Source organism: Equus asinus, chromosome 7 (assembly GCF_041296235.1).
Source record: "Equus asinus isolate D_3611 breed Donkey chromosome 7, EquAss-T2T_v2, whole genome shotgun sequence".
Classification (NCBI taxonomy): domain Eukaryota; kingdom Metazoa; phylum Chordata; class Mammalia; order Perissodactyla; family Equidae; genus Equus; species Equus asinus.
The window spans coordinates 14,186,816-14,258,904 of record NC_091796.1 but is presented as its reverse complement, the minus strand read 5'-3'; the positions used below and the strand labels follow the sequence as shown (position 1 = coordinate 14,258,904).

Below are 72,089 nucleotides of genomic sequence, written 5' to 3'. Positions count from 1 at the left end.
AACTTGGATAATCACGTGATTACACTGGTTGATTTCCAAGAAAAATAAGCAAAATAGACATGCTAAAAAATTTTCAAAATAAAAGTTTGAGAAAATAGTTCTATTAGCGTCTGGGCAAAAAAGAAAGTAGTTGACTTATAAAAGATAAAAAATCAGATGGGCCTCAGACATTTGTGTTGTGTTAAATTTCTAAAGACAATGAAACTTAGTTTACAAGTTTGAGAGGAAAATATATGATGAAAGAATTTCATTTGCAGTCAAGTTGAGTTTTGTGTACAAATGCAACAGAAAATCCTTCTCGGATGTGTTTCTGTGTATGTGAGTGTAGGATGTTTAATCCTCAGCACCTAGCACCATGCTGTGAACATCATAGGAATTAAATTCATGTTGCTTTGAGTGGAATCCAACGCAGTCAAGGACTCTACAAAGTTAATAAAGAAATCCCTTCAGTAAAGATATGATCTGAATTGACAATCAAAGGAAGAGAAATTCCTCATAATGAATTCTAATTATGCCCCTAATTGTTGGCAGCTGTGAATCTTCTCTTTAGCACTGATTTTTTGAAAAATATTGGGTCCAGGCAAGGGGCAAGGTTTATTATCCCAAATAAGATGGCAGCCATGAAATCCCTGATTGGAACAGTAACAATATAGTATTTACTGAGTACTTGTGTACCACTGTTGATCGAAGACCTTTCCATGTGTTAGCCTATTTAATCCTCTCAATCACCCTGAGAGGTAAGTTATTGTTATCCGCATTTTATAGAAGAGGAAACCGAGGCACAGAGAGATTACATAATTTGCTTAATTAAGGTCACCCAGGCAGCAAACAGTTGAGCTAGGATTTAAACCAGGCCATCTGGCTGGATGTTAAACAGTGGGTATCTAACCACTACTCTATATATCCTTCCAGGTAGAAATAAAGAAACCAATTCCTTATTTATTTCCATTTCTTCATTTTGCACATGTGAACTTTGAAGGCCAAGAACTTACTCAAGATACAGTTTTGGGTGGCAGAGTAGACTCTAGAGTTGAGAGTCCCAGCGTTCTTGAAACTTGGAGTCGGAGAATTCAGGAGGCAGAGGAGTATGAGGCAAGCAATCATTGTGGTGGTTGGCTTGAGTATTTCAGTAGGAGCAGTCAGGCAGGTGTGCCAAGTGGTGAGCGGCAGAGGTCTTTGCCCTCAGGCCAAAGCAGTAAGCGTGTCTGCTTGAGTCATTGAGGCACAGCAGTACCCCCAGGTGACTGCCAATATCGAAGAGGAGGACAAGTTCCCACTCAAGGGTTATGAGCTACCAGAACCCTTGCCTGGAAGCACATGCAGCCCCTCCCACTCCTAAATTGCCAAGGCAGGCAGTGGTGGCAGGCAACCACAAAACAGCATTCATAGACAGTCTAAGGATGAATCGTATTCAAACACAGAGATAAGCACATAACCCACATTACCCAATGTGTGAAGGAAATAACCACATGAAAGAAAGAAATTAACCTCAACAGAGTTAATAGGTCAAACAAGGGACATTAAAAAATATAAAATAGGGGCCGGCCCCGTGGCGTAGTGGTTAGGTTTGCGTGCTCCAATTTGGTGGCTGGGGGTTCACAGGTTCAGACCCCTTGTGCAGACCTAGCACCTCTTGTGTAGACACACTGTGGCAGCATCCCACATAAAATAAAGGAAGATGGGCACAGATGTTAGCTCACAGACAATCTTCCTCAAGCAAAAAGAGGAATATTGGCAATAAATCTTAGCTCAGGGCCAATCTTTCTCATGGAAAAAAAAAAGATACCATAAAACTACAATGAGAGGTTGGAGATGATGGGGTTGAGGAGTGAAGTGGGGATTAGAGAGAGAGAAATAAAACCCCTTGTTATATTTTAGGGGATGGCAGGGAGCATAGATTAACTCTAGACATTAATAGAAACTTATGTTCAATATTTGTCTGAAAACTAAGGGTAGCTAGTTGAAGAAGTGAGTTAAGAGGCATAATTGCCAAGACATTAGGGGAAAAAAGAATGAAAAAGATTTGATCAATTCAAAAAAATGTGAAAAAGAAGAAAAGAGAAGAAAGCATGGCATATACAAAACTTAAAAGAAGATGGTAAATAAGTCCAAATACGACTAGTTCCAAGAAATGCGGATGAGTTAAATCGGACTGTTAAAAGACAGACTGAGTTAAGAAGACAAAGATTTACTTATAGACTATTCATAGGAGACAATAACAACAGTCGGAAGATTAAAATAATGGTAGAGAAAAAGAGATACCAGAGAAATATTACCAGGAGGGAAGTGAGAGTAACAACAATGACATCAGACAAAAAATCTCCTCAGAGTCCAAACAGTAATAGGGGCAAAAAGAAATATTTCACTTCGATAAAAGCTGTCATCTATCAAAAATCAAAATAATATCATTTAGCATAATTTGTAAATACAGGGAGGTATAAATAAAAGAAGAAATTGAAAAATCTACAAAAATAGCAAATAACTCTAATACATCTTTTCTAGATTGCCAATAATACAAGCAGGAAAAAAGCTACTTAGAGGAGAACTTAAAACTTTCAATGCATTTATTAAAAAACAAGAAATAATTAAAACACTTTTTTCCCCCCCATAAGTTTGAAAAGAGAACAACATTCTTCACAAACCCAAATAAAGGTGAAAATAATAAAGATAAAGGCAGAGATTTAAAAAATGGAAGGCAGAAGCTTAAAAAAAAAGAATTGGAGTTACGATAAAAAAAGAATAAAAACATTAAGAAACAATCTAAAAATAAGAAAAGAGACACAAGTTATTTTCTATTTGTGGAGGTTTCTCTTTAGAGTAAATTCCTAGGAGCAGAATTGCTGGGACAAAGCACAATTGCATATGTAATTTTGCTAGCTATTGCTAAATTTGTGTTATAAGGGTTGTAACACAGCACTCCCATAAGCAATGTATGTAGGTGCTGGTTTCCTTATAAGTATACCCACAGAATGTGACAAAACCTTTGGATTTTTACCAAACTGATAGGTAAGAAATGGTGTATTAGTATAGATTTAATTTGAATTTCTTGTTTCGAGTCAACTTGAGCATGTTATCATATGTTAAGTCATTTTGTTTATCTTTTCCTGTGTAACATCTTGTTCAATTTTTTTTGGACCATCTTATGTGGATTTTTTTTCTTGATATTTAAGAGCTCTTACATTTGTTAGGAAGATGAAGCCTTCGTGTTAGAATTAGCAAAAACCTTTTCTCAGTTTGTCATTTCTTTTTGATATTGCTTATTGTATCCATATTTTCTTTGGTGCAAAAAAAAACCAAGTAAAGTTAAAAAAAATTTTTTATAAGCTGAATTGATCAGTCTTTTCTTTTATTGCTCCTAGATTTTAAATCCAGCTTTACCCACATCCAGGGTATGAAATAATTTACCCATGTTTTCTTCCATTATCTGTATGATTTCAGTATTAAAAATTTAGATCTCTGGTCCAGATGGAATTTATTCTGGCATATGAAGTGAAGTATGGATCCAATTTTTATCTTTTTCCAAATGGCTATCCAGTTGTTCCAACACCACTTATTCATTTATCTGTCCCTCAGGAATTTGATACTCATTTATCATGTACTAAATTCCCATATGTGCCTTGGTCTGTGTATGCACTTTTTATCCTGTTCCCTTGGTCTGTCTACTCATGTGCTAATTCCACAGTGTTTTAATTATAGAGGCTTTATTGCTTTTCCTTTACAGTGCTTGCCTACTGATTCATCTTTGTGTATTTTTCCATATGAACTTTAGAATCGTTTTGTCATGCTGTTTCACTGCTCCCTTTTTAACTTTTCCTTGTGATATTTAGGAAAATTTGTGGTTTTTTAAAGATGTAGCTTTTATCTTATATCCTTATATAATGATATTACACTCCTTTTTTCCTTACTTATGTCTCTATCATTTTTAAATGATGTCTTTTGACTTGCATCTATTACCTAGGCAATAATCAGTGGACTTATTCTACCTTTGAATTTCTTTCTAGCATCTACTGACACTTTTTGAGCCATGTTATTTCTACTTTGGCAGAACATATAAAACACATAGTATTTGCATGTTACTTTTCCACCTTTATCTCCATATTTGTTTTAGTCTTCCAAAATGCAATAAAATATATTCATACTCACTACCAGCCTTTTGCTGAAGTTTCCCCAATCAGTTTCTGTTGTTTTTCGATGAAGCTTATCATATCTCAAGAAGGGCCAACAAGTACAATATTCTGGAAATTCTTGACTGTTTAACACTGTTTCTCTGTGGTTTTAATTCACGAAAGAGAACTTGTTGAGATATAAAATCTTTGGTTTGGATTTTCTTTGAGTTTCTTTAAATATCATTCTACTGATTTATACATTGCTCTCAAGAAGTCTGATGTCAACCTTATTTCCTTTACTTTATAATGACTTGATTTACACCTCCCAGCCTTCTTGGAGATGGTAAAGACTGATCCTTTTTCTAGAATATGTCTTAGACTGGTTTATTCAAGGTCAATTTTCCCAGGTACATTATGAGCCCTTTCAATACGTAGATTCAGGATTTAGTTGCAATTTTTGAAATTCTTTCTTGCACTACAGTTTTAAATTTTATTTCTACTACACTTTTATTTTTGTACTGCAAAGACTATAATTATATATATTTTAGACTCCTTTGTCTTTGATTTCTACCTTTCTCTTTGGTCCCCTTACTCTTTTCTTCATTTTATTTCTCTTCTTTAGCCTATTTTTTATTGCTCTTCTCTATGCCCCTTTTGTACTTTCTCCTGTAGGCAACTTATTTAGTCTTATTAGTAAGGTGATTTTATTGTTTCTATGATTTCTTTCCTAGGTTCAGACAGATCTCATGACACATTTTTCTTTTTGTTGTTTATTTCTATTCTGAGTTTTTGAAATTATGATTTGTAGCATTCTTCATGTTCACAATTGCTTTTCAAATGATATTTAATTCATAAGGTAGTGCTATCCTGCAGCTCCTTTTTCTTTTGGCCTCATGGTTGATTTCTTGGGGAATATATATATACATATATATATATTTTTTGCTGAGGAAGATTTGCCCTGAGCTAAAGTCTGTGCCAATCTTCCTCTGTTTTGTATGTGGGTTGCCAACACAGTGTGGCTGCTGACAAGTGGTGTAGGTCCATGCCTGGGAACCGAACCTGGGCCGAAGCAGAACATGCTGAACTTAACCACCAGGTCACAGAGCCAGACCCGAGGAATATTTTCATTAGCTGAAAAGTTTTGATTTTCACTATTTTATTCTTATAGTAGTTTTACATATTTGTTGGGCACCTTTTCCTGTTCATACTGAAATGTGTAGGATTTTCGGACTAAAAATGAGAAGTAACTTTGCAAGGGTGATTTGGGTTCCTCACTGTTTCTTGGTTCAAGAGGGCTCTCTTCTGTTGGTACAGTTAAGTGCAGCTTTTGAAATAAATGGTGCCTTATTGCTGTGCTTGTTGAAATGAGTTATGTGCACAGAGATTTGAAATTATACTGAGGAACAGTTCCATTGAAGGAATAAATACTGGTAAAGAGAGACCAAGGCATTATTCAGAGACTTTATGATCATCTTTCTAGAAAATCTAAGTAAATTAGCTGACAGTGTACCAAATAAGAAAGTTCTTAAAGATAGTTAGCTAGATATCCAAAAAATCCAACACCTTTCTTATACACTAGTAATAACTATTTGCAAGTTCATTGTTTTATTTAATTTATAGTGTCACCAGCTCAGGACTGAGTTACTTAAAGGAAGTTTCAACAGCACTTACCAGTTCCTCAAAGTCACTTTTCAGGTCTGTTCCAGGAAGACGAGCAACCACCAATTGCCCTGAACTGCTCCAAACCTCACTGCTGGAGTGATGCCTGCATGGACGGGCTGAGAAGCACCCAAAACGTTACCTTTGCTTCATTTTGACACTAAGATCTCTGCCCCAGAAGGAGCTTAAGGCTTATTAGCATAACATGTGATGTATGTGAAAGCATGAATATTCATTCCCCACCCAAAATAAAAGACACCTGCTTTCCCTTGCTTGAGGAGACAGAGCTTGGGAACTGATTCCCTGTGGTCTTATTTGCTGCAAATAAAATTTACTTTGTGTGACAACTACTTCTGGTGAAGGCTTTGATTTCAACTCACCAAGAAGTGAACTCATGTTGGTTCAGTAACAATAGCTCTTAATTCCATTTGAGATTTTCCTGTTACTTATTCGTTTATTTATTGGATGTATTTCCCCATTAGAATGTGAATTTAGTGAGAGAAGAAATATTTTATGCTTACTCATTGATGTAGCTCAGTACCTAACTCAGTGTTTGACATGGAGAAGATGCTCAAAAAAATTTGTTGAGTAAATAAAAGAATGGGAAAATGAAAGACTCTATTCACAAGAATATCAAAACTGTAAAATATCTATGAATGAAAATAAAAAGAAATGTTTTTTGTGATGAATAACATAAATATGGAAATATTGAAAAATATAAGCATATAGCTCAATGAATTATCAAAAAGTGAACATTCATGCCACCACCATCCAGGTAGAGAAATAAAACATTATCATTACCCCCCAAACACCCCTTTGTGTCCCTTCCAATTATTACTTTCTTCATCCTCTTTAAAATATCACCAATATGCTGATTTGTAGTGCTAAAGTTTGCCTGATTTTGAATTTTACATAAAAGGAATCATACAGTATGTATTCTTTGCATGTGGCTTCTTCTGATCAATACTGCTTGTGAAATGCATCCATTTTGTTGTCTATAGTTTTAGTTCATTGCCATTGCTGTGTAATATTTCCTTGTATGAATGTATTATAATTTATTTGTATGTTCTATTTTTGTACATATCTCTTGATGCCCATGAGCACACATTTCTGTTGAGTGTATACCTGACATGGAATTGCTGGGTTGTAGAGTAAGTATTTGTTCAACTTTAATAACATCTTTTGATTAATGAAAGTTTTTAACTTTTGTGTAGTCCAATTTGTTAATCTTTACTGTTAATGTTAATACTTTGTTGTGTTTCATTTAGCTCTGCAATTCACTTGGAAGTGATATTTTGTATATGGTATGAGATACTAGTCAAGATTTATTTTTTCACCCTGTGGCTATCCAGCTGACTCAGTGTAATTTATTGAAAACTCCACTCTTTCTCCACTGCTCTGCAGCAATACTTAAAAAAAAATTGGGTGCACATATGCAAAGAAACTTTTCTGGGCTTTTGTTCTGGCCTGTCTTTTGCCAAAATCACACTTAATTACTTATTGACAAGTCTTGCCCACTGCTAGAACTGGTCTTACCTGCTGCTCCTCGTTCTTTAAGAGTGTCTCAGCTGTTCTTGGCCCTCTGCTACTTCAGATGAATTTACAATCAGTGGGTCAGTTTTTTGAAAAATAAAACCTCCTGGGATTTCAATTGAATTTTCAGTGATCAGTTTTGAGAGAATTGACATCTTTACAATATTGAGTCTTTCACACCATAAATAAAATGTATCTCTCCATTTACTTAGGTCTTCTTAATTTCTCTATATTATGCTTGATCTTTTTCTATGCAAAGGCCAACACATCTTTCATTTTTAATGGGTATGTGATGCTTTTTGATGCTCTTTTAAATGAGATATTTAAAAAATTTTGATTTTCTATGTTGCTAGTATATAAAAAATATTTGATTGTTTTTATATTGACCTTGCATTCAGCAATCTTGCTAAACTCATTTTTTAATTCTTATAGCATATGTGTCAATTCCTTTGTGAATGATAGTTTTACTTTTTCACTTTGAATTTTGAAACTTTTGATTAAATAATTAATTAATCAATTGCCTTATTGCACTTGATAGGATCTCTGGTTCGATTTTAAATGGAGGTGGTGAGAGTGGACGCACTTGTTTTGTTTTTGATCGTGAAGAGAAAACTGAATTTCTAACTCTCTCTTTCTCCATTTCTTTCTGTCTATGAACTCTATTGAAGGATATGTAACACAAGCATGTTCCTTGCTCAATATGTAAAGATGACAATCCCCCCTGACTTTAATGTACTAATTCAAAAAGTCCCAATCTAAATCCCCAGAGGATTTTTCACAGGCCTTGATAAGCTGATTCAGAAATTTATCTAAAGGAGAATGCATGCAAGAATTGCCAAGGAATTTTTGGAAAGCAAATACAATGAGAGGGCTTGGGCTAGATATTAAAACACATTTGTCTTAGGTCAGGTACTTTAGAAGCAGAGCCAAAGACAGAGGTTCTTATTCAAGTAATTTTTTTGGGTAGAGGAGAGCAGAGTGCTTCTTTGAGAGAAGCAGGACAGAGCAAGGCAAACGTTTTAATAAATCATGAGGTCTCAGCTAGAGGTTGGCCTCAGTCTGATCCTATGGGGGAACTCTGGAGGACAAAGAACACTAGAAAGCTAGTCCTATTTTGATGACAAGGGGGTCAGCCTGTCCTTTTATATCCTTATGCCAGTGAGTTACACCTGAGGTGTGCCCTGGCTGGGGGTGGGGTGCTGCCTCGCTTAGCAGGCAAGTGGCTCTCATTCAGGTGAGAGTCGTTCGACTGAGAAAAGGGCAGCTGTAAACAATAAGACAAGAGTAACTGGGTGATAGGAGCACTGGCTGGTAGGGGGACCCCAATAGCAATCATTGCAACATGATAGACTTGGAGAAGAAAAGTCTTACAAGCCGGTGTCAGTAACAGACATGCAGAGGTTTTGCCAAAACCTGGGAGGGGTGGGAAACCCACTAGCACTCTGGTTCAGGGCTTAATTACTTCCTGTCCTCACTCTAAGCAAAGGAACCATTTTTATGGTTTCTAATCATCTACATGTTTTCTACCTTTGGGACAGTTTTGATACTGGAAGGAAGAGACTGATAAAATAGAAGAATAGAGAGGGGTCCGATGATTGGAGGTTGTGATGACATTGAAAATTAGGTTTAGCGAGAACAACGATGAGAATCTGTAATCAGAGGGAGGAATTTTGGTGTCCAGTAATTTATAGCAGGAGTGGTTCCTGGTGATGACAACACCCAGTGCATGACCATGTGCGTGGGCTACGGGGGGGAAGGGAAGGTGAGGGTCAGAGAAGTGAAAGACAGCACTGACATGGTCTGTGAAGACATACAGAGGAGTGGTAGCTGTTAGGGTAGACAGAAAGACCGTGTGCCAAGGACCAGGGGGCCTCTGGTTGGGGAAAGGGTGCCACAGCAAGATGGGGTAAATCTCCTAAGGGAATATTGAAGATGATTAAAGGAAGATAGGCTTGGAGGAAGCAAGAGTAGGAAGGGGCCAAAGAATGAGGACCTTGTTTCCTGATCCCAAGACATGAGGGACAACGAGTGAAGACTGGGATGTGGGTCCTCCAAGGAAAGTCAGGTCTCCCTGTTAAAGCAGAGTGGCAGAGAAAGTGCTTTAGGAAAAAGCAGAGGGCTTATGGAAATAGCTGGGCGGTAGAACAGGGAGTCTAGGGCCACAGAGAAAGGAATTAGAAGACATAAACCGATAGGGATGTGAAAATGTAGAGCATTATTGCCAACTCAAAGATTTCATACCATTTAAAACAGCAACATTTTCATTTTATTGTCATGCAAGGTTAACTCCATAACTAAGTGCTAATTCTTTCCAAACCTTACTTAGTTTGCTTATTTCTCAGTGACAATTAGAAAGTAAAGTTAATTAAATACTGTTTTGACTTTGCTTAAAGAACTGTAATCAACATATTTAAAAAAAAAAAGCAAATTGTGAGTATTGAGATTGCTGCATACATTACCCATGCCCTTAGAAGCTGCATCACTGAGGTGCTTTCTCAGGCAGACATTACAGGTGAGAGGGAAAAGAAGGATGCCCTTTTAGCTGTTTGGATTTGCTGTTTGGCAACAATGATGAATTTTCACACCCTTTACTCAAGACTAAGGCTGAGAATAATGAAGTGCTGTTTTTTTTGATAAACTAGTAGAGCGAGTAGAGATGCTCCAGAGTTGACAGGAAAGACTGGAATTTGGATGTATGATTTCCTATTGAGTTTCTTTTTTTAAAAAAAATAGTGTTGTTTTTCTAAAATCAGTAAGATTGTGGGACGTTTATGAATTATTGGTGCTTAGCTCAGTGTCTTGTATATAGCAGACTCAACAAATGTTCATGGAGTTAATTTAAATGAGAGATTTCATAATTAATGGGCAGAATATTTGAGAACAAGAGTGGTATGAGTGTATGTGTTATGTGTTTAGCTCCCTGCCCAAACTTTTCTCACTACTTTTCCTCCTTCTTTTCTAGCAAGCAAATTTTCTTTCATTTTATTCTTTGCATTTGACGCCCCAAAATAATGCAACAGCAAAGTTGACTATATTACAGAGACTGGTCTTGTCAGGACACAGCTCTGCACATCTCTGGTAAGTAAAGTACACATTAGTTCAGGTCTTCGTCAGCCTATAAACCAGTGATTCCCAACCTTGGCTGCACATCATCATCTCCTGGGGTGATAAAAATTCTGATGCCTGGCTCCCACCCCAGAGATGCTTAGTTGTCTGGGGACGGGGCTTGGGCATAGACACTTTTTTAAAAAGTTCCCCAGGAGATTTTAATGTGCATCCAAGGTAGAGAACCAGTGCTCTGAACAATTCTTTCCAGAGGATCCTGGATGCCATTAGTGATGAAGTCCCTCTCATGGTCTGTCCCTGGTCATAATTCATTTAACTGGGCCATCTGACGCAGCCCTTTGGTCCTGGACTGAGCTCCCGCTTTTAGTCTTATTTTGTTGTCTGGTTAATTTAGATCTCTTTATGCTTGGGTCCCCCAAAGAATTTGTAAGGGATTTTGGAGAAGATAGAATTCAAACTCTATTCCTCTATGTCTAAGATGCACACTTTCTGAGCTACAGTTCACAACCCAATTGCTGACAACTTCAATTGCATCATTTCATGGCCATAAATGAAAGAAGAAGGAAATTCAATGCTTAGTTTTGTCATAAACTTTGCCTGCTAATTTTTTTATTAGGGGAATCGTCATTGAGAAACCAAAAGTTGTCTCACAGGAAATGCAAATGATGATGAGTAGGCAGAGGCAGAGACAGAGCTATAAATTAAAAATCTCAACTACGCATGTTACACATGCTTTCTGGCTCCTTGCCCAGCCACGTCGTCTCTCCAAAGCCAGGTAAGTTTTTCCTTCAGCTCCAACTTAAGACTTCAGAGTTTTGAGAACATGGATGCTTGTTGATTTGAAAGAAGTGTTCTTATTGTGCATGACTTTCCTTGGGATGGTTTTATTTAATTCAGTGCCTACATGGCTATGACAATGTATCTTCTTCATCTTGTTTGAAGTAAATGAATTCATTTTATCTGTAAGTTAACCTGCAAAGAATCCCTGAAAGGAAACCCGAGGTTGAAATGGGAGTTTTAACAGAAGATGTGAGATGCCTCAGCAAGGATGAGCCCTTGATAGCAAAAAGCCCTCAAAGTATGTAGCCTTTCAAAAAATTTTATTTTGCATTAATCTCATTCTTGTTTGAGGATTTTTCTAGTTGTAATATAGCAGATGACGAAGATAATATAAAATGTGTTCTATTTGTTTATTTTTGGTAAATATTCATTGCTCTTTAAAAATTAATTTTTTGTGAGATAAAAAAATTAATATGAACTCTGTGTATGTTGCCACCTACAAACATAGGTTCTTTACTCGCCGCACAAGAGGGGCCAAATAAAAACTGGAACGCCAGGCTTATGGCAAGGAAAGAGTTTTCATTTGGGATGATATCAGCTGGGAGATGAGAGTGAGCCCTCAAATTTGTCTCCTTTCATTTCATCTACCTGAAAGATGAGAGGCCAGGGGTTTTAGAGGTTTGTGAGGAATGTGGCTGCTTGTAGATAGGGGGGAGTCAGAGGCCTTGCTGGTTGGAGCTTTCCCACCAGCCTGTATTCAGCCTTGGGAGGCTGCTTGCAGGAAGGAGGAGGAGATGGTAAGGAGTCCAGGTGGACGACCTTGGCTGTCTGTCTCTGTAGCGGAGAGTGGATTCTGGAGCCAGGGAGCCAGGGAGTAAGCAGGGAATGAGTGCTTTGGTTTTAAACCTGTATATGCTGGGTTTAATGTAGCGGAAATGACATCAGGGCTGGCATGATGTACAAGCCTGCAACAATATAGAAAAGTATAAAGAAGAAATGCTTTCACCCCGACTTAACAATCCAAAGCCAGAGATATGTCATTGCCCATTAGCGAAAATTCAGCCCAGGGTCAAGTTTTCATGCAGTTAGGAATTGGGATTTAAGAGAATTAATCTATCTTACCACTCTCTGCACTGGATTTGAATCAATTGAGAAGTTGAAAATATCAGAGAAAAATGTGACTGAGGGCTCCATTGGAGAACACTGCTTGCACCTGAGGCCAATAGGGATTCCTAGCCTGCCCCTTGCCTGGTCATGAGCCTAGCAGCTGGACAAGCCCAATATTGCATAGCCAGAGATGGGCCTGCCTGAGGGAGCTTAGCGTAGGGAGGAGATGGCCTGCAGGCAGATGCAGGAAGGTTCTGATAGAGAACAAGAGAGAAGAAAACCATTTGAGGCATTAACCCTGCTCCCAGGTGAAATGAGAACTGAGAACCACTGGATGATGTCAGAATGATTATCTCTGTCAAGAGAGGGTCAAGAGAAGGGTTGAGAAGTGGGCAGCAGTGGCCTTTCACCAACAGGGTGAAAATCTCTATTTTCTGGATCAGTGCAGGAAGAAGAAGAGAAGCAGGAAGGGTTCCTGTGAATAAAGCAATTCAAATGAGTGACAAGTGCTTGTCTTGTTTTGATTGTTGTTGCTGTTCTAGAGCTCACTAGAATCATCATGGATTCACTTGGTGCAGCAACCATTCAGTTTGCCATTGATCTTTTCAAAGAGCTGAATATAACAAAGGATGGCAACATCTTCTTTTCCCCTGCGAGCATCTCAGCTGCCATCGGCATGCTCCTCCTAGGGGCCCGAGGAGCCACCGCCACCCAGCTACTGAAGGTAAGATGGGCTTCCCTTGCTTTCCAGACAGAGAGTCATCTCCGGGGGCAGCCTTCTAGCATTACCTTGAGAATATGCTCCTCTTGACCGATGGGCCAGGAAACAGAGAAAGCATATGAAGACATGGAACAATTTCAGGTCTATTGGGGAAGTCCTCTTCCCTCTCCAAATACCGCCATGCCTTCTGCTCCCTGGTGCTTGAAATTGCTAAGAGCAGGGGCTGGGTGAGTGGCCTTGTCCAAAGCCATCAACCTCCTAATTAAGGATGAAGCATGAAGAAGAAAAACTACTGGGAGATGTTGCATAATCCCCACTAGGGTATAAATGACACATCAAAGATGAAGATCTGAATGGATAAACCAATGTAGGCTCCTCTGAAGAGATCAGTGGGCAACCCAGACTTTTTCATGGTTTTGCAAGGAGAGAAATGTTACCTGTGTACCACTGAGGTTTCTTTAAAAAACATCCAATTTCCTCTGAGTGATCCTGTGTGAGGTTGTCTCTGCTCTGATCACTGCCATAATATTTTTTGTCCCTTGCAGGTGCTTTGCTCTGAAAAAGACATAGAAAGCTCAAGAACCAAAGCTGAAGAAAAAGAGGTGGGACACATGTCTTACAACCTTCAGTATGGTTGCTTTGTAGAAATGGGCTCACTGGGGGGATGTGCAGAAGAGGTAATACTTCATGCTTATTTTCAAGCAGTCACTGCAGTCAAATAAAGTTGGTAGGATTATACAATAATAATAAACCCTTAATGTTAAGAAGAAGAAGAGACATTAACTTTAATGTGCACCAACCACTATGATATATGCTGGTACAGGCTAATAGACTGAAAGTCCCTATATCAGAGTAGATGAGTTTTGAAATTAAACAGATTTGGGTTCAAATCCTGGCTCAGCTATGCTACTTTGGACAATTTATTCATCTTCTTTGAGCCCCTGTAAAGTGTCCAGTGGAGTGTCTGGAATGCACCAGTAAGTCACCCAGTGGTTGTCATGGTAGTCTTAGGTGATATTATTCCTACATTTCATTTTTATTTTAAGTGCCCTCTGCTGATGTTCCACTTTAAAAAATACTAGCACAGGACCAATGACTTCCTGGGGTCTCTTCAAGCTCTAGGGTTGTAGTATTCCTCACCCAAAGGATAGTCTGTGCAAACATGGGGGAGGGATTAAGTCCATAGGTGAGGATTGGCATCCAAAGATGGTTAGAGCTCTCAGGAAGGGCATACTTGCCCTGACAGCAGTCCTAGTCCATTCCCAGGCCCTCATAAAATCATGGCTCAAATCACCAGCAATATGAGCTGTTCATTTCACAATCCCACATGGTCAGGTTGTCTGGGTGGTTCAGTTGCATATATGGAGAGTCAGCCTTCCTTCCAGAGTTTGTACAACAGAGTTGGGTCAGATAACTGCTGTGCTGTCCACTCAATCAAGGAGCACAGTTGTTTTCAGAGCACTTTCCTTTCCAAGCATGGTAGCCTATATAGAATCTTTGCGCAAATTAGAAAAAGATACACCCCCTAGGACAGATGCCCCTCCTGGCTGAAGAGCTTCGTGACTGAGGTGAGGGTTGAACTTCAGCTTTGTGCAGGGCACAGCCTGTATGACTCTGTGCAGTAGCTCTGTCCATTCCCCAGGATTTTTCTGGGAGTCACAGCGGTATGAAGAAGATTAGAATTCTTCCTTTTCTCTTTTCCTCTCTCCTTTCCTTTCCCCATTCCTCCCTCCTTCCCCTCTTCCTTCCTTCCTTCCTTCCTGAAATGACCTTATATAAGCCTTGTAGTTTACCTGGATGACAGTCTCTCTAGTCCTGAGCTATCAAATATGGTAGCCATTCAAGTGGCTGTAGAGTGCTTGAAATGTATCTAGTCCAAATTGAGATGTGCCATAAGTATAAAATATGCACTGAATTCAAGAACTTGGTATGAAAAAAGAATGTTAAAGGAAAACTGTTTTTATACTCGCAACACTGACATCAAATGTGTGGGTTTTGTTGTCACATTAAATAATTCTGATGCTAACTACCTGGAGTTAGTGCAGATCCTACAGGTGAAGAGCTGAGTCCCACAAGACTTTCCCCACTTCAGATGCCAGGCACAAGCAGTGGGTTCCCAGGTTACCCACACTTCCGTCTGACTTGGCTGCAAATCGGAGGATCCTATGACCCCCTCCTCAAGTTCAATAATTTGCCATAATGTCTCTCAGAACTCAAGGAAACACCTTACTTTTGTTTACTGGTTCATTTCAAAGGATACAAATGAATTTCCAGATGAAGAGGTAGATAGGGTGAGGTATGAAAGGGTCCCGAGCACAGGAGCTTCTGTCCCTGTGTTTTGGGGTGCACCACCCTCCCAGCACATGGATGTGTTCACCAACCTGGAAGCTCTCTCAACAATAAAAATAGGGATTTTTACTGAAGCACCATCACATAGGCATGATCGATTATTAACTCAATTTCCAGCTCCTCTGCATTCCCTGGATGATGAGGTATGAGGCTAAAAGTTCCAAACTTCTAATACTGGTTTGGTCTTTCTGGTGACCAGATCCTACCTTGAAGCTATTCCGGAGCCCGCCAAGAGTTGCCTCATTAGAACAAAGGGTGCTCCCCATGACTCAGGAAATTCTGAGGGATTTGGGAGCTTGGTGTCAGGAACTGGAGTCAAAACTCAAATATTAGAATACAAGATGTTCCTAGCACCCCCGTCACTCAGGAAATTATGAGTTTTAGGAGTTCTGCATCAGGAACTGGGGACAGAGACCAAATACATATTTTTTATTATGTCACAAATGTAAAAATCTCATTAATTTTTTTTTAAGGTTTTATTTTTTTCCTTTATCTCCCCAAAGCCCCCTGGTACATAGTTGTATATTCTTCATTGTGGGTCCATCTAGTTGTGGCTTGTGGGACGCTGCCTCAGCGTGGTTTGATGAGCAGTGCCATGTCCGTAGCCAGGATTCGAACCAATGAAACACTGGGCCGCCGCAGCGGAGCGCGGGAACTTAGCCACTCGGCCACGGGCCAGCCCCAAAATCTCATTAATTTTTATCTGTAAATTTTGTTGAAATAATACCTAACACATTGTATTTTAATATATAATTATTATAGTTATATATTGAAATGGTGATGTTCTACATTGAGTTTGATAAAATGTAATATTAAACTTGATATCACTTATTTCATTTTACTTTTAATAATGTAGTCACTAGGAAGTTTAAGATTGTGAATGTAGCTCAGAATTGTGGCTCACGTTGTATTTCAATGGGACAACGCTGGTCTATAATATGCATCTGGGAGGTAGGGTGTATGCATGTTCAGCTTTATTGACTATTACCAAATTGTTTGCCAAAGGGATTGTACCAATATCTATCCCTCTCAGCAGTGTATACAGGCCCATTTCATACAGCTGTGCAGAGAAAGTGGGACCTGAAATCCCACTGACCTTGCAATCCCTAGTCATCCATATTCATACATACATACATACATATGTATATCTTTTCTGTATTGTTGATGACCATATGATTTTTTTCTCTGTTAATGAAGCAAATTATATTAATAGAATTTCTAATGTTAAACCATTTTTGTATTTGTGGCACAATCAACTTGGTCATGAGTTTTAAAAAGTTTTGCATTATTGAATTGGATTTGGTAATATTTTGTCAGGGTTTTAAAAAATCTCTGTTATAAACAAGATCAATCTGTAATATTTTTTCTTGTCCTGTCCTTGTCTAGTTTTGGTATCAGAGTATCACTAAACTCCTAAGATGAGTTGGGGAATGTTTCCTCTTTTACTGTTCTCTGGGAGAGTTTGTATAAATTCAGAAACACACCTGATATTCTGGGAAGAATTTGGATTTAAAACTGCCAGCCTGTTGATTGTTGATTGACTGATTGATTTCTAATTTCTGTTTCTATGATTTTGACTACTTGCAGTACTTCATGTAAGTGGAATCATGCAGTATCTATTCTTTTGTGACTGGCGTATCTTGTTTAACATAATGTCCTTGAGATTCATCCATGTTGAGGTGTGTAACAAGATTTCCTTATTTTTAAAGGCTGCATAATATTCCATTGTAGGTATATACCACATTTTCTTTACCCATTCATATGTTGAAGAACAATTGGGTTGCTTCCACCTCTTGGCTGTTGTGAATAATACTGCAATGAACATGGAAATGCAAATACCCCTTTGAGATCTTGCTTTGAAGTTTTTTGATATATATTCAGAAATATGATTGCTGGATCATATGGCAATTTCATTTTTAGATTTTTGAGAAACCTCTGTACTGTTTCCCATAATAGCTGAACCATTTTACATTCCCACCAACAATGTTCAAGGTTCCAAATTCTCCGCATTCTCACTGACACTTACTATTTCCTGTTCTTTTGATAGTGGCCATCCTAATGGATGTGAGTTGATATCTCCTTCTGGTTTTGATATTTGCATTCTTCTTGTGATTAGTGATGTTGAGTACCTTTTCACATGCTGTTGGCCATTTGTATATCTTCTTTGGTGACTTGTCTATTCAAGTCCTTTACTCATTTTTTCTTTGGATTATTTTATTGTTGTTGCTGAGTTGTAGAAGTTCTTTATATATTCTGGATATTAACTCCATATCTGATATATGGTTTGCAAATAGTTTATCCCAGTCCACAGGTTACCTTTTCAATATGTTGACTGTTTCCTTTAATGAGTAGAAGTTTTTTAGTTTGATGTGGTTCCATTTGTCTATGTTGCTTTTGTTGCCTGTGCTTTTGATGTCATACTTGATATATCATTACCATCCACAATCTATAAGCTTTTTCCTTATGTTTTCTTCAGGGTTTTATAGTTTTAAGTTTTATGTTTGGTTCTTTAACTCATTTTGAGTTAATTTTTATATATGGTATAATGTAAGGGTTGTACTTCATTCTTTTGCTTGCAGATATTCAGTTGTCCCAACATCATTTGTCAAAGAGACTATCCTTTCCTCATTGTGTAGTCTTAGCACCCTTGTTTAAAACCATTTGGTCATATAAGCAAGGGTTTATTTCTGGTCTCCATATTCTGTTCCATTGGTCCATATATCTGTCTTTATGCTGGTACCACACCATCTTTATAACTGTTGCTTTGTAGTATGTTTTGAGATCAGGAAGTGTGAAGTCTCTAACTTCACTCTTTTTTTTCCAGATTGTTTTGTCTATTTGCTTGCCTGAGATGCCATATGAATTTTAAGATATTTTTTCTATTACTGCAAAACATGCCATTGAGATTTTGATAGGGATTGCATTGAATCTATACATCACTTTGGGTAGTATGGCTATTTTAACAATATTATGTCTTCCAATCCATGAACATGGATTCTTTCCATTTATTTGTATCTTCTTTGATTTTTTAAAGCATTTTTTTGTAGTTTTCAGTGTACAAGTCTTTCTTCTTCTTAGTTAAGTTTATATCTAACTCTTTTATCCCTTTTGATACTATAGTAAATGGGATTATTTTCTTAATTACTTTTTGGATTGGTCATTGTTAGTGTATAGAGATGCAACTGATTTTTCCATGTAGATTTTGTATTCTGAAACTTTGATGAATTAATTTAACAGTTTTTTTGTGGAATCTAGGATTTTCTACATATAAGATTATGTCATCTGTGAACAGACACGAATGTACTTTCTTTCTGATTTGCATTCCTCTTATGTTGTTTTATTCTCTAATTTTCTTCTTCTGGCTAAGACTTTCAGGACTTTGTTGAATATATTGAATAGTAGTGGTGAGAGTGGACATCTGATTTTATTATGTTGATTCCTTCTATTTCTAGTTTGTTGAATGTTTTTATCATGAAAGGGTGCTGAATTTTGTCAAAAGATTTTTCTACATCAGTTGAGATATTCATGTGGCTTTTGTCTTTCATTCTGTTAATGTTGTGCATTACATTGATTGAGTTTCATATGTTGAACCATCCATACATTCCAAGTATAAGTCCTACTTGGTTATGGTGTATGATCCTTTTAATGTGCTGTTGTATTTGGTTTGCTAGTATTTTGTTGAGGATTTTTGAATCAATACTCATCAGATATATTGGTCCATAGTTTTCTTTTCTTATAAGCTTTGTCTGGTATTAGGTATTTGTTCTGGTATTAGGGTACTGCTGGCTACATAGAATGAGTTTGAGAATGTTCCTTTCTCTTCAAGTTTTTGGAAGACTTTGAGGAAGATTGGTATTAATTTTTTTTAATTGTTTGGTAGAATTCTCCAATCAAGCTATTTCGTTCTGAGCTTTTTTGTTGTTGGAGGTTTTTGATTACTGATTCAATCTTCTTACTAGTTGTCTGTTCAGATTTTTTATTTCTTCATTATTCAGTCTTGGTAGGTTGTATGTTTCTAGAAATTTATCCATTTATTCTAGATTATAATCATTAATAGTAATTTCTCATAATCCTTTTTATCTCCATGACATTAGTTGTAATGTCCCCTCTTTGATTTCCAGTTTTAGTTATTGGAGTCTTCTATATTTTTTTCTTAATTGGTCTGGTTAAGGATTTGTCAATTTTGTTGATCTTCTGGAAAAAAACCCCAACTCTTGCTTTTGTTGATTTTTTTCTATTGTTTTTCGACTCTCTGTTTTGTTTATTTCTGCTCTAATCTTTATTATTTCCTTCCTTCTGTTAACTTTTGGTTTAGTTTGTTCTTTTTCTAGTCCCTTGAGATGTAAAGTTAGGTTGTTGGTTTAATTTGTTCTTTTGATTGGACCATGTTTCCATGTCTTTTTGTGCCTTGTTATCTTCTTTTGGGACTTTGGCATTTGGAAAATCAGCCACCTTTCCCAGTCTTTGTGGTTTGGTTTAATACAGGGAGAACTTTTTCCAATCAGCCTGGCTGGAAATTCTGGAGACCTCTTAAGCATTTTCTGGGGATGCCTCCTGTCTGGGCTTGTGCAGGTAATCTAATTGAAAACGTTTGCTGGTTTTTACTTGGGAGCTCCCCTTGGTGTCTCTCTGTGATACTGCAGACTCTAATGCTGCTGATTGCCTTTGTTGTCAGTGGTCAACCTGGTGCTCTGTTCCTGTCAGCAGTTTGATTGAGACAAGACAGAAACCAGTCTCTCAGGCAGCCTCCAGAAAAGCCAGAATGGTCGGTACACATTCTACTCTTCTGTTTCTCTCCCCCAGGAGAAGTTGGGAGTTTTCTCCCAGTCACACCATACTGTGTTGGGGGAAGGAGCTCTGGTGAATGAGTACCGTGAATCTTTCTACTGGGCCTTGATGCAGTTGGTTCTTGCTCATCTGGGGTACAGGGACCTTTGGACTGGTTTCTGGATCTTTTGCAAAGGCATTTGGTTCTTGTACTGGTGTTAAGTCAGCCTCTCCACTCAGGGAAGGAGGATCTGGGGCTTCTTCTTCTGCCGTCTTGCTTACATCTCTCCTCAAAACTTTCTTTAGTAAAGATTGACACATGGCAGATGCTGTCAGGTTATATTTGCCTTTGTTTGTTCTTGAATGAATATTTAACTGTATTTTGAATTCTAGATCGATATTTCCTTGCAACTCTTTGAAGATACCATTCCACTCTGCATTTCTAATGTTGCTGTTAAGTTTGTTTAATTGGCATTCCTTGATAGCTGATCTACCTTTGGCTGCATTTAAGTTTTGCTGCTTCTTCTTGCTGTTCTTGAATTTTACTGCAATATGTCTAGGTGTGAATTTCCTTTATTCAACAAGACTGATTTACCATGTTTTCTGAATATGAAAATTTATACTTTTCAATTCTGGAAAATTCTCAGCCACTTAATTTTTTGAGTAATGCATTTTCCCCATTCTCTTCTTCTTGCCTTTTGGAAGGATTTTAGAATTCGTATTGTATTTTCTAGATTTCTTCACTTGTCATACATGTTTTTTATCACTTTTTGTCTTTGTGCTGCATTCTGAGAAAATTATTCAGCTCTGTATAGTTCACTAATTTAGCTATTCGTAATTGTCTATTTGTCCCATCTATTGAGCTTTTAATTTCAATGTTTACTGAATATTTATGTATAGAAGTTCTAGTTGATTTATAAAATCAACCTGAAAATTGTTGATAGTCCCTGGTTCCTTAACCATATTTTCAATATCTTTTCAGGTTGACATTCTCAATATATTGCTTTTTAAATGTGATATTTGATAATTCCAATATTTTAAGTCCTTGAGGGTCTAACATGACTGTTTGCTATTTTTGTTTCTGATTCTTGATGTAGGACTTATTTTCTAATGACGTAATTTTGGAATATGAACTAATATTTGGCTGATAATTTATGGGGGTCCAGTGAAACCTGGAATATAGTTATCGTTCTAGTATAGGTAATTTTTTTTTTTTCTGAAATAAGATCCTGGGGTGTTATCAACCCAAGGTCACTTTAAGTTAATTTCTTAGTACGGGATTTCCCAGGCCATAGAGATGGTATAAATTCTAACCCCAGACCTGTTTGACAGTAGCCTTCCCTCCCTTTCCCCATTTTTAGATCAACTCAGTCACAACTGGCCTACTGGAGAAACACTCCCATTACATCCTCCTCTTTATATCAATCTGTTATTCACCAAACGCTTCAATACTTTGATCTGCTCACATCACGTATCAGTTAAGCTGAGCAGCCATAAAGTGATCACTTGCCCTTTAAAGGCTCATAGTAGCAAGGAAAGAGCCAAAGGTCAAATTCAACCTCAGATATTTTTTTAGAGCAGCACATTTTTACATTTTCACTTTGAATGTCTTCAAATGTTGATTAATTATTCACAAAAATTAACTAATTGTTTTTTATGTGCCAGATACTACTCTAGCCATTGGGTAACCAGTAGTGAAATAAAGATATAAACAACAAAAACCCATGGCCTTCATATTCTGGAGGAAGAAAGCATTTCTGTTCTCAGTGCAATCACGAATAAGCCTTTCAGGTCAAATTTAAAATGCCTCTCCCCTCTCCTTTGCAACCAGTGTGAATGGAAGCAGCCACATACATGTCACTCAACAGGCAATGCGACTGTGTTCCTCTTTGTTTCAGGGAAGTGTGCTGGGTCAGCTGGCTCTGCCATGGAGCACTCACTCCTCAGCCCTCAATCAGAAAACTGATGGAGTCTACAAAAAATGTCCAGAAAAGTTTCCTCTTTTTTTTTTTCCCCGCAGAGACAAGGAAATCTCACTTCAGTCCAAAGTATAGCTCTGACAAATGGCTACTTATACCATCAGGAGTCACTTTTCTTGTCCACTATCTGGAACAGAAATTGCCAAACTTTAGAGTGGATAAGAATCATCTGAGGAGTCATCTGCTTTCCTCAAGTAGTTAGCTTGTGGTTAGCTAAAAAACAAGCATATAAAACATTTAGTGGGAAATTACAGCTGAGATAAAAATGCACCCCAAGCCAGAAAAGCAAGATCTGTGGCATTGGCCGGCAGAACAGGCTTCTTTGTGGAGCTGAGATGGATTGTGACTTACGTTATCACATGATTTGTGTAAAAGTCACCTGACATCCAGGGGCCACACCAAACTTGTGGGCCACTCTCAAGACTATCAAACTGAGAGAAAGACCTAGCAGCCCTGTCTCTGAGGGAGAATCTAGGCTCGCTTTTGACAACATAACTCTGAGGTTTTGTTTTGATTTTGAAGATTGAGAAGAGAGAAGAGATTCATCACCAATTCCAAAAGTTTTTGACTGAGACAAGCAAACCCACTAATGATTATGAACTGAAAATAGCCAACAGGCTATTTGGAGAAAAGACCTACCTCTTCCTTCAGGTAAGTTTTGCTGTGTCCACCACATCTGTGAGTGGTATTCATAAATGGCCAAATGCCCTTGTTAGGACTGTGGGTTCTGGAGGCATGCTGCCTAAGTTGACTGCCTGGCTCTGCCCACATCACTGGGTGTGCCCCCTGCCTGCTCTCCAGACATCTAGTTTTTTGGAACTTTTTAAAAATCCTGGCAGTCTAAATCTGATTTTTGCCTTAACCCAATACACCTGCATAAAAATGTGCACGGAAGTACTCAAAATGATTTGCCCAGGTCCTAAAAATCCCTGATTAACTGTGAGTCATTTCGATGTACAGATAAATTTAGGCAGAGATGTTGCAAAGTATAAATCGAATTTTCAAACTCTTTCTGTTCCTTCCTTGTTTCTCCTAAAGAAATACTTAGATTATGTTGAGAAATATTACCACGCTGCTCTGGAACCCACTGATTTTGTAAATGCAGCAGATGAAAGTCGAAAGAAGATTAATTCCTGGGTTGAAAGCCAAACAAATGGTAGAGTATGGTCATTCATCATAAAAGCGCTTCTTGAGTACTCACTGTGAGTGAAGCCCTGTGCTTGACACTGCTCAGGGTGCCAGGGTAAGAAAGCTTTGGGAGGGGACTTGAGATGGAGTCTCAGGGTTGGAAGGGCAGGGCTGGGCATGGGGGGTATGACAGAGGGCACTGAACACGGTGGAATGTTCTCAGCAAATATATTGAGAGCCAAGGGGAACCAGGGAGGGGACCATAGGAAGCCAACTTCATGGAAACACAACACTTAGTGGAGAATTATTTGCACATGCTGTGGATTACAATGTTTTTGGGGATCCTGAAATTGGTTTCATGTCTGTCTTGGGTTCACATTTTTTCTTTTATATCAGAGCCTTTCTTTCTGAGTCTGAGTCCCTAAGTGAGAGTGTCATAGAGGGTTTCCTTTCTCTTTGTCAAGTGAGAAACGTTCAGCTCTCCCGTCAAAGCCTGCCTTTGCTACCTACAGCGGAGCTTGCCTAGGCCTCATCTCCACCTGAGCACCATGCGGGATGATAACAACTTTCACCCCATCCGCAGCAGAGAACTTGGCAGAGGCCTCACTTCATCCTCCTCTCCTCATCTCCTAGTATGAGCCAAACACACAAGAAATACCAGAGAGGAACGCTGATATGGAAAATATTTTGGGGAGCAATACTGATACTTTAGTATTAGAGTTTCAGATTACATTTTTTATTCCAGTTATCAGGGAAGCATCTCTTATTTCAGATTGCATTTTTTTTTTCACGCTTAGTCCAAAGGAAAAAAAGTGTCTTCAAAGGGTTGATTGAAGGCAGTATTCTCCAGAATTTAGTGCGAGTTGGGCTAAACCCAGAGCCCAAAACATCAGCTCCTTTTCCAATAAAATAAGTAATCTCTAAAGGTCAGGTGGTAACTATATTGAATGGGCAAAAATAATGATAGCTAACGCTTACTGAGCGCTTACTATGAGTTGGGTAGTGTTAGAAGTGCTTGACGTGTATTAAGTCAACTCTTTTCAACAACCCTATGAGGCAGGTTTTATTCCTGTTTTACTGATGTGGAAACTGAGGCACAGAGAGCTTAAATCACTTGCCCAAGATTCCTCAGTTGATAAGAGGCAAAACTGGATGCTAGCAGAGGCAATCTGATCCCAGAGCCTGAACTCTTACGTATCACATTTCAATGTATCCAGTGGGATAAATAGGCATTGGGCGAGGTGAAAATGTCCTTACCGATTCTGCTAGCAAACGCGTTGTTGGCAAGGCCTTCAGGCGCTGACGTAGCTGAGTTCACAATGATCACTCAAGTCCATCTGCATTGTATGTGCCACGCATATTGCTCATAATTTTGAAGATGGGCCAATTTTTGTTGTTTGTTTGCAGAAAAAATCAAGGACCTGTTTCCGGATGGCTCTATAAGCAGCTCCACTAAGTTGGTGCTGCTGAACGTAGTTTGTTTTAAAGGGCAATGGGACACGGAGTTTAAGAAAGAAAATACCAAGGAGGAGGAATTTTGGCTGAATAAGGTTTGGTCCTTTATTTACAACGTGTGCTGTGCTTACATGTGGGATGTAAAATCTAAAGTCATATTTGAGCAAGTGTACATGGTGGATAGCGAATGCTGATTCTGAGGCTCTGATCTTTAACATGATTTTAGACCAAGCTAATTATTTTGGTGCGCTCACTTGGTTGTCTTACGTCTCTGACATTGCGTGCCCTGTGACTTTGTTGCAGAGTACAAGTAAATCTGTGCTGATGATGACACAGCGCCATTCCTTCAGTTTCACTCTCTTGGAGGACTTGCAGGCCAAAATTCTGGGGATTCCATATAAAAACAATGACCTAAGCATGTTCGTGTTGCTGCCCAATGACATAGATGGTCTGGAGAAGGTAAAACCTTGCATTGCTCCAATGTTGCTTTCATTTCCTGAGGCTTTGCATCCCAAAGCTTGTTCTGGGTGAGCCTGGAAACAGGGCTTCTGATTTGGAGCTGGTGTCTGGCAACACCAAGTAGAAAATATTTCTCACTCTGTGCAAAAGCAAAGACAGATGGGTGTCTAAAGAGGAACATTAAAAGTTATCAGGTTTATTGAGAACAACCAATACTAAAATATTTGAGGATGAGCTAAAATGAACGTTTAAGGACACATGGGAATTCTAAAGATCATCCACCATTCTGAGAGATGGTTGATCCGGATGGACCCTCTTTCCCAGAAAAAAATTACATATGCACATGCACAGCAAATTTTGCGTTCATGCTTATTGGACCTTTGGAATTTCTTTCTTAGACTTTTAATCTTTTTTAAAGGCAATTTTTTTAGAGCAGTTTTAGGTTTACAGCAAAATTGAGAGGAAGGTACAGAGATTTCCCATATACCTCCTGCCCCCACACATGATAGCCTCCTCCCATAATCAATATCACTTACCAGAGTAGTACTTTTTTTTTTTTTTTTTTTTTTTAACCAAGGATAAACCTACGTCAACACATAGTAATCACCCAAAGTCCACAGGACCCTTAATCTTGAGCCCCTGGATTTAGTCCCACCCACTTCGCAGTTAAAAATTGATATGGCTGGTATCCTGTAGTTTTGAAATTAGGAAGGCTTTGTTTCAAATCCCTGTTCTTCTAGTTAGTAGCTTTCAGTCCTTTGATGCTTAACTTCCTGGAATGCCAATATTTTCCCATCTATAAAATGGGCTCCATAGTTCTTAATGTATAGTGTTGTAATGATTAGAAAATATATAGAAAAAATATATATACAGAACAGGACCCAGTATTGTAATAATATAGCATTTATCATTTATTGAGTGCTTTCCATGTATTGGACCCATTCTAGGAGATATCTTAAAATAGGTCCAGGACGTGGAAATTACTCAATAAATGACAGATGTTATATTGTTATAATACTGGATACTGTTCTGCTACTGTGAATCATCTCTAGTAGCATTATATGTTGGAAAGTATTTTGTCACAGTAAGATGGCAGTATGTATAAAAGCTTTAAGAATATTCATACTCTAACTCAAAAACCCCAGTTGTGGGAATTACCCTAGGGAAATAATCCAAAAGAAAAAAACTGCCTTTCTGAGTGAAATCAGTAATCTCTGCATTAAATACACTAGGATACCTACTTTGAAATTCATGATAATATTATTTTTGTATCTACAGTATCTATCAGCATTTATCATAATGCTTAATGCATACTAGATGATTAAAGTGAATGAATGGATGAATGTTGGGTAAAATTTATCAACTTGATGAACAAAAGTTTACATTATAACAAGTAAAATGGACATCCACTGTGATTGCAACATGTAAATGTATATTACATATTTACATATATTATAATATATTATAAATTGTATAATATATATGCATATAAAGACTAGAGAGGAATAGTAAAAATGAAATAATATGTATTAGGTTGCTAGAATAAGAAATGTCTTATTTCTTAAATTTAAAAGTTTATTTAATACTATTGAATTTTCATATATACACAGATAGTTTAAGTAGAGAAATATATTATATTAAATGCTCTATAAAATGAAGAGTCTAATGAAATGAAATTTTTACTTTTGTTTGTTACTAAAATTAGTAATTTCCTAGTGATAAAATCAGTATTACACTGTTTAAATTTGTCTCGCTAATCATACCATTCTTCCCTCCCTTTTTTTCCTTAATAGATTTTGGATAAAATAACTCCTGAGAAATTGGTAGAGTGGACTAGCCCAGGGCATATGGAAGAAAGGAATGTGAATTTACCCGGTTTGAAGTGGAGGATAGTTATGATCTGGAGGCCGTCCTGGCAGCCCTGGGGATGGCGGACGCCTTCAGTGAGCACACAGCTGACTACTCAGGGATGTCCTCACGTTCAGGGTTGCATGTCCAGAAGTTCTTGCACAGGTCCTTTGTGGTGGTAACCGAGGAAGGTGTCGAGGCTGCAGCTGCCACGGGCGTGGGCTTTGCTGTCACATCGGCGCCAGATTATGAAAATTTTCACTGCAACCATCCTTTCCTGTTCTTCATCAGGCACAATGAGTCCAATAGTATCCTCTTCTTTGGAAAATTTTCTTCTCCTTAGGACAGTCAATGCCTTGGCAGAAAACTGGTGTTGGAGTATCAATACCACTATGGAAATAGCCCATTCTTTTAAAATTTGTTTTACTTGTTTGCACACTGTCTTACCATCAAAACTGATGTGACTGTAGTAGGGTGTGTGCGTGTTTTAAATTTTCCTTAAAAGTGAAATGTCCTCTTGTTTGTGCCATGCACAAAGTGTGTTAAATCAAAGTTCATTAATAATCTCCTGTTGATTTCTTCTGAAAGTAAATCAATGTCCTGTAGCGTTGTGTACTAATGGAGAGAAACATCTCTTCAGTAGACTGTGGACTAGTGATTTTGGGAGTCCCTCTGGTTCTAAGATTTTGGCGTGTTATAATAAGCAAGTAAAATAAAACAATAATTTACTCAATTCACGTGTTACTTTTTTCTTTTTCAGCAGAGAGTGCTGCAAACAGCAAATATGAAAGAGATTTTAGAAACCTATTAGCAAAGCATAGATTAAAACTCAAGGGCCAGAACAAGATGAAACAGTATACCAGACCGAAAGGATTCCCGTATTTTCATCCTCTATTCCAACAGAGTATGTTATCCATTGTCCGTTGCATAAGCATTTTGATATTGTGAAATAAACATGGTATTTGAGAAGATGAACATTGTAGCTGATACACATTCCTATTCTGTCACGTTTTAAGGTGACAGTAAATATTTGGAATGACTTTTAGAAGAGTATTTTCCTTTCTTTTTTTCCCATTTACATATTTCTGGTTATTTTGTGAGTGAGCTGTGGGTATTACCAAATGATATTTTCTTGCAGATACTTTTTGAAAGACTCTGAATCTATTGCTGATGTTCTTTATTGAGGGCCTGCTTTACTTTGATATTTTCAATTTTTAACAAGATCCCACTACTGACATTTTTTAACATCATCATTGAGCTATAATTTACCTACCAGAAAATCCACACATTGTAAATTTACAATGTAATGATTTTTGGTAAATTTCTAGAGTTGTGCCTCTATCACCACAATCCAGTTTTAGAACATTTCTATCACCTTAAAAAGTTTCCTATGCCTGTTTTCACCTCTAGTCCCAGGCAACCGTTGATTTGTTTTGTCTTTATAAATTTTTCTTGTATTTGACATTTCATATAAACAGAATAATAAAATATATAGTTATCGTATTTGGCTTCTTTCACTTAGCTTAATGTTTTTGAGGTTTGTTCTTGTTGTAGCGTGTATTGCTGAATAGTATTCCACTTCACTGAAAGGATAAGTTCTGTTTATCCGTTTACCAGCTGTGGACATTCAGATTGTTTCCACTTTTTGGCTGCTATGCATAATGCTTCCATGAACATTTGAACAGAGATCTTTGTGTGATCATACGTTTTTATTTTTTTTGGGTGGATTCATAGGAGTTGCTGGGTCATATGATAAGTTGTTGTTCAGCTTTTTAAGAAACTGTCAAACTGTTTTCCAATGTGGCTGTATAATTTTACATTCCCACCAGCAAGTACAAAGTTTCTAGTTTCTCCACATTCTTGCCAACAACCAGTATTGTGTTTATGCTTATAGCAATTCTAGTGGGTGTGAAGTGGTATCTCGCTGTGGTTTTAGTTTACATATATCTAATGACTAATTAGGTTGAATATTTATTCAAGTGCTTACTTGCCATTTGTATGACTTCTTTGGTAAAATGTATATTCAAATCATTTGCCCATTTTTGAATTGGATTGTTTGTCTTCTTACTATTGAGTTGAAAAAGTTCTTAATATATCTGGCTACAAGTCCTTTATCAAATACTGGATATATGAATAATTCCTCCTACTTTATGGTTTCTTTCCATTTTCTTATTGGTGTCTTTTAACTTTTTGAAGGATAATTTACTTACAATGAAATTTCCTATTTGAAGTGTACAACTCAGTGGTTTTAGAATGTTTACAGAGTTGTGTAAACATCTACACTATCTAACTTTAGAACATTTCCAACACCTCCAAAAGAAACTCCACCCCATTGACAGTCATTCCCATTTCTTCCTCCCTCAACTCATGGAAATCATTATTCTGTCTTCTATCTCTATCGATTTGCCTATTTTGGACATTTCACATAAATGACATCATACAATATGTGGCCTTTTGTAACCGGATTCTTTCACTTAACATAGTATTTTCAAGTTTATTCTGAGTTATAATGTGAATCAGTACTTCGCTCCTTTTTATGACTGGGTAATATTCAATGGTATGAATGTTTCAGATTTTGTTTATCCATTCATCAGCTGATGAAAATCTGTATTGTTTTCATTTTTTGGCTATTATGAATAATCCTGCTATGAATATTTTGTATGGACACACATATTTTCATTTCTCTTAGGTATATACCTGAGAATGGAATTGCTGGGTCATATGGTATCTTTATGTTTCTCATTTTGAGGAAGTACCAAATTGTTTTCCAAAGTAGATGGATCATTTTACAATCCCATAGCAATGTGTGAGGCTTCCAATTTCTACTCATCTTTGCCAATACTTTTTGTGGTTTGTCTTTTTAATTTTAATTTGAATCACTACCTTAGTGATTGTGAAGTAGTATCTCATTGTAGTTTTATGGTATCTTCTTTTTTTTTGGTGAGGAAGATTGGCCCTTAGCTAACATTCGTTGCCACTTTTCCTCTTTTTGCTGAGGAAGATTGTCACTGGGCTAACATCTGTGCCAGTCTTCCTCTATTTTGTATGTGGGACACTGCCACAGAATGGCTTGATGAGCAGTGTGTACATCTGTGCCTTGGATCCAAACCAACGAACCCTGGGCTGCTGAAGTGGATGGAGCGTGTGAACTTCACCACTATGCAACGGGGCCAGCTCCCATGGTATCTTTTTAAGTGTAATTAGGGTCTAATTTATTAATATTATCTTTGAAAGATCATGCTTTCGGTGTTGTATCTAAGAACTCTTTCCCTAACCCAAGATTACAAAGATTTCCTCTTGTTTTCTTCTGGAAGTTTTATGGTTTTAACTATTACATTTAAGTCCATGGTCCGTTTGTGGTTCTTTTTGTTTGTTTTTGGTGTGTGTGTATGTGTGTGTGTGTGGTGAGGTAAGAGTCTAAGTCTAGTTTTTTGTGTATGGATATATAAACATCACACACATGATTTCCTAAAAAGATAATCCTTTCTTTATTGAATTGTCTTGGTACCTTTATCAAAAATAAATTAACCATATTATAAAGTTATATTTCTGGGCTCTGTTTCCTTCTATTGATCTATATGCCTACTGAAGTGTCAATACCACACTGTCTTGATTACTGTAACTTTATAGTAAGTTTTGAAATCAGTGATTGAAATTACTTTGTTCTTTTTCAAAATTGTTTTGGTTATTCTCAGTCTTCTGCATTTTCACATAAAGTTTAGAATTAGCTTGTCAATGCATTTAAAAAGTCTATTGGGATTTTGATAGGAATTGTCTTAAATTTACAGATCAATTTGCTCAATATTGAGTTTACCAATACATGAATATTGAATATTGAATCTCTCCATTTATTTAGTAATTTCATTTTTTTTGAGTTCCAAATTCCAATTTTTTTTGTAGCAGTAACATTGGATTATAAGATTATATAACTTTCAGGTGTATGTTGTAATGTATTTCAAATTCTGTGTAGATTACATCATATTCACCACCCAAAAACTAATCAGAATCCAACACCACACGCGTGTGCCTAATCACTCCTTTTGCCCTCCTCCCTGCCTCCTTCCCCTCTGGTAACCACCAATCCAATCTCTGACTCTCTGTGTTTGCTTGTCTTTGTTTTTATGTTCTACCCATGAGCGAGATCATACGGTATTTGACTTTCTCCCTCTGACTTCTTTCATTTAGCATAATACGCTCAAGGTCCATCCATGTTGTCACATATGGCCAGATTTCATTGTTCCTTATGGCTGAGTAGTATTCCATTGTGTATCTATACCACATCTTCTATATCCATGCATCCCTTGATGGGCACCTAGGTTGCTTTCAAGTCTTGACTATTGTGAATAATGCTGCAATGAACATAGGAGTGCATGTATACTTATGCGTTTGTGTTTTCAAGTTTTAGTGGAATAACTGGATCATATGGTAGATCTGTTCTTAATTTTCTGAGGAAACTCCATACTGTTTTCCATAGTGGCTGCACCACTTTGCACTCCTACCAGCAGTGTATGACGGTTCCCTTCTCTCTACAGCCTCTCTTACACTTATTGTTTCCTGTCTTGTTAATTATAGCCATTCTGATGGGAGTGAGGTGATATCTCATAGTATTTTTGATTTGCATTTCCCTGATGGTTAATAATGTTGAACATCTTTTCATGTGCCTGTTGGCCATCTGTATATCTTCTTTGGAGAAATCTCTGTTCAGATCTTTTGCCCATTTCTTACTTGGGTTGTTGGTTTTTTGTTGTTGAGACTTATGAGTTCTTTGTACATTTTGGATATTAACCAAACTAATAAATGGTTTGCAAATATCTTCTCCTAATTGTTAGGCTGTCTTTTCATTTTGTTGATGGTTTCCTTCACTGTACAGAAGATTTTAGTTTATTTATTTATTTATCTATTTCTATTGTTTCCCTTGCTTGGTCAGACACGGTATTTGAAAAAACGCTGCTATGACTGATATCAAAGAGCATACTGCTTATATTTTCTTCTAGAAGTTTCATGGTTTCAGATGTTACAGTCACATCTTTAATCCATTTTGAGTTGAGTTTTGTACAGGGTGTAAGAAAATGGTCTATTTTCTTTCTGTTGCATGTGGCTGTCCAGTTTTCCCAACCCCATTTATTGAAGAGATTCTCCTTTCCCCACTGTATGCTCTTGGCTCCTTTGTTGAAAATTAGCTGTCTGTATATGTGTGAATTTATTTCTGGGCTCTTGATTCTGTTCCATTGATCTGTGTGTCTGTTTTTGTGCCAGTACCATGCTGTTTTGGTTAATATGGCTTTATAGTATATTTTGAAATCAGGGTGTGTGATATCTCCAGCTTTGTTCTTTTTCCACAGGATTCTTTTGGCTATTCGGGGTCTCTTGTTATTCCATATAAATTTTAGGATTCTTTTGTTCTATTTCTGTGAAAAATGTTGTTGGAACTTTCATAGGGATTGCATTGAATCTATAGATTGCTTTAGGAAGTATGGACATTTTAACTATGTTAATTCTTCCAATCCAAGAGCACGGAATATCTTTCCATTTCTTTGTGTCTTCCTCAATTTCTTTCAACAATGTTTTATACTTTTTGGTGTACAGAACTTTCACCTCCTTGGTTAAGTTGATTCCTAGGTATTTTATTCTTTTTGTTGCAATTGTAAATGGGGTTGTATTCTTAATTTCTCTTTCTGCTACTTCATTGTTAGTGTATAGAAACACAACTGATGTTTTTAACTTTTTATTAAGATTATGAATGTTTACAACCTTGTGAAATTTCAGTTGTACATTATTGTCAGTTATGTTGTAGGTGTACCACTTCACCCTTTGTACCCACCCTCCCTTTCCCCTTTCTACCAATCAGTTCTCTTTGTCTATATGTTTAACTTCCACCTATGAGTGGAGTCATACAGAGCTCATCTTTCTCTATCTGGCTTATTTCACTTAACATAATACCCTCAAGGTCCATCCATGTGTTGTGAATGGGACGATTTTATCCTTTTTTATGGCTGAGTAGTATTCCATTGTGTGTATATATATATATATATATATATATACATACCATATCTTCTTTATCCAATCATCAGTTGATAGGCACTTAGGTTGCTTCCATGTCTTGGCTATTGTAAATAATGCTGCAATGAACATAGGAGTGCATGGGACTTTTCAAATTGCTGATTTCAAGTTCTTTGGATAGATACCCAGTAGTGGGATAGCTGGGTCATATGGCATTTCTATTTTTAATTTTTTGAGAAATCTCCATACTGTTTTCCATAGTGGTTGCACCAGTTTGCATTCCCAACAGTGTATGAATGTTCCTTTTTCTCCAAAACCTCATCAACATTTGTCACTTTTTGCTTTGGTTATTTTTGCCATTCTAACAGGTGTAAGGTGATACCTTAGTGTAGTTTTGATTTGCATTTCCCTGATGACTAGTGATGATGAGCATCTTTTCATGTGTCTATTGGCCACCTGTATATCTTCTTTGGAGAAATGTCTGTTCATGTCCCTGCCCATTTTTTGACCGGGTTGTTTGATTTTTTGTTGTTGAGCTGTGTGAGTTCTTTATATATTATACAGATTAACCCTTTGTCGGATATATAACTTGTAAATATTTTTTCCTAACTAGTGGTTTCTTTTTTGTTTAAATCCTGTTTTCCCTTGCCTTGAAGAAGCTCTTTAGTCTGATGAAGTCCCATTTGTTTATTCTTTCTATTGTTTCCCTTATCTGAGGAGATACGGTGTCTGAAAAGATCCTTTTGATACTGATGTCAAAGAGTGTACAGTCTATATTTTCTTTTAGAAGACATTGTTTCAGGTCTGATCTTTAGGTCTTTGATCCATTTTGAGTTTATTTTTGTGAATGGTGAAAAAGAATGGTCAATTTTCATTCTTTTACACGTGGCCGTCAGTTTTCCCAGCACCATTTGTTGAAGAGACTTTCTTTTCTCCATTGTAGGACCTCAGCTCCTTTGTCGATGGTTAGCTGTCCATAGATGTGTGGTTTTATTTCTGGGCTTTCAATTCAGTTCCATTGATCTGTGCACCTGTTTTTGTACCAGTACTATGCTGTTTTGATTACTGTAGCTTTGTAGTATGCTTTGAAGTCAGAGATTGTGATGCCTCCAGCTGTGTCCTTTTTTCTCAGGATTGCTTTAGCAGTTCTGGGTCTTTTGTTGCCCCAAATGAATTTTAGGATTCTTTGTTCTATTTCTGTAAAGAATGTCATTGGGATTCTGATTGGGATAGCGTTGAATCTTTAGATTGCTTTAGGTAGTATGGACATTTTAACTATGTTTATTCTCCCAATCCATGTGCATGGAATGTCTTTCCATCTCTTTATGTCGTCATCAATTTCTTTCAGGAAAGTCTTGTGGTTTTCGTTGTGTAGGTCTTTCACTTCCTTGGTTAAATTTACCCCAAGGTATTTAATTCTTTTTGTTGCAATTGTGAATGGGATTGAGTTCTTGAGTTCTTTTCCTGCTAGTTCGTTGTTAGAGTATAGAAATGCTACTGATTTATATATGTTGATTTAAACCCTGCAACTTTGCTGTAGTTGTTGATTATTTCTAATAGTTTGCCAATGGATTCTTTTGGGTTTTCTATATATAAGATCATGTCATCTGCAAACAGAAAGAGTTTCACTTTTTTGTTGCCTATTTGGATTCCTTTTATTTCTTTTTGCTGCCAAATTGCTCTGGCCAAAACCTCCCGTACCATGCTGAATAAGAGTGGTGAGAGTGGGCAGACTTGTCTTATTCCTGTTCTCAGAGGGATGCCTTTCAGTTTTTCCCCATTGAATACGATGTTGGCAGTGGGTTTGTCATATATGGCCTTTATTATGTTAAGGTAATTTCCTTTTATACCCATTGTATTGAGAGTTTTTATCATAAATGGATGTTGGATCTTGTCGATGCTTTCTCTGCATCTGTTGAGATGATCATGTGGTTTTTGTTTCTCATTTTATTAATGTAGTGTATCACATTGACTGACTTACGGATGTTGAACCATCCCTGCATCCCTGGAATAAATCCCACTTGATCAAAGTGTATGATCTTTTTAATGTATTGTTGTATTCAATTTGTAACCTTGTGTTTGTGGGAGGTGGTGAGTTCAGATCCGCCTACACTGCCATCTTGATGAGATCTCTCAGTAATTTCATTTCTTTCAGCAATATTTTGTAGATATCAGTGCACAAATATTTTATTGAATTTATTTTGACAATTTTTTGATGCTATTGTGAATGGAATAATTTTCTTCATTTGTATATCAAATCATTATGTCTTAAACCTTAAATATATCTAATTTTTAATAAAATATAAAATAACTCTAAAAAAACAATAAAAAGAAGCATAAACATCAGATATTTTAAGGGAACTTAGAAAATGGGGGAGTATTAATATTTAATGGGTATTTTGTGGAGTGATATTTTCTGATCCTGAAGAACTGTATCAGTTGAAGAAGTGAGTACTCTGTATTCATAAAATCCCTGAGAATTTGGGACCAGACACCTTACTCAGGCTTAGGATAAGAAGGCCAAACCAGTTCTGCTCCTTCCAATCACCACCAAGATAACTACCTTTTTTCAGTTCATTTAGAAAGCAAGGAAGAAAGAAAGGAGGTGATTTATCTGAGTTATGAGTAATAAGACTTTAGGAAGTAAAATGACTCAAAATGTGCTGGGGATAGGCAGACAAGTAAACAGACATAATAGAGGTGTCACTAACACGGTTGCAGTTCAGGGTCTTGATTGTTGCTTGCCCATAAGATGCGGATATAGGGCCTCCTCACTCCACACACCCTTGACCAAATGTTCAAGATGTCTTTCTTTGGTTTTGCAAGTGTACTCAATGGAGCTGGGCATGTTTACATGTGGTCATGGAGCTGAGCATGTCCACATCCACATGTGGATGATAATGGAAAAAAGCCAAGTGGCACAGTTGAACAACACCGTGTTTGGCAAACAGCAGCAGAGCTACTGGTAAGGCCCTCTCTGGTGCCAGTCGGTGCCAATCTGGGTAAGGTTGCTAACTATGATACCAAAGGCCCTTGAAAGGTAACATGGTCCAATGTTGGCCAATCATTGTAACTCACACCTTCAGGCAGTAATCTATATAAAGGATGAGAATGTGGCCTGGGACTTCATGTAAAGATAGGGAAGAGAAACTGTCTTTCCTTGGGGGTCACTAGCTGGAATAAGATAATCTAGGTATTAGCTGAGCTAGCTAAGCTAGTTTAAGCTAGGTTTTGTTGCTGGGTACCTGAAGAATCCTGAGGAATACACAACCTCCTTACATTAAAACTTGATAATAGCAGGCAAGTTGGGACCAATGCTTCTGCCGATGCCTGAAGTCCTAGTTGTTTTGAGTAATTGATTGAAAAAATTTTCATCTGCTGCAGCTACTGGGGGTGCCAATGGCACAGCTGACACATTTTAAGAGAAGAGAAATCTTGGCTTATATTCTTGCCTAAATAGAAAACTGTCTATTACCACAGGGAGAATAGGAGGAGAAAAATCTCAGAGTTAAATCTTAAAAAGAAAAATTCAACTTAAGAATTGCTTTTCAAATAAATCCTTTGCTTCTTGTTCTCATTTGAGATGGTTTATGAATTGGATAATTCATATCTGCTTCAAAGCAGGTAGGTTGGTAAGATTTCATTGGATGTATAATTGCAATTGATCAACTCTGTGTATAAGAATGTATTTATAGGGGCCGGCCCTGTGGCCGAGTGGTTAAGTTCGAGTGCTCTGCTGTAGGCAGCCCAGTGTTTTGTCGGTTCGAATCCTGGGCGCGGGCATGGCACTGCTCATTGAGCCACGCTGAGGTGGCGTCCCACATGCCACAGCTAGAAGGACCCACAACTAAGAATATACAGCTATGTACTGGGGGGGCTTTGGGGAGAAAAAGGAAAAAAATAAAATCTTTGAAAAAAAAAGAATGTGTTTATAAATGAACACAGACTCAAACAGAAGGAGCTCTGAGCTTATGCATAGGGGAAAAGAGACCTAAAATGACTGGAGTTTCAAGTATTCTTTTATGCAGGTCAATTCGGGACAATGTGATTTTGGCATCTATGGTGATGTATCACATTCGCAGAAGTATTTGGGTCAGATGTAAACTACCACCTGTGTTACATTCTTTGGAAACTACCTGCTTCTGAGGGAAGAGCAGAGTGGATGAAGGATGTGGGACACATGGACTATGTAAGAGAGCAAAAGTGAGGCCATCATGTTAGGCTAAATAGACCCAGGCCCTCCTATGTGTGACTACTCACTGCTTTGCACATACTGTAAAAAATCCAAGACTCTCCTGACTTATGGCCTCTGTTTACATATGTATTCTCTGATAGCTTGATAAATTAAAACTCTGTTCTATGAATTTCTCTCCAGGAACAGACTGGCCACAGGTGGGAGCCATGCCTCCAGGGTGTTCATCACTGCTGACAGAAGAATGAAATAATGTGATGCTTGGAGCTGGTCACACCTGGAGACCAACCTCACTGGACCATCTCCTTACTGGCCACTTTCCCTATATAACTGCCTCAAGATTCTGTAATCCTTCAACATGGGTTTTTGAGACATTAGTCTGCCATCTTCCCAATTATGCTGTCTAATTGAATTAAAACTTCCTTTCTCCATCCCTAACTCATTGTGATTAATTGGCTGAGATCATGGCAAGCAGAGTAAGCCCATTGCTCTGGCTCCCCAGATGGGACCATAGTCTCTGCCTGTGGCTAGTTGACTTGGAGGAAGCTGTTTTGGGATTTTTCCCTGCAGCTGCCAGTGGCTTTTTCTGCTTGGGGAATTCCCTTTGTGGCTTCCTTATTTGCCGCCTGCTCCTAAGGATTCAGCAATTGGGAAATGAAGGACTGGATCGGAAGTTGACGAGCTTGTGTCTGCAGCCAGGTGAGTCATCTGAAGTGCACTCTCTTGTACTATATTCCTTTTTCCTTGTCTGGGCGTCTTGGTCAGGCCGAGGTCCATCTGGTTTAGGTGCTGTTGTTTAGGGATAAAGGAAAGTACAGACTGCCTAGTATATTGTCTGGAAGACTAGTCTCTGGTTTTTCTGTGGTGCCCATGCCTGTATGGTCTGTTCTCCTGAGTATGGGTGTTGTTCCACTAGTCTGTGTGCCAGTTTTTCTCTGTGTCAGATTCCTACAGCATATTTCCAGTGCTTGTTACATCATCTGCAGGGATGTGAAGTTTGCGACCTTTGCTGTCAAGTGTCAAGCCAGAATTGTACGCCTCAGTGTGGGCACTGCTGTTTGTGTGTTAACACCTTGGAGGAAGCCGTGAGAGCACAGCTTGACTATCTTTCCCTGCTCTTTGTCTATCTTGTCCAGCACCTTCCTTGCTGTCATTGTGTGGAAGTTAGGTTTGTGCTTAAAGTAAGCTGGACTCTGACTTCCTGCAAAATAGACGATCTAAAGGACTTTCTACCAAGCACCTGACCCCCTACGCCAGTGTTGGGAAACTACATCTTTACCCCACCTTAAGCCATTACCTCTTGTCTCTTTGGCTTATTCAGCACTGGTACAGAACTGTGTCCTCAGGCAATGTGGGATTTGGATAAGTCCTATAGTTATCGGGATGCCCGGAGTCACGCCCTGCACCCTTCTATGGGTCCACTAATTTTCAGGCACAAACTTTATCGCCATGGGTGCCAATCTGTCCATTCCAAAACAAGCCCACTAGGGTGCACGCTGGCTAATTGGACTGATTTCTGTTATGAGCCCATGACAAAGAAAAGGATCATCTTTTACTGTACTGTAGCCTGGCTGCAGTATACACTGGGCTCAGGAGAAAAGTGGCTCCCAAATGGGTCACTCAATTAGGATACCGTCTTGCAGCTAGAATTGTTCTGCAAGAAAGGAAAGGAAGATAAAATCCCCTATGTGCAAGCCTTTATGGTGCTACATCGAGATCAGGTGAGGGGAGACAATGGACTAAGGGGTCCCCCACTCCTTCTCCTCCTCCCCCTTTTCCGGGCCCACTGCTTGCCCAGGGGAAAATGCCTGAGGGATTTCCAGGCCTAAGAGAGGGACTCTCTCCTCCTCGAGCCCGGACGGGACACAATTTTGTCAGGGGGCCCTTCCTGGAGCCAGGCAGTTTCCACTGCTACAATGTCCCATAGGCATAAATGGACGAGGGCAACTGGCTGGCTTCATTTGGATGAGCTCTCCTTTCTCTACTTCGGATCTTTTTAATTGGAAAAATTTCATATGCCTGAATGCCCTGTTCGTCTCCTGGAATGAAACCTTCTATGTAAACTGAATGCTCAGGTGACTTTGCTCCAGGCCAGCTAGAGGTGCAAGTGCCACTGGAACTATCATCTTTATGGTTCCAGGTGGCCCTGTTAGGCGTTCAAACACCACTGCCAGACCCGCTGCCACCAGAGATTTTGAAGGAGGTAAAACCAGATGTGTGTGCAGGTGGGAAGCCTGGGAAAGCAAAGAATGTCCAGCCAATACATAGATCCTTAAAAACCCAAAAGATAAAGCCTAGCCTGAAACAATATCTGCTAAAATAGGGGGCTCAGAAAGGCATTCAGCCAGTACTGCAGAAATTCCTGGTGACAGGATTAATCAGACTTTGCCAGTAGCCGTATAATACTTCTGTTCTCCTGGTCAAGAAACCCAATTTAGAGAAGTATCGGTTTGTTCAGGACCTTCGTGCCGTAAATAAGGTAGTTCAGGACCTGCACCCTGTGGTGCCTAGTTGTTCGACAGTGCTCCCCAAGGGCTTCAAAAACTCCCCTAGGCTATTTGGGGAGGCCCTAGCTAAAGATCTGAGCCTTTTACAATTACAAAAAGGACTGCTGTTACAGTACATAGATGACTTTCTGATAGCGAGCCCTACGTGTGAGCAGTGCGTGGCCAACACAATAAAGACCTTAAATCATTTGGCTGAATATGGGTACAAGGTCTTACGAAAGAAAGCACAGATCTGCAAACAAAAAGTTACTTAGTGTTTACATTATCAAAAGGCTAGAGGGCACTGCTGCCAGACCAAAAAAAACGGCTATAGCATGCCTGAGCTCTCCAACCACCTTGCAACAATTACATGGATTCTTGGGCCTGGCTGGTTTCTGTCGGATTTGGATTCCTAGCTGTGGTCTCAGAGGCAAGTCCCTCTATGAGGCTTTAAAAGGGCTAGAGTAGGAGCCACTAGAATGGACAGAGGAGTGTCAGGTAACATTTGATACCATTAAGACAAAGTTAATTTCAGCCCCAGCCTTGGGGCTTCCTAACTTGGATAAGCCCTTCAGCCTATACATACATGAAAGGCAGGGAATAAGCTCGGGGGTTTAAACTAAACAACTGGACATGACCGCCCCGGCCAATGGCTTATTTTTCCAAGCAATTGGATGAGATTGTCAAGGCCTGCCCTCCCTACCTCAGGGCAATGGCTGCTACCTGTGACATCCTGCAGGAAGCTAAAATATTCACCTGAGCAAATCCACCATGGTATATGTGCTACATCAAGTACTCGCATTATTAGAAAAAAAGGGGGATACTGGCTCACTTCAGGATGGATGGGCAAATATCAGGCCATCCTTTTGGATAATCCAAATGTATGGACTCAAGTACCGTCCTCCCTAAACCCAGCCACCTTGCTCCCTAAGGAGACATCAGAGGCCTTAGGACATGACTGCTTACAACTTATTGAGATGGTATATTCTAGCCAATCTGATTTGTTGGACTGCCTGTTAGAAGGGTCTGACTTGGAACTCTTCACAGATGGCAGCAGCTGCGTGGATCAAGGTAAGAGGTGTGCAGGATATGTGGTCATAACTTTACAAGAGACTTTAGAGGCTAAACCCACAGGGACATTGACTCAAAAGGTGGAAATCATCACCCTCACTTGGGTTCCACATTTAGCTCCAGGGAAAAGAATAAATATACACACAGATTCCCATTGTGCCTTTGCCATAGTTCATGCTCATGGGACAATCTGGAAAGAAAGGAGACTCTTAACAGCAGAGAAAAAGGAAATCAGACATGGCCCTAAAAATCTTAAAACTGCTTGGTGTTATTAATGAGCCTGCTCAGGTAGCTGTCATATATTGCCCTGGCCTCCAGATGGATAATCTAATGGGTCAAGAAGTGCATCATAGGGCCCCACCTACAAAAGACTATACAACAGGTGACTAAAAATTGCATAATCTGCACAAAGAACAACCCCAAGACTGCTTCTGGTCCCCCACATCTGAGCATGAAACATAAAGGAAATTAGCCCACTGGAGACTGGCAAATAGACTTTACCCAGCTGCCAGGGGCAACTAGGAATTTTAGGCTTTTCTTAGTGTTTGTGGACACCTTCACCAGATGGGTAGACGCTTTTCCCACTCAGACTGAGAAAGCATCAGAAGTCACTCTCATGCTGCTAAGAAATCATCCCCAGGTTTGGTCTGCCTAATACCTTGCAGAGTGATAATGGACCAGCTTTCGTCTCCCAAATAACCCATAAGTGTCCAAAAGCTTAGACATCTAATGGATAATACACTCAGCCTGGAGACCTCAATCAGCTGGAAAGACAGAAAAAATAAATTAACTGGAAAGACATAAAAAAGAAGACAATTGCCCAAATCTGTCAGGAAACACAAGTAACTTGGGATAAGGCCCTTCCCCTTGCCCTGTTATGGGTTAGAGTAGCTGCCCAAAGTGGACCTAAATTGAGTTCTTTTCAAAATTCTATATGAGAGACCCTTTCAAGTATCTTCTCCTGAGACTGAATCTCTGGACATTTTAAGGAATATTATGATTGCTAATTATGTTAAATCGTTAAGCTCTGTATTAAGTTCTGTCTATGAGTTTGCTTCTCATAGGTCTGCATATCCGTCTGATGTCCTTCTACACGCCTTCCAATCTGGTGATCATGTTTTGCTGAAAACTTGGAGAGATCAGGGACCTGAAAACCAGTCGTTACCAGAATGGTTTGGCCCCTTTGAGATTTTTCTCACCACTCACTCATCTGTAAAACTTGCAGGTATGAAACCTTGGACACATCACTCCTAGATCAAGGCAGCCCCCAAATCACAGGAAAGTGTCCCACCTGTATCAAGGGGAAAATGGGTGGCGGAACCCCTTGGAGAGCTAAAATATGTCTTTAAAAGAAAATTTTGATCTCTTCTACTTAACCCTTCTTCTAATTCAAAAGGAAAGTAACTATTTTCCATGCTATGGTTTCCTACAACGTCCTGATTCAGCAGGAAGTAGCTAGAGAAAGTACGATGCCCTGTCTCCCCCTTGACCATCAGATTGTGGGTTACTACTGACAGGGGCGAAATTGTACGTGAGCAAAAGTGAGGCTATCTTGTTATGCTAAGTGGCCCCAGCCTTTCTTTTGTGTGACTACTCACTGCTCTGCACGTACTCTAAAATATTCAAAAGGCTCTCCTGATTTATGACCTCTGCTTACATATGTACTCCCCAATAGCTTGATATATTATAACTTTTGTTCTATGAGTTTCTCTCCAGGAACAGGCTGGCCACAGGTGGGAAACACACCTGCAAGCTATCCATGACAGCTGACAGAAGAATGAAACAATGTGATGCCTGGAGCCTGACATGCCTGGAGACCAACATCCCTGGACCCTCTCCTTACTGGCCATTTTCCCTATATAACTGCCTCAAGATTCTGTAATCTTTGAAGATAGTTTTTCGAGACATTAGTCTGCTATCTTCCTGATTATGCCAGCTAATTAAATTAAAACTTCCTTTCTCGATCCCTAACTTGTTGCGATTAGTTGGCTCAGATTGTGGAGAACAGAGGCAGCCCACTGCTCGGTATTACTATGGCTGAGAGAGTGAATGGGGAAATGTTTCCTCGTGAGGACTCAGGAATCAGATTACCTGAATTTGACTCTCAGCTTCACCATTTAATAACTGTGTGGCTTTGAGCAAGTCATATTGTAACCGAACTCAATGGGTTCATCTCATGGTGAGGGTGGAGCCAAAAAGCACAACCAAGGCTGAAGTGGGTGAAGAAAAGGTTTATTGCACAAGAAATGGAGAACACTGGGGATAGCTCCCAAAGCAGCATCCCCGTGAGCCTAGTTTCGGTGGAGACCTTATACACGTGAGTGGAGAGGACTTGTTACAACTGTGTAACAGCTGGGCTCAATCAGGGTGCATGTGCAAGCCATTACATAACGAGTTCAATCTAACATGCCATTACATAAAAAGGTCAAGGTACCATTACATAACGAGGTCAATGCACCACGCCATAACATAACTTCAAGGAACAAGTCATTACATAATGGATCCATGGTAACTTTTGGACACTGGGAGCTGGAACAATTTGCAGAGGTCTTGGTGCAACCGTGTAAGTTTTACTGTAGGATGGCAACATCTGCAAAAATGGGGGACATCTACTTTTGAAAAATAGGACTTTTAGTTTTCTCCTTGTATGGAAAATATTTGACAGATCATATTAGTTATTGATCAGATTCTCAGTAATCCTTTCCTTGCCTGGTTCCCATTCACAACGTAACATTCTCTACTGCAATTTCCTCATCTGTACGATGGGGAGATTATGGCATAAAATAACGCCCTATAGGGTTGTTTATAGATTAAATAAGATTATTATATAAAGTGCTTAGGAAAATGCCTGGCGCTTAAATGCTCGATAAATGTTAGCTGCTGCTACTTCCTCTCCCTCCCTCTCCTCCTCCTTTTCCTCTTCTTCTTCATCTTCCTTCTTCCTCTATTGTTTTTGTTCCTCTATTGCTGCTCTATCCTGTAGATTGTTATTATTTACAGTATTTGAATATAGTAATTGTATCACTTGGTGTCCCGGCAGGAAAGAGATGACACATTTAACACTTCACTGGGATTTCTGAAGATAATTTTTTACATAAAGTTTTTATTTCGAATAATTTCAGGTTAAAAAAAAGTTGCAAAAATAGTACAGTGAGTTTCCATATACCCCTCATCTGGTTTCAGTTCCCCCAATGTTATTCTCTCATGTTAGTTTAGCACACTTGTCAAATCTAAGAAATCAATGTTGGTACATCATTGGTAGGCAACATTCTAACTTCCGGGTCCTTGGTGTACACCCAACCTCGCCCGGTTATTCAAGCAAAGACTAATTCTAGGTGTTACTGTGAAGGGATTTTGCAGAAGCAATTAAGATTCTAAATGAGTTGGCTTTAGGATAGAGAAACTGGTGGACCTGTTCTAATCATATGAACTCTTAAAATCTTGGTCTAGAGGTCAGAGATAGGGAAGTCAGAGAGATGCAAACCTGAGAGGTATTTGACAAAAGCAAGATTCTCTTGCCAACCTTGAACAGGGAGGGTGCCATGTGGCAAGACCCTGAGAGTAGCTTTAGGAGCTTAGAGTGACCCTCAGCTCACAGCCAGCTAGGAAATGAGGACCTCAGTCCTGTGAAGGCAACAAAATGAATTTGGCCAACAACCCAAATGAAATGTTTCTTCCGCAGACCCTCTCAAAAGAAGCACAACCTGGCGAATACCCTGACTTCAGCTTTGTAAATCCCTGAAAGTAGGACTCGATCACAGTGCCTGAACTTCTGATCTACAGAACTGAGAGGAAATCTATTTGTGGTATTAAATTATAAAGTAATAGAAAATTAATGCAATTACTATTAGCTAAACTCCAGGCTTTATCTGGATTTTACCATTAATTTTTCCATTAATGTCATTTATCTGGTCCAGAATCCAGTACAGGATAGAACGATGTATTTTGTCATCGTGTCTCCTTAGTCTCATCTGACGTGGGACTGTTTTGCAGCCTTTCCTTGGCAGTTTTGAGTACTGGTCAGGTATTTTGTATTTTGGGCTTGTCTGACATTTTCTAATGATTAGACTGGAGTTATGGGTTTTTGGAAAGCATATCACATGAGGGGGCTCCTACCACCTATGTGACATCACTGGGGATCTTAACCTTGATCACCTGGTTAAGGGAGAGTTTGCCAGGTTTCTGCATTATAAAGTTGCTATTTTTCGCTTTCCATGCTCTATATTCTTTGAAAGTGAGTCACTAAGTGGGGCTCATCCTAGTAGGGGTAGGGAGATTAAACTCCACTTCCCGGAAGGGGGAGGGCATCGACATATGTTATTTGCGATTTTTCTGTAAGGAAGATTCAGAAGAGACTTAAAAGAGTTAATAGTTAATCACTTTATTGAGATATAATTTACATAAAATAAAATGCACCCATTTTTAAGCCTAGAACTTGGTGAGTTTCGATAAATGTAAATACCCATGAAAACACTACCACAACCAAGACACAGAACATTTTCATCATCTCCCAAGCTTCTCTTGTTCTACTTCCCAGCCAACCACCCCCATACAACCCTCTCCCAGGCAACTGCTGATCAGCCTTCAATCACTTCACTTCTAGAGTTTCATGTGAATGGATTCAGATAGTGTGTTCTCCTTTGCGTCTAGTTTCTTTTGCTCAGCACTGTTTTTTGAGATTCATCAATGTTGTTGGCACATCAGCAGCTTGTTACTTTCTACTGATGAAAAATATTCCATTGTATGGATAAAATACATTTTGTTTATCCATTTGCGCATTGATGCGCTTTTGTGTTTGGCTTCCCTGCAGAATGCTATTATGTACATTTGTGTGTACAAGTCTTTGTGTGAACATATGTTTTCATTTCTGTGGGTAGGCACTTAGGAATGAAATTACTGGGTCATATGGTACCTATATGTTTAAATTAGAAGAAACTTCCAAAATGTTCTCCAAAGTGGTTGTACCATTTTATTCTCTTACCAGCAATGTATGAGCATTCCGGTTGCTCTGCATCCTTACTAATGGTTAGTGTGGCCAGTTTTCTTCATTATGGACATTCTAGTGGGTATGCAGGTGGTATTTCATTGTGGTTTTAATTTATGCATTTCCCTTATGACTAACGATGTCTAGCGTCTTTTCATGTGCATACTGATTATGTGAATATCTTCTTTTGTGAAGTGTCTGTTCAAATCGTTTGCCAATTTTTATTAGATTGTTTGCCTTCTTATTGACTTCCAATTGTTTTTAACATATTCTGAATAAAAGTTCTATGTCAGATGTATAGATTGCATTTTTTTTTTTCTGACAGCAGCCAGTTTATGCTGCCTTAGAAGGGTGGTCCTGAGAGTGCCAGGTGCCAGCTATCCCAGGCAGAGGGATGACCCGAGGGTCAGTTAAGGCCAGCAGGGGGAGAAGGGCATAGGGCACATAGCCCCTGGAATGCAGTGAGGCCAGGTTGAGGCAGGTGCCTCTGCTGCCCAGGGTGGAAGGCACTGGACTAGGACCAGGCCATGACTACAGGGCTGTGAACCTAGGCCATATGGCACCCTGGGAAGCTGGGCACAGGATCAGTGACACAGAACATGAAACACAGGCACACGGCTCACGAGTAAGCACATGAACAAGTGAACACAGATTCACTGGCAAGCTATGACCAGACACAGGGACAGAGTGGTGTTGTCACACAGACCACACGGCACTAGAGGCACATGGACTGGATGGCCAGAGGGTCAGACACAGGCCATGGAGGGCGAGGGCGAGGTGAAGGGGGCCTTTTGGCACACTGTACAGCCCCCACGCAGCCCCTCTGGGGCTCAGTCCTTCTTCCATGCTTTGTTGAGCACCTTCACCAACTCATAGTAGATGATGAACACAATGGCCACACGCAAGCAGGTCCAGCCCAGGAGGGGGACAGTGCCCTTCTAGAATGCCTGCAGCCGCTCATTCCTCGGGAGCCGCAAACCGCAGCCCACGTGTTCTGGCGTTTGTGCACCGCCAGGTCCTGCATCCGGGTCTCGATCACGTCTGGAGGAGTGTTCTTGTAGACGCTGGCTGTACCCTGGATAGCTTGGAATGCCCGGTGATCAGCGGTTTCAGGGTTTGTTGGGGCTGTCCCCTCCGGACCACTTGTGTAGGGAAGTTGTGACAAAGAAGTGGATGGCCTGGTAAGGCCCTGGTATTTCCCCTTCAGCCCCTTTCCCCACTCAATCTCCCTGACTCCGTGGAAGAATCCTCCGTATTGGGGGTTGGGGGAGGTCTGGTCGTGCATGAACTTCACGTTGATGGTCTCCATGCGGCCTAGGACCGCCATGGCCTTGGCCAGGCTGGCGCCCAGGCCGTTCAGCAGACGGCCCAGGCTGTCCCATTTCCTTGGGCATCCGTGGGGTTGCTGAGGAACGAGAACATCCCTAAGCTGATGGCTGCCTTGGGGATGGAGCCTTGGGGCAGGGAGCTGAGGCCTCGATTCAGGCCCAGGATGCATGGCTGCAAACCGTTGCGGCACAAAGATCTGCATGCCCGGGTCCTGCTCCTCATGTCGGGGAGGTGATGCAGATTTCAATGCAACCCGCCAGGCCACCTACGGGGACGCAGGATCTGGGTCCTGAGCCGACCTGGAGGCCTCCTTCACCCCCCACCCTCCATCCCTATTGTCCTGGCAAGGCATGGAGGGGCGACATGCCCTGTGAAACCCTCTGCGCCAGCTGGGGACCAGGGCCCTGCCCCCGCCCCCCCCCAAGTCCAAAAGCAGGCTGGCTTGCATTTTCTTGATGGTGTTCTTGAAGAGCAGCTTTACATTTTGATGAAGTCCAATTCATTAATTTTTCCTTTTATGGTTTCTGTTTTTTGCCTTATTTAAGAAATCTTTGCCTATTTCAAGTTTGCAGAGACTGTCTTCTATGTTTTCTTTGAGAAATTTTATGGTATTAACTTTTACATTTAGACCTATGATTTATTTTGAATTAATTTTTCTGAAGTAAGGCTTGGGGCTCATTGTTTTTCATATGGATATTCACTTGTTCCAGCATCATATGTCCAGAAGACTATCCCAAGCGGGATGAATTAATTACATTGGAAACTTCATGACAAATGTATGTGGGTCCGTTTCTGGATCTTCTGTTCTTCCACTGATCTATCATGTGTCAATACCTCCTCATCCTTGATGATAGTCCTCGTCTTGAGGTTTAATTTGTCTAGTAATAACATAACCACTCAGGCTTTCATATGACTAGTGTTGGCATGATATGTCTTTTTCTATCCTTTTATTTTAACTTAAGTGTGTCATTATATTTAAAGTGAGTTTTTTCTTTTTTAATAGGCGTCGTACAGTGGGATGTTATGGTCATCCCATGGAGGTAGAATGGACTCTCTCCCCGCAATTCCACCCCCTCAAATTGGTTGGATGTTGAGACTGATGTTGCCACACATCCACCAAGAGGGTATGAGGAGATTTATTACTCACATAATGAGACTTTCTGCGGGAGGGCATGGCAGGGTCCCGATGGCTTCAGAGAGCCAGGAGGGCTTTTGTTGTGGTTAGGAGTTGTTCCTGTGCATGGTCAGTGCTTGCTTTGTTTGTACTTCCTGAAAGTGCCAAGGGAGGGAGCTCAAGGGTTTTCTCATCAGCTAGCCCAGATGTGGATCAGAAAGAAAGAGAGACCTGGAAGGAGAGAGCCGTGGGACTTGAATGCAGGCAATATCAGAATGGAGTCAGACTTTATTGTATTGGGTCTCGCTTTTTAATGCAGTCTGACAATTTCTTTTCTTTCTTTCTTTTTTAATAGAAAGATTACGTGCTTTATTGACTATAGGTTGTATGGAATGTAATCACTTGAAAAATACTGAATATGGAGACATTTCCAGGCATGACATTCTTTAAATATGTTTAAGGACAGAATCATGAATTATGTACGTTGTTAAGGGCTTCCTTAGCCTTACCTCGTGTAGGGTAGAGGCCTGATTTCTGGAAGGTTTTCCCCATGTTCTTGCTCCACCCTCAACTTTCAGCCTTCTTTATGCACTTGACCTCAGAGGGGGCCTTTCTGCCTGCTTGGAGCTTGCAGGACTAGCCTGGGTTGAAGGGAAGCAGGGGGAGTGGTTTCTGTCTTTCCCCAGAGGAAGGAAATCTCTCATGGTCGGGGCCTGGGACAGGATTGCACCCCCCAGGAGAAGAGGGTGTTTACTTTTCCCCTTACCCAGTCACGTGAGTCTTCTCCTCTGCTTTGGCAGTGACAGGGTTACTGCCCTGTCTCATCCACTCGGGACATTTGTTTCTTGGGGAGAAGAATCAGGCGTGGCTTCTTCCCTTTTCTGCCTTGGCCGTCCCTTCCTTTCTCTGGACCTACACCACTGAGGGTGCCCTGCCCCTGGTCTTTCTCTTCAACACCCAAAGAACTTCTGGAGAAGAGTGAGTGGGCATCAACTCGCCTTGTGTCTGCAGCTCCCAGGGTTTTAAACGCTTGTGCTGTCTGCACTTGATCATCAACACTTGTCTGGTGTCCTGTGTTCTGCTGTGTTCTGCCCCAGGCAAGTCGGCGCTCAATCTGTCTCTTCTTGGAGGGACTTGTCTTCCCTTAGATTTCAGGCTGGGTGGTGATCTCAGGACCGTGGCCTTCTGATGGCTTCAAGAATTTGAGTATTACCCAAATTTTTCTGTTAGAGTGGAGCAGCACTATTCCAGCTTTCTCCGTCACAGCTGAAGCTGGAAGTTGTGTGAGTCCATGGGTGACCCACTTCCTCCATGCTCCTGAGGCAGATCAGGTCCAGGAAGCTGCCTGCTGCCAACCTGGTGTGCTCAGGTCCTGTGCAAGTAATTTCCAGAGAAAACGTGGTGTTTTCTGTATTCAGGGTGAAGTTCTTTCCTGTAAGACATGTATTTTTGCTGAACTTTCTGAAATCTGCTGCTGCTGAGCCCTCTTGTCTCTCTTCTTGCTTTTCTCTTCTCTTCCTCCAGGGCCTCCTGCTCACCTCCAGCTACTTTCACCTTTGGCAACCTTGCCATGAATCGTAAGACTCGGAATTATAGCTGCCTCCGAACTTCAGTGAAAAAGGAATTTACAGAAATATTTTTATTTTTTATTTGTTTATTGCGATTTGAAAAGGAGAAGAGGGAGAAAGATACTGATATACAGAGCCATCTTCATGCTGGAAATCCCATTTTGATTTTTTCTTTTCTTTCATTGACTAAGCAAGTTTCTCATCTACAGCTTTATGTGTGAACTTAAACAATAGGAAGGAGTTTCCAGGGGTAACTTGACATAATTTATGGTATGGTGCTCTTTATAAATCAATACATTAACATCCTGGATTTGAAATATGTAAAGCAGACACTTCTGGGTTTGAGTCACATGAAACCCTCCTCCAGGAAGCATTTTCTGTGCCTCCCAAACTATCCCACTCACTTCAGTCTTCAGAGTGCTTCATGAACCTCATTTGTACTACTAACTCTATTGTATTGATGTTTTCTGTTTATATGAGTCTCCATCTCTAACCGTAGTCATCTTTGCATGCTCAGCATTACATCAACTTTGGAAATGCAAGTGCTCAAAAGTGTGATTAGTTCCTGGTTCCCCCACATCTTATATCCAGTGTTTTATCCATCACCTTTTTGGGGGAGCAAGGAAAAGGCATCTAATGGCAGCTTATCAATTTTATCCTAAAGAAAGTGGAAATGTGTAGCTCCCACATAATCTGTGAGGCATGAACTGCAGTGCAATCAGCAGTGCGCTTGTTGATCATGGCCAAAGGGCAGTGATCTGGGAATGGGTACCCCCAGCCTGTGCAGCCAGTGCTTTCTGAGGGTGACAGATCAGTGCCTGAGTGGGCAGTGTGACATGTAACATTAAATTGATCAATCTGGTCGAGGGAAGGAAGGAAGGGGAAGAACACCAGGCCTGGAGTCAGGAAGCTGGAGTTTCTATCCCAGCTCTGCCCTGACCTAATTATTATCTCAAGGATGACAATTAATGCCTTTGGAATTTTGTTTCTTTATTGCTTAAATGAAGAGAATTGTATACATGATCTTTACTATCACTTCTAACATTATTTTGGTGGCTACTCTCTATGATATGATCCTACCTAATTATAATGGGAAATAATTAATTCAGACATAAAGAGGGAGTTAAGGCCAACAACTACAGTAACAAAAACCAATTTTGTTCATGTCCATGTCTAAATCCTCCTCCTATGTGCCAGCCTTAGTGTCAGACAAACTGAATGTAAATCTGGGCTTTGGGAATAGATATATGGCCTTGGCAGTTAGGTCAACTTTCTGAGCTTCAATTTCTTCCCTTTAAAAATGGGTTTTATTAAAGTTCTACTTTATTGAGCTATTATGAGGATAAATAGAATATGTGCTTATCAAAGACTGTGGAACAAGGTATACATCCAGTTTATGTAAGCTGCCATTTTCTTTGCCATCACCATCATCATACCACCACCACCTTCATGTCATCATCATCATCGTCATCAACAGCAGCATCCTCTAACTTTGCTTGGCAACCAAATCGTAGGCATCTTTCCTTAGCTACCATATTAGAATCTGAGTTGTTATTTTATCAGTCCCAAAATGTTGGTGGATTCCAGATCAGAGAGACATTTTTCTCCCTCTTTGATTCATGTCTCTATGTCAGTATTTGGAATGAGTGTTCCAGGAAGCTGTACACCAATGTGTGTATTAAGCCCATCAAAGGTTTTCAAAAGTTCTGGCTCCTAAGCTTGCACAGACAAATCCTCTGGTTTTTGAAAATATTCATTTATGATCCTATAGTTTTGATGCATTCTGCATCTCCAAGACAATTTCATGTCATTGTCACACACAAGGCCTGTCACTGAAGGAGGTGTCAGCAGAATAACTGTTTTTGAAAGGGACATATATACAAGTTTCTTTTCCATGCCCCGCCTCTGGGGGTCAGCAGAAGGTCCCAGGACCTCTGAGTACTTGTCTAACTGTCCGTATTTATGCAGATGTGTATTTGGAGGAGGGAGGCTTGGGATGGAGAAGATGACCTCCCCAGCATCACCATTAGTGCAATCCAGGATGTGCTCTGGAGAATAAGGGATCAGGGATGTTGTGGTGCATGGGTTATGGGTGTTGGGATGTGGAAATCCCTAGTGTTGGAAGTAGAGGGACTCCAGGATCCTGTGCAGTAGCTGCTTCAGCATTGCCTCTGGGGTCACTGATGTGCCACCCCTGGAATGGGCATCAACAGCACTGCAGGGAGGTGAAAATGCAGACGTTGCTTCATTTGTCATGTGCAGTTTATCTAAAGGTGAATTTCACTTTCGTCTGATCAATGTCTGACTAGAGTGTACTAAAAAAATGCAAGTTTTTGTTTTTCTTAAAAATATTGTTAGACAAAAATATAGGTAAAAAATTTCTTAAGGAGAAAGCAATTGCATTCTTAATCTCAAATGAAACATACATTATCTTAGGCAATATATTGGGATTTGAGTGTTTCTGGTTTCCACCCATCTGGGCAGATAATTATCAGCAACAGAGACAATATAGTCTTAGATGTTAAGATTCTAGATAGGAAGGGCCTGGCCCTGGGTTCCTATGTCCTGGGATAGCCTTATCTTCTGTGGAATCACACTCACACACGCACACACACACACAGCCACTTGGGAGGGCAGGACCCTCAGTGAGTTCCGGTCCCTTGTGTCTATTGCTAGATGTCCTCCTGAATTTCTGAGTTTGCCTCTTTTATGGGATCCTTAGGTTTTGTGGATTTCTAGTTTTCTGACTGCCCACCCGCTCAGCTCTTTTCTGACTCATCTCAGGTACTTCCACATATATGTTGCATCCATACTGCTGCTCTTGTTCCAGCCCTTGAAGTCTGTCTTGACCATCAACATTAGGGCATTTTTCCCAGTTCTGGCCTGCTTGTGCTCCAAATTTGGTTCCTCTATTCTGGTCTTCAGGATGCTTGGTTTATTTGTCTTTTTTGTCACACTATATCTGAGAACCCACTGCTTAATCCATTATTGCATGTAATGGGTGCAGAATAGTTGTTTCTTGAATGGCCTACACTACACTATACACAGTGAGGCTGATCATGCATTTTTTGGATGTTTATGATGTCTTTTATAACAGAAACATAAATGAATTCTTACAGGAGGAATGATAGGCTCCCGTGTGACTTATGGGGAATGACTCAATCATTCATTCATCATGTAGTTGTTGACCATGTGTGTGCAGTCAAGATATACAATAGAAATAATTCTGACAGAGCCGTGTTCTGATTGAGCTGACCAGATTATACATTGAGGGCTTTTCCCAAAAGAGGATTGTTTCCCAAGGGAAGAAGGTGTCTATCTTCCATTTATATGATATAAATGGTTTGTCTTTCATGTTTGGCTATTGAAAATTGTACCAAAAACTGACACAGAAATAACTCTAAATATCATATTTTATTCAAAGACATTTAATGGAAAATTATCTGGACATGAATTTTCTCGTTCAACTCTTTTTCATCTCAAACTAAAATTTAAATATAGTTATCTTTTTAACTCTTGATGGTCCGTAAAGGCAACTTGGTAGATTACAAATGGCAGAATTTTTTTTTTTTTCTCAAAGATTGGCACCTGGGCTAACAACTGTTGCCAATCTTTTTTTTTCTCCTGCTTTTATCTCCCCAACCCACCCCCCCCACCCCCCCGTACACAGTTGTATATCTTAGTTGCACGTCCTTCTAGTTGTGGGATGTGGGACGCCGCCTCAACGTGGCCTGACGATCAGTGCCATATTCGCGCCCAGGATCTGAACCCTGGGCCGCCGCAGTGGAGCGCACGAACTTAACCACTCGGCCACGGAGCCGGCCCCCAAATGACAGAATTTTATTTTATCTTAAATTCTTTTCAGATTTGTGTTTTTAAATTTACAGTTTCATGAAGTTTCTTGTTCCATATGACAAGGATATTGGCATATTATTAAATAGGCTTAAATGACTGGCCAGAAGTTGATAAGAATGGAGTTGCTCTTAAAACTATATTTAATTAAGAAGTGTTCTTCACTCAAATATTTCCAGTGGCAAAGTAACTATGTGTCTTTCTTACCATTCTCTACCTCCTCTCCTGTCTACTTTATTGAGACATAATTTACATAAAACCAAATTCACATGTTTTAAGTGTACATGTCAATGACTTTTGACAAATATAAACACCTTTGTAACCACCACCTAATCAAGCTGTAGAGCATTCATCTCAACCAGAAATTTCTCGTGGACTCTGTTACAATCAATTTCCTCCCACACTCCAGCCCCAGGAAAGCACTAATCAGCTTTCTGTCACCACAGGTTGAACCTCATATATGTGGACTTATATAATCTGTGCCCTTTCTGTCCAGCTTCTTTTGCGCAGAATAGTGTTTTAGAGGTTCATGCATGTTGCTGCAGGATTCAGTAGTTTCTTCTTTTCCATTGCTGAGTACTATTCCATCCCATTGTTTGTTTATCCAGCCGCCTGATGATGCAAATTTGATATATTTCCAGTGTTTGTCCAGTGTGAATAAAGCTACTATGAACTTTGGTACAGTGGTGCATTTATGGGCACGTGTTTTCAATTCTCTTGGGTAAATATGAAGGAGTGGATTTGCTGGATCATACGGTAAGTAAAGGTTTAATTTTATAAGAAATTCCCAAAGTATTTTCCCAAGTGGTTGCACCCTTTGCATTCCCACCAGTAGTGTGTGAGAGTTCTTGGTGCTCCACATTCTCTCCAGCACTTGACATGGCCACTCTTTTTAATTTAAATTTAAATTTTGGCCACTGTAATAGGTGTAAGAGGTATTCTGTGGTGAGGGACATCGAAAGCACATAAATATCCACTTTTTAAAAAACTTTAATTATTTAGTTATTTTATATCAGTATGGACTCATTGTATTCTGTTTTATTAAATAAATTACAGTCTGTCACTTTAAAAAAAGTTACAAGATTTGAATGTCTCTTACATATGGCCACAATGCAGGGGTAGTTGGCTCTCTGACCCCCCCTAGAATGTACGCAAAGCTTTTCAGTTCTCAGAACTAGATGTCAGCCATCTCCTCTACTCGATCCGAATCAAATGCCTATGAGCCTTTGTCTTAACTTGTTGGCTTCTATAAAGTTCCTTTTGAAAACCCAACTGAAATAACAAGTAGTTGAAAGTTTTGGTCTAAAGGCATTCTAACAATCAGTTCTTCAAACTCCCCAAAAATCTATACCAGTTTCAACTTCATTGACCAATTAGAAATGAATTCACACCCATAGTGACACTCTGAGCTTATTTATTACCTACAATTTTCGATTTTAAAATACACTTACACTGGGCCAAACTTCTAATCCTTTGATAATTCTCACAACCTCATTCCCATCATTTCTGTTGTTTAATCTCGTTAACTACTTGACTGCCTTTCAGTTCATCAAGGCACCTGCCTCGTGCCTTGCCTTCTGTTCCCAGCCCATTCACTGCATGATTTACTCATGTTACCCATTCTGTTGCCAGTCTGTCAGTTCGCTTGGTCAAATCTCACACGTACATGGTGAAACATCTCCTTCTTCTTCTCTGTTCTTTGGCTGTCGAATTCTGATGAAGAAAATTTCAACCTTGCTCCAGTCCTCCAAAATTCAAGGTTTATGAAATAAGCTGGGATTCTGTATTGACTGGGAAGGATTTGGAATGAATACAGTCCCCTAAGGAAAACTGTGTTCCAGAAAATAAATTTTGTCAATTCCTAACCTTTATATATTGACATACTTCAAGGTCAGTGGCAGGCCCTCCTTTCTTATCACCTTATACTCTCTCTCGGATCTCATTCTTGACTTTAGCCACCTTTTTTTTTTTTTTTAACTAAGTTCTAGAGTTACCATATTTATTCAGTAACTCTAAAACTTTTATATTGAGCATCACAAATTTAGAGCTTCAGATCATATCCTGCATCTAGCTCTAGCCTCATTTAAAGTGCTTACTAGACAACTCCATTTGGACATCTCAAAAGAAATGAAAACTCAACAAGTATAACCCTCAACCTGAGATCTTCTCTTCTCTCCAAAACAAAATCTTCTTCCATCCAACAAATTGGTTAGGCCAGAAACTTGGGGCATCATTCTTGGCTTCTGTCTCTCATTTCTGCCATAGATAATGTGTTGGCAGAATTCTGTGGATTTTGCTTCCAAATAATCCTCACAAATATCTGTTTCTCTCCATCTCCACTCTTGACATTCTAATGGTTTACTCTAATCTCACTGTATCTACACTGTGGTTTCTTCTCCTCCATTTACACCATAATAGCCAGAGATATAATTTAAAGATTTATATGATGATCTCATTCTCCACTTTGGAGGGCAAATGAACAAAAGCTATGATGGCTTTCCACTCATTTTAAGATAAAATAGGAAGTTCTTAATGTGGGCTACAAAGCCTTTCATGTTTTGGGATGAGCCTACCTCTCCAACCTCATCATGCACTACTTCTATTTTGAATTTTCTTTTTATATGATAATATATTTCTAAATTATCTCTCCTATGTGTGGTGGGCCACTTGCACTTTCTTGAGAAGAAAAACCAAAAAAAGCACCAAATAGTATGAATGTCCTTGTTTTATTGATAATGTCTTTCATAAAATCAAAAAATTTGGAAATTCATGGTCCCAGCTATCACCAAAATCAAATAAATTTCGGTGTCTAGGTTAATAAGTTTGAATAGTGGTTGTAACTTTTGAAATAGCAGATATGACATTTCAAATTTGGATAAGTTAGAGTGTTGAAATATCCTTTTACTTTATCTTGAACATTTTGTCCCAAAGGGAATCATCACGGGGAAATGAAGTAGGTTTTATATGTGTTAGTAGAAAGGGAGAGATAGACATGTTAGTCCAACCATTACATTCTCAGTGATGATTGTGAGATTGGAAAGGAAAAAGAGCTAAAGAGAACCTGTTATTTCCAGCAATCAATGTCCTGGAACAACTGTGAACTTGCCCCTAAATTAGTAACAGGCTAATTGCCTCTAAGGGGAAGAGACTCTGCCCAAGAAGAGGATGCTGTTGGTCTTATTGTGCTTGATGAAGAACAGGAAAGGGTGATCACAGTGGAAACTGTAAATTGGCGGTGATGAAAGTTTAGTTACTATGCCAGTAGCAGCTGCAGCCTCTGTGCCCTCCTCATTCACCTCCACAAAGGACTTGTGTAGGATTTTAGACACTGCGAGACCTCGGCTCCCAGTCATGCCAGAGAAGTTGGCGTCCTGCGGACTGAAGGCATCCAGCATCCCCAGGGATATCATCGTGTCCTTGAGGTCATAGCTCTCTTCCACTTTGAACCGAGGTAAATGTAAATTCACTAGGCTCTCTCTCATATTCTGTGAGCTTGTCCACTCTATTAATTTCTCAGTGGTGAGTTTATCTTCAAGCTATAAAAATGGAAAAATGCAACGGTTCACATGATCCTCGGTGGACATCAAACACAACTGTAACATTGGATTGAATCACGTGGAAAGCCTTTGTTTTAATAGTAAATATAATTACAGAATATTCAGTTTGTTAGATTTAATCCAAGGAGGTTAAAATAACACAATCATGATTATACATTATACAGTAAAATAAGTATATGTATATATTCATGATTGTGTTATTTCTCTGTATATATGTACACTAAATATGTGCATGTTTAAACGTATATATATACATATGTGTATACGTATGGCCATATATACAGCAACAGAATCACTAAATAAAATTATTTTGTAAGAGATGAATTGTATATCTGCATTCCTTATGCTTCCAGCCTATTGCATGCTTCATTTTCAAATACACTTTTTAATGTCTTTTGTGTACCTAAGTTTTTACATTGTGCAGTTCTAGTGTACACATTATTTTTAATCCTTTTTCTTGCTTGACCTGTTTGTAAACTTTCTAATATAATAGATATATATTTCTCTAATCATGTTTAAATTGTTACATAGTACTAGTATTAAATTGATATTCAATGTATATATTGAATATTACTTAATATTTTTTAAGCATTCGCTGTGTGTCAGTCCCTAAGCTAAACCATTGGTAATACGAAGATGCAGCATTGTTCCTTGTTTTAAATTTTTCATTATTTTGAGCCACTTCTATCCAAAAGCTTTTCCCTTGTTTACATTAGTTAACTGAGGATCAAACCCCAGGACTGGGCTTCCTGATGTCATTGATAACCAGGATTGATGAGTTGGCGTATGAATATTGTAATGGTCCTTCACATATGTTGCTGTATTACTTTCCTGAGGATCACCAATTTCCAGAGTTACCACAATATATATTTTGAATGTGATAGGTTCACTGCAGCTTCAGCAGCATCATTGACTATCATAATAATTGCAGATGGCCATTTTTGGAATGGGCTTAATATGCCAGATACTGTTATTGGTATTTTTACATAATAACTCTAACTATTATCGCAGTGCTAGGAGAGAAATTCCATAATTCCTTTTTTTAACTTCCATCAATTAGGCTCCAAATGACTTTTGAACTCCTAGGGACAGAATACTTCTAAATTGAAAAGTATGGATCAAGATAATTCTATTTGTCTACTGTATGCTTTGTTGTTTTAATTTTCTTATTTTGTTTATGAGTAAGCTTGCAAAGATTTCCATTTTCACCTACATATGAGTGTTAATTTCCTTGTCTTCAAATGAGTACACTGGAATATACCAGGGGTTCTCATGGTTGCAAAATATAATGTGTATGCCTAGATATATCTTTTTCTGAACTGACATTTCATAGTTTCCTCAGAATATTAATGGAACCTGTGATGTTAAGATTTTCTATATATTCTTTCATATCACACTGCAATGCATAGGCTATTTACTTTTTAGAATGCGACATGTTGTCAGGTTCTCCTTAACAATTCTCTTTTAGGCTATATGCAGAGAAGGAATGATGTACTCTGTACTTGAGCTCTTCCAGCCACCACCGGTGAGCCTGCTTCCACGAACAATGCATACAGGCATTGTGTTACTAGGAAATTAGGCAAAAGAAGGAAGAATTGGCGGCAGAAGCTATTACCTTCTTCAGACCATCCACTTCATTTGGCAGCAGCAACATCATGCTTAGATCTTTGCCATTGTATGGTACTTCCAGGATCTTGGCCTGCATGTCCTCCACTTCAGTAAAATTAAAGAAACTGGTTTGTCTCATCATCTGCACGGATTTGCTGGTATCCTGCAGTAACAAATGCCAAGTGAGGCATAAGTCAAAGAAAGATAATACTGTTGAGATACCAAACACATCCTCTTTCTATGAGATGATCTGGGAAATTTGTGAATTAGAGAGAAGAGTCTCTTCAAGTAGTCCCAACTAAATAAAGTTAAAAAAAATGAAACAAGAAAATACACCCATGACAAATTCTGTTTTCTACCTGCAGCTGTACCTTCTATCAAATATGAGTTTAAATTAACATTCCAGGTATAACTACATTGTCATAAATAAATTATAGACAACACCTTGTTCAGCCAAAATTTTTCCTCCACAGTTCTTTTTTTATCAAATTTCTCGTCCCATTGCCCTTTGAAATAGACTGCGTTCACCAGAACCAGAATGGCGGAGCTGAGCGAGCCGTCGGGAAACAGATCCTTGATTTTTCCTGAAAAAGAAAGAAAAACAAAGGTCTGTCGTGAAAGTACAAGTGGTTTGTCTGAAAGATGCTTACTCCTCCCTCTGTCCTTTCCTTTCTGCTTTTTTGACTTTGGACCCACTACTTAGAGGAAGTAGACATAGATTGTTCTTTAGGACAAACGGCATGAACTCTATTATCTGAAACACATACCCTGTGCTGTGAGACGCTACTCCCTGTGGTGTCTTCCTCTTCCTTCTTCACTTTGAATAGCTATAGGTTTGGATTCTAATGGGAGTGGGGGTAGGATAGGGGTTCATAGGATGGAGAGTGAGTCAAGCTCTCTGCCCTGGATGGGGAAGACAGCTGAGGAAGTCTCTGCAGAATGGGGGGATGGAGAAATGGGCAGGCAGCTCCAGCTGCAGCTGGCAAGGAGGGGAGTTTATAGGAGAGCTGCTTGTTTGCCAATTAACAAAGGAGATGGGAACCCTTTCTGATGTTTCCCTTAGGAGCTATATACAGAAGTTAAGGCTCTGATTTAAAGTAAAGGATGTGAATGTAAGAATGGCTCTGATCAGAGACTTGGGATTGACAAAGATAGCCATCCATGGCCATGAGCAAACACAGATCTCCTGTGTTTCCACATAGCCGGTGCTGTGACCCTCCTGGGTTCCCTTTGTTTCTCTCCACATTTACTTGGAACATTCCATCTGCAGTGCCCCGCCATCCTCTGCAAAGTCGTCTCATTTTCCTCTCCTGGCACCCCACACAGTGTCCAGCACAGGGTTCATGCATAGTGGAGACTCAATGTGTTTCTTTATGGGTGATCTCCCATACTCTACCATTTGTTTGGCTTTCCACCCAGGAATTAATCTTCTTACGACTTTCTTCTGCAGCATTTCCAAAATCAGCAGATTCCACGCTGGCGAGGTAAAATTTTTTAACTTTATCTATGTATTCCTTTGACATGGGAAGGAAGAAAGGAGGAATTGAGTAAATTTTTATTAACTATGTATTCCCAAGCTAGTTACTTTAAAACTTGACAAAATATGAAACAGGGACCCAGACCCTGAAGAAATCTACTTTTTTTTACCCGTGTGTATTTTAAGACTGGTGCCTGTGGGTAACGTGTAAGGGAAGTACAGGCTGGCACAAGATTGAGGTCTCTGAAAAGCAATGCCATCTGACAAAGGCAGGAGCAGAAGGGGCTGTGGGTTGCAAACTGCAAAGCTTGTTGCTCTGAAGGAGATGGTGTGCTTCTGGGACTCCTCTTCAGTAATATCAACTCTTAAGGTTCTGACCTTTGCTTCTATCTTCCATCCTGGGCATTCAGTATTCCTTGGTACTTCCCCAGCTTTCCTCAGAGACTCATCAAGCCTGCCCATCCTGTCAGTATACCATTAACCATACATTTCCTGGGTTATTGTGCTATGTGACTGAATGGCGTCAGGTCATTAGGGGCATCCCCTGACTTAGTCTGCTACTGAACCTGCTCATTGGTCATAAAGTCATCCCTAAACCCACACTTTCTTGGTGGATGGTCAGGCTCTAGGACATTCCTTTGGGTGTAGTTGTGGCAACGGAGTCTTGCACCCTGGGTAAATGCTCCCCATGGGGCTCACCCAGGCTCATCTGTTCACTCTCCTCTATTTGGTGATGGGGAGACAGAGACCCTAGGATGCAGATTAAAGGTGTGGCAGGCCGGTGAAACTTACCTGAAGAAACTGAAACTTCTTTTCTCCATAGAGCCTGTTGGCGATGCTCAGCTCATAGGCATCAGTGGGTTTCTTTAGCTCAGTCAGAAGCTTTTGAAATTGGCGATGTACATTTCCCAACTTTTCAACCTTCAAACACCAAAAAGTGAGCTCATTGCATTCTCTGTCAATGTAAGTACTAAGCCCACATAAGTCTGTTAGATGTATACCTAAAGTTTGTCAGTCCCTTGGATGACGTTTGTTGTTCTTCCATGCTACATGTGTACTTTATCTCAAATGTTCTTCAGAAGTTTTACATTCACTCTCTTCCAGGAGATTCTTTGTATCTGCTCTAAATAATAGAATATTTTCCCTTTTGAACTACAGATGCAGTGCCATTCTATCATTGGATTGTTTTCTAATTGGTACATATGGTTAGGTCAAGCTTACCAGCTAAACTTAGCTCCTTATGGGTTAGAACCATTTTCATTGTAACTGCCATCAAGGTATGAAAATGTTGAATTTGTGTATTTCAATGATGTTATGACATGAAGCCCTGTACACTCCTAAGTGGGATTCTCTTGTAAGACTTGTTGGCTGTGATCTATGTCTCTTCACTCATGATTGTCATACTCCAAGTGCAGGAAGAATGTGTGCCTGATACACTGCTAAGGCTTTACATTGGTGTCTCTAAGTCTTTAGCCCAAGTCAGAGGAAAACAAGAAAGTTCAGAGAATTAAATAACCTATCCGAAGAGACACAAGGAGGTAGAGCCGATTTTTGAACCTAGGTCTGTCTGAACCCAGAAGCTTCCATTTGCTAGCTAAAGCTTTTGGACCATTAAGGCTATAAACTATGTATGTCATACAATTATTTCTCAAAATGTACTTGGATGTGTACTTAGTCTTGTTAATCCCATTTATGAGTTAATTAAAATCATATTATTTTATCAACATTATTGTGATTACTATAATTATTTCTGTTCTGTAATAATAACACATAACATTTATTAGGGTTTCCTGTAACCCAAGCACTGTTGTGATGTTGGCATGTATGGAGGCAGATCTTTCACTATTGCTAGTTTACTGGCATGAGATCAGTGTGTCTCAGAGCAGTTGTGCCTGCACATGTCTCCTGTTCATGAACAGCAGAGCAGGAATTTGAAGCTAGTGTTCCAGTTCCAGACTCCATGCTCTTAAGCAAATGCTGATCTCTCAGGAAACAAAAATATGAAATAAGTAAGTATGTAATATGACATGAGAAACAGCTCTGCTTCTCCAGTATATTTTGCCCAAAATTTCCCCTAAAAATGAACTTTTCACTGAAGTTCCCAGTTTAAACTCTGACCCTCTTGGATATGTGTTTCTCCTTCTACACCCGAGTGCTCTGTGACTCACCTGAGCTGTTGTAGGGCTTCCTCTTGTGTTGTCTGTGACGTCATTAAAGTGAAGGACCTGGAAGAGAAGGGAAGTGTGACAAGAAAACTTTACTCAAAAGATCTGTCCACATTAGGAAATTTTCAAGAAAGGAAGAAAAAAAGAAGGAAAGAAACCCAGAAATAAACCCAAACTAATAAACAGAAGAAACTTCCAGACCAACCCAAAATAAAAAAAAAACAATGAAAAATGAAGGAAAAAGAATAAAGAAAACTTCAGTGTAAGCGTTTGCTCGTTGAAAAGCTACAGCTGAACTGGTTGATCACCATTCACTGTAAAGAATACTGATTTATCATTCAATCAAGGCCGAGGAATCATGTGAAGATGTTTCCCATGGATTTAAGTCAGTGCATCACTTCTGCAAGTGTTCTGGCATTTAAACTCCGCCTCTTGTTATTGGGCAATTGTAGGAGTTGATCCCAGCTCCCAAAGGGAATCTAAGCATGGGGAAGCCGATGGAGCAGAGCACTAGGGGAGGGCACATGCCCCCCCACAGCCCTGTGCTCATCCAGTTATGGGAATGCTTGCTCAGTCTCCTGTGCTACCTCTGGGGGCAGCAGATCTATGAGGATCTGCACAGATGCCAACAGAGAAATCAGTCTAAACAGGTGAATGTAAAGGGAACTGACACCTACCTTGCCCATTTGGAGCGCAGTGTTTCCTTGGGCCCCTAAGTACATCATGGCTAATGCTGATGTGATGCTGAGAGGGGAATAGAAGATGTTGTCCTTCTCTGATTTTTTGAACTGTTGGAACAGATCAAGTGCGAAGTGGGTGTTTGCTTCACTGAGTGAATTCATGGCGGCCTTGGTGTGATCTGGAACTCCTGCAAAAGCATCAGGTTCATTGGATAATGAGTTTACTGAAGAGAAGCTTAGTCTGTAATGAAATTTTCTTAGAAGAAATGACATATTTTGCTTGTGGGAATCTCACAGGTAAAGTTTTCCATTGTTTTACTTTTCAAGCTGTTTTTAATGTACATATATACATTTTGTGATTAAAAGATCATCAAAATTACTATTTAAAAAAACTTTTGTGAAAAATTAATGGAACATCTTCATGTTTCTTTCATTGCCAGTTGTACTAGGTCTGGGTAGAAAATGTTCTATAATAGATAGTAAGACCATGATCCATGTGGATCACATCCAGCCAGCTCCCATGACGCACTGCTCTGCTTTTTCCTTCAAGGCCCCATGGGTGTCAGACACACTTCCCTCCACCACATCTGTTCGTAAATAAGCATTTGCTTCATCAGAAATTATTACATTAGGTAAAGGATAAATCAGATGAAGAAGATGTTTCAATTTGCCCTAGCAGAAGAAGTAAAATACAATCAAACAGAATGAATAGATGCATGATATAAAAGACATCGTTATTATTTTCAAAAATGATTCATGCTGTTAAGCTGGAGCAGCTGGAAGCTCTTACCTGTGTTCCTGGAGGAAGCAGAGGTGGGCAGGGAGCCTGTAAGCCTGTGTGTGGTGACTGGTAAGATCCTGAATATATACCTCTCTGTTGTCACCTCCCATTGCTTGGTGCGGTTGGTATTTCAAGTAAATCAACTTTTGATTTCTTAACCAGGCTAAGTGTCACCTTCATGAACATCAATATTTATGAGGAAAAAAATGCTATTGTTCTGTTCCTGTACTTCCTTTTCACTTGCAGAAAACATGGTGGACCTGCCATCATTGGCAATCGTTGGCTCATATGAAATTCATGGAGGTGCCTTTCTAGTACTAATGAGAATAAAGGTAAAATCCAACTATCTCTCATGCTCCAAGCTACGCTCACCCAGAAATAACCCTCTTCCTTCTTTTGGATGTTGAATAGTCTTTAAGGCCCACTCAAATGTAAACAAATACAAAGCTTACGTTTTTTATTTAAATTTCTAAAAGGGCTGTTTAACCTATTGATTTCATTAGTAGTTAGTTTGCATAACTAGGAAAATAACTCAAATTCTCAGTTTAGAGAGATACTGATAATATTTTGCAGCAGTACATGGAGAACAGGAATCCATTGCCTTCCCCTAAAGGCTGTACCTTGGCCAAGGTCCTCCTTGTTACCTCTCATGTCCCCGTGCAGCTGGTACTTTATTTTCCCTGCTTTTCTAAGGTCAGTGTGAAGCTGATGCAGCTTGCCATGTTAACATGCTCACAAGGAGAAGAACAATTGATACAAACAGGGGCCATTTGCATGGCAGCAGTCTAAATTTTGTTTTAATATGAGACAGAAATAAATCGTTTCATCTCCAGAATCATGACATTTATTTGTCATCCTGTACTTTAGCACATCACCTCCAGATTCCTGGAATGAACATTTGGGTCAAATGCTCATAAGAAAAAATGTGAACAAGGTGTTCTTTGAATGCTATGGTTAATTTCTTTCTTTATAAAATTTATTGAGGTCACATTGGTTTCTAACATTTAGTAATTTCGGGTGCACAGGTGATCAGGTGTTCAGACTTCTGTATAGACTGCAACGTATTCACCACCAAAATTCTAGTTGTCAGCAATCATCAGACATATGTGCCCCTTCTCTCCTTTTGTCTTCCCTCACTCCCTTCCCTTCTGGTAACCATCAATCAGTTCTGCTTGTCTATGTGTTTGTGTGTTTATCTTTCACATATGAGCAAAGGCAGATGGGAATTATCTTTGTCCATCTGATTTATTTTGCTTAGCATTATGCCCTCAAGGTCCATCCATGTTGTTGCATGGCATGATTCTGTCTTTTTTTTAACGGAGGAGTAGCATTCCCTTGTTATATATACCACAACTTCTTTATCCGTTCATCTGTTGATGGGCATTTAGGTTGCTTCCAAGTCTTGGCTGTTGCCAATAATGCTGCAATGAACTTAGAGGTGAATTTTCTTTTCCACTTAGTGTTTTCATGTTCTTTGGATAAGTATACAGTTATGTTCATTGTCACGGGAGCCTTATTCTCTTCACTTTCATGCTGTTCCAATAAAGAGAATAATATTAAAAACTATTGGCTTTTATTGAGCAGGGCTATCTATTTGCTCATTTACATCTTAACAACTCTTTAAGGCAGGTCCCTTTGTTGTCCCCATTTTACGGATGACCTAAGTGAGCCACAGAGCGGTTGAACAGAAGCCCAGGTTTCTACTGTTGTGCATTGCACTGTGAGATATCCAGGCAGACAGTCTGGCTCAGGACCCTGCGTGCAGATCCACCATCCCAACTGTGTGAGACAGACTCTGGGTTTACAAAGACGCGCATCTCCTTATGTTTAAATGTAGAGAACAGTTTTCTTCTGCACTCTCAGCAGAGATGATTCCTCGGCAGAATCTGAAGGGGTGGGAATGGGTCAAATGCTCAGCCCCAAAGTCTCCTCTGTGGGCCCCACAGTCACCAGGAGGATAGGCTGGCCTTTCAGGTGCCATCTTAGGGCTCCATCCTTAGAAAAACAAGGACTGTAAGTGGGAATGGAATCGGGGTTATTTCCTCTGAGTATGGGGCTCAGAGAGAGCGTGAAATCATGCACAACCTTCCATTCCTGTTAACAGCTCTATCAAGCTGGGATTGAGTACATGAGAAACTCTGAGAGGGAAATAAGGCAGACAGAGGAAGTGTTTTTCCCCAGATTTCACTGTCCCTGGAGGCCTGGCTGTGGCCGGGGAGAGGGCTGTTGTTCCAGGGCATCCAGCCTCTTGTCTCCCTTACCAGGGGTAAGGATGTGGGTACCGGGGACTGACTTTTTAGTTGAGATGTAATTCGTATACCTTATGGTTCACCTTTTAAAAATGTACCAGTCACTTGTTTTTAGTACTTTCACAAGGTTGTGCAACTGTCACCATGGTCTAATTCCAGAACAATTTAATCCTTCCCCAAGAACTTGCCTCCAAAGTTCTCCCTTCACCCTGGTCCCTGGAAACCACTAATCTACTTCTTCTCTCTCTGGACATTTCATATATGCATCAGCACAGCATGAGGCCTTTTGTATCAGGTTCCTTTCACTTAGCATAATATTTTCAAGGTTCATCCATGTTGTAGCATGTATCCATACTTCATTTCTTTATGTGACTAACTATAATGTTCTGTTGTATGATATACCACTTTGTTTTTATCCCTTCATGTGTGGACGTACTTTTAGGTTTTGACTACTGTGTGGCTATTGTGAAAATGCTGACATGAACTCTCTTGTAGGGATTTCAGTGTGGACAAATGTTATAATTTCTTAATTTCTTAACTGTAAACCTGGGGATTGAAATCACTGAATCATGTGGTAAGTCTATGTTTGATTTTGAAGAACTGCCCAACTGTTTTCCACAGTGGCTGGGCCATTTTATGTTCCCTCCAGCATATGAAGGGAAACTGTATGAGAGTCTGATCTCTGTACCCTATCCAACTCTTTTTGCTCTATTGGATCCTTTTAACACCTGCCCTGAGCAGGGTCTCTTGTCTCAGCACATCATGCATTCACAGGAAGATTCACTGACTACAAGTTCCCAGAATCACAGAGGATGGAGGTAGAAGGTGAAGGGTGAGAGGATCTTTGTTTGTAAAACTGAAAGCTTTTTCTACCTGAAACCACACCCCCAGGCCATGCTGCCTTTGGGTCTCCTTTATCAACATGTGTTTAGTGAATCCCTGAATGAGACTGTTATGTAAAAGATCCTTGAGTTTAGATGAGGTGAGGATGCAGACTATTGGACACTTGATGATGGAGTACATCCGAAGGTAGAAGGGCGTGACAAGAGAAAAGATGCAGGACAAAAAATTAGAAACAGAAGGAATAGGAGCTTCACAGTCGAGGCTGCATCACCGGACATAGTCTCCAGATAGAAGTGGAGGTTCCTAGAGCAGCAGCAGGATGAGTTTCTTTGGGTTCTAGGGGAAAGGTACCTGACCCCCATAGGATTGAAGCAAGAAGCTCAGCCTGGGTGTAGAAAGAAGACATTTAGTGAGAAATTAGGGTAAAGTGGCCTGCAAGGGAACTTCTGACTAAGGCTGAATTCTCCTGAGACTACGCCACCAAGATTTCTCATGCAAAGATTGATTGAGTTTGAGGAAAATGCACTCGTTCACAAGGACCAGGAGCTTGCTAAAATTTAGGGAGAGCTTGAGTTAGTTCCAATGAGAAACCATTTCGTAGTTTTTTCTGTTTTTGAAAAGTGCTCCTGGCATGTAATAGACAGCATTATGACATCCTGATGTCATACAGTGTCATAGACAACTCAGAAATTTCAGAAGTTTTTGCATGTGAATACTTGCAAAAACTTTTGCATGTGAGTACTTGTCAATCCCTGTCTTTGGGTATTTCTAAACATACACCAACATCATTTGTTCCGGTAATCCAGACACCCAATAAAACTCAAAAGGAAATTACACTTTGAGGAACCATCCTGCTATTGGTTAAGAAATATCTTCTTGGTTTTCCCAAACCATACTTCCTTGTGAGTGTGTGAGGATTTTTTGGCATTGGTGAGTTGCAAATCCCGGGGGCATTTTATTTCTTCCTTCTTACAAAGTATGTTGTTGTGTCTGTGTACAAGGAAACTCGTTAGTGGAGAAGATCCTTCAATCATCCAGTAATAGAATATCAGCCAATTACTGTATTTCCTGAAGATACAGATGTAGATATAGGTATGTACACATTGAGTAATGTATGAATGGGATTAATTATTATTTCTTTTTAATTTTCACAGGAGGAACCCATTCCACGAAAATTTGAATAGGTGTTACACAGGGAATTCGTCTCATATGTAGATAAAGCATGGAAGACTGAGACCAATTCATGAGACCTCCTTCTTTTCCCATTCCCCTGACTCTAACACCAGCAAGGACAGTCCTCCTCCTTGCTTCTTTCAACTGATTCCCACCCTGTGCCTCCCTGACTTCTTACAACTGCATCCTATGGCCCCAATTAATTCACCTTGGCATTTGTGTTCCATTGCTAAGCAAAACCAGTGTTGGCTCTCTCTTTCCCTAGAACTCTCCCTCTTTGTCCTCGCTTTATCTGAAATATGGATTTTTCCCATGACTGTGTGTCCCTTGATCTGTTCTCAGGGGCAGCTCCTCAATCCCCCATCTTCACACTGTGAAGCCAGGAAACTGGCTTTGTCTTTCTTTTATTCCCACTGACTTTTCTTGTCATTATTCTTTCTCTGTCTTCAATGCCCTGCTTTAAGTTTGGAGCCCTGGGGATATATCACCATATGCCCACCTACTATCTAGTATGTCATTCCTTAATATTCACTATGTAATCTGTTGCCTCTCCACTGTTTTATGATTTTCCTCTTCATCCTAACTGCTTCTGGTATTCTGGGTGGCTTCACTTTCATTTCATAGTCTACAAATAGACTCCATTCTTCTTTTATTTTACATCTGTATTTTAGTTGAATCTCTTCCTTTGTGAAAATCTTGTCAGTTCTTTTGCCCTGTTGTTCTGTAGAGCCATGAGGTTTCCTTATCTGTTTGAATGTGCTCTTTATATAAAGGTAATATTAGTTATTGTGGATGTCTGTCTGTGGAGTACCAATGGAGATGCAAAGTTCTAGAGGGATAAAGAAATTGATTATATGGGGTGTGGATTTTCTGAGGACCACTTCTGACCTAACTCCTTTGGTCAGATGGTGTTTAGATGTGGTTTCAGAGACAGAGAGAGCGGTGGGGAGGAAGACCATGGGAAGGATGAGAGTAGGGAGGAAGGGAGGGAAGGAAAGATGGAGAGAGGGGAGTAAGGAGGGAAGCTGGAGATAGAGAGAGTGTGAGAGAGTGTAGAAGGGAGCAAGAGAGAGAGAGACAGGGAGAGAGAGAAAGAGAGAATGAATGCCACTTAAGTGGATGGTGGGTCATGGAACCATTACAGCTGAGTGTATCTGGGGAAGAGAAACTTCCTCTAACACCAACATATTCTAAGAAAACAGTAATCTTGGGCCAGACCCTGTTGCCTAGTGGTTAATTTTGGTGCACTTGGCTTCAGTGACCCGGGTTTTGTTCCCTGGCACCCACCCACATGACTCATCTCTCAGTGGCCATGCTTTGGCAGTGGCTTACATAAAAAAAAAAGAGGAAGATTGGTAACAGATATGAGCTCAGGGAAAATCTTCATCAGCCAAAAAAAAAAAAAAAAAAAACAAAAACAAAAAACAAAACAAAAGAAAGAAAACAGTGGTCTTCAATTTAGAGTAAAGCTAAAGGTGTCCACAGAGACTTTTCTATTGTATGAGAATATCTAAATCTCAAATGCATGTTCTCTCTTGTCCAAAATGTATCTGCCTGAAAATGTCCTGTGTTCACAGTGGCAGGTTTCCAATTCTTCCACTTATCAGAAAAAAAGCACAAACTTGTCACCTACCTCAAATCGTATTTCAGTGAGATACCCGGGAGCAACAAGGGCAAAACTACATTTATTGATTAGTCCAGATACTACAGGCCCACCTAGGACTTCTGCATTCTCCTGTGTTATATTGACTCCTGTAAACTGTGAAAGATGGAATTTCAAGTGGGAACTTTTTTCAGCTCGTGTTGGGTTGTTCTGAATTACAAATATATATAAGTTAAGGCAAGATGGCAATGAGAATAATGACAATTCTTCAATAACGACAGAGCCTCTATTGTCAAGATCACATTTTTCTGGAGAGCATGGCAGAAAAGCATCTCAAGAGCTACTGAACACTAAATACAATTTTTTTACCCATGAATGTACACATCACAAATACTCTTCTGCTATTCCTAATACTTATCCCAGGCATAAGAAAACACAAAACTACTGGAATGTTTTAGTGAGTTATATATTTTCAAGATACATTGGATAAAACCTATGAATTTTTTCACAATTTATGTACATTATTCAATTAATATATAAAATCTGTTTTATCAGATCTCATCATGGATATTTCCTCTTGTGAAAGTGGGTCCTCATTGTATTTCATCTCTAAATGTGTTTAATGGTTGCTATTAACAAAATCCAAATTCTGTGTTAGATGCAGAACCCATGAACTTTTAGTAGTATGCATTTATATCTTAATTTAACAAGCACAGAGAAATTTTATTCTGATTCACATCATTCAGAGACACTGCTCCAATAAAAAATTAGCTTTCAAGTTTAATAATTATTTATCAAAATGTTAATGTATTCATTTTAATGGTTTCCAATTTCATACTAACAGCAAGTGTAGTGATAACTCAACCCAAAAGAGATTTTAAACATTTAGAGCAATATTCTCATAGAAAAAAGAATATTTCATATTTTAAATTTATAAACATTGTCATTGGAGAGAAGGAGGACAAAGTTTTCAATAAAGGTCTTTAAAATATAAATATACTAAATTAGGGTGAAATTCTTGGAGAAAGTGGAATGGAAATATAATTTCCATGTAAAAAGAAATGATATAAAGTATTTGAAAGTTAAAGAGCTTGTTTGTGTGTTTTGAAAAAGGATGATGAAGTGTATCATATTGCTATTTTCATAGGATGCATTTAAAAGAATGATGTAACAGTTTATTTGATAATAGCAACACTCATAACATGACATAAATTATATCATTTATAACTATTTATATTATGAACAAAATTTTAGGTGTCAACTAAAAAATGTGTTAGGTTTAAACAAAAGTTATGAGTTATACTTGAGCAAAGGGTTTGGAGATCACTATTACAGGGTCCAGATCCAGGCCATGGTATTGCTGTGTGCTACCAAGTGCAGCACATTCAGGCCACACTGCTAGTGACACCATGTGGCAATGGCTACAACAGCAACTTGGTAGTACAAGATTTCCTGGGGACAAAATAAATGGGTGACTTTTCCTTTTTAAAGCAAGTGTAAGGCTGACCATCTCTCTTCACAACCAAACTGGCTAAACATCCTGGGTTCTTAAACTTATTAAGGAGAGAAAGGATCCAGGGAGAGAGAATGACATATTTGACAAGACAAGATGGTGGATGGATTCCATTTCATCTGATTATGAAAAGGAATGTGGTCTTATTTTGTATTCACAATAAAGTCACGGTTTCTCCCAACAAAGGAAAGACTTGGTAAATGACCTCACTGTTGATTTCTACGAGATATTTAAAAAATTGGCACCAATCTTTCTCAAACTCTCCCAAAAATTGAAGAGGAATATGAATGAATGAATGAATGAAGAGGAATAGGGATGAATAACTCATTCTATTAGAACAGCATTACCCTGAGGTCAAAGCCAAATAGACACTACAAGAAGAATACTACAGACCCATATATCTTATAAATATTGACACTAGGTTCCTCATGAAACACTACTGAACTGAATTCAGCAGCATACTAAAAGGATTATACATGATGATCAAGTAGGATTTATTTCTGGAATGCAAGGATAGATCAACACAGGAAAATCAACCAATGTACTACACCACATTAAAAGAATGAAGGGCCAAAACACCATGTGATCATCTCAAATGATATTGAACATCATTAGGCAAAATTCAACACCTTTTGATAATAAAAACATTCAAGAAACATTAAAAAAAATCAAAATTCTAGGAATAGAAGGAGATTTACTCACATGGTAAATGATATTTATGAAATACCCCAGCTAACTTCACAGTGCATAGTGAGAGACTGAAAGCTGTTATGCTAAGAACAGATGCCTGCTTTTCCCACTCCTACTCAGCATAGTGTTGGAACTTCTAGCCAGAGCAATTAGGTAAGAAAAAGAAATAAAAGGCATTCAAATTGGAAAGGAAGAAG

At 39.4% G+C, this 72,089-nt stretch overlaps 2 protein-coding genes and 1 pseudogene across 2 annotated transcripts; 1 reads left to right on the top strand and 2 right to left on the bottom strand.

Moving 5' to 3' along the window:
- Positions 1-12,797: 12,797 nt before the first annotated feature.
- Positions 12,798-27,682, top strand: SERPINB13 (serpin family B member 13). The gene is given in 8 exon segments (XM_014843793.3): positions 12,798-12,975; positions 13,518-13,574; positions 22,590-22,718; positions 23,106-23,223; positions 24,603-24,745; positions 24,954-25,109; positions 26,903-26,978; positions 26,981-27,682. Coding segments are annotated over 8 exon segments (1,164 nt in total). The 5' UTR covers positions 12,798-12,810; the 3' UTR covers positions 27,301-27,682.
- Positions 27,683-46,520: 18,838 nt separating this feature from the next.
- Positions 46,521-47,195, bottom strand: LOC106832857 (tricarboxylate transport protein, mitochondrial pseudogene; annotated as a pseudogene).
- Positions 47,196-56,260: 9,065 nt separating this feature from the next.
- Positions 56,261-63,905, bottom strand: LOC106832877 (serpin B3-like). The gene is made up of 8 exons (XM_014843792.3): positions 63,831-63,905; positions 63,038-63,228; positions 62,364-62,420; positions 60,988-61,116; positions 60,115-60,232; positions 59,163-59,302; positions 58,726-58,881; positions 56,261-57,089 (listed from the first exon to the last, which is right to left on the bottom strand). The coding sequence occupies exons 2-8, from the start codon at positions 63,200-63,202 to the stop codon at positions 56,688-56,690; spliced, it is 1,167 nt and encodes a 388-aa protein (XP_014699278.2). The 5' UTR covers positions 63,203-63,228; positions 63,831-63,905; the 3' UTR covers positions 56,261-56,687.
- Positions 63,906-72,089: the final 8,184 nt, after the last annotated feature.

What these genes read in the sequence shown, in the direction of transcription:
- LOC106832877 (XM_014843792.3), bottom strand. Translation starts at nt 63,202, where the DNA reads ATGAATTCACTCAGTGAAGCAAACACCCACTTCGCACTTGATCTGTTC. An exon ending in AAAAATTTTGGCTGAACAAG is followed by an intron (nt 58,882 to 59,162) that starts GTGTTGTCTATA and finishes TTGTTACTGCAG; the next exon opens with GATACCAGCAAATCCGTGCA. An exon ending in AAGTGGATGGTCTGAAGAAG is followed by an intron (nt 57,090 to 58,725) that starts GTAATAGCTTCT and finishes CCATTTTTATAG; the next exon opens with CTTGAAGATAAACTCACCAC.